The 72,089-nt window shown below is 40.1% G+C and overlaps 3 protein-coding genes across 12 annotated transcripts in view; 2 read left to right on the top strand and 1 right to left on the bottom strand.

Moving 5' to 3' along the window:
• LOC307255982 (uncharacterized protein) overlaps positions 1 to 4,365 on the bottom strand; it is a 7,179-nt gene extending 2,814 nt beyond the window's left edge. For both annotated transcript variants that reach the window (XM_080034817.1, XM_080034818.1), the window contains exons 1-2: positions 2,978 to 4,365; positions 448 to 1,090 (exon numbers count right to left, since the gene is read on the bottom strand). In XM_080034817.1, the coding sequence (XP_079890943.1) occupies positions 566 to 1,090; positions 2,978 to 3,991 (1,539 nt within the window). In that variant the 5' untranslated portion in view covers positions 3,992 to 4,365 and the 3' untranslated portion in view covers positions 448 to 565. The remainder of the gene's footprint in view (positions 1 to 447; positions 1,091 to 2,977) is intronic.
• A 19,226-nt stretch (positions 4,366 to 23,591) lies between these two features.
• On the top strand, positions 23,592 to 53,687 carry LOC307255098 (myosin IXb). Of its 9 annotated transcripts, none has more exons than XM_080033705.1 (41): positions 23,592 to 24,072; positions 24,782 to 25,550; positions 29,794 to 29,888; positions 30,111 to 30,173; positions 30,609 to 30,708; positions 32,321 to 32,421; positions 33,357 to 33,480; positions 33,789 to 33,878; positions 33,985 to 34,101; positions 34,517 to 34,651; positions 35,077 to 35,198; positions 35,582 to 35,723; positions 36,231 to 36,420; positions 36,641 to 36,716; positions 37,279 to 37,371; positions 37,478 to 37,517; positions 37,661 to 37,783; positions 38,261 to 38,341; positions 38,438 to 38,548; positions 38,709 to 38,831; positions 39,046 to 39,195; positions 39,398 to 39,528; positions 40,164 to 40,523; positions 40,951 to 41,032; positions 41,271 to 41,462; positions 43,291 to 43,397; positions 44,781 to 44,848; positions 47,329 to 47,516; positions 48,197 to 48,304; positions 48,531 to 48,701; positions 48,789 to 48,827; positions 48,922 to 49,033; positions 49,145 to 49,218; positions 49,333 to 49,525; positions 49,812 to 49,940; positions 50,254 to 50,359; positions 50,473 to 50,604; positions 50,750 to 50,873; positions 51,516 to 51,619; positions 51,721 to 51,848; positions 52,574 to 53,687. In XM_080033705.1, coding segments are annotated over exons 1-41 (5,667 nt in total). In that variant the 5' UTR covers positions 23,592 to 24,070; the 3' UTR covers positions 52,846 to 53,687. The 9 variants fall into 9 exon arrangements, 8 of the variants coding, with proteins under 8 accessions (XP_079889831.1, XP_079889833.1, XP_079889834.1 ...); XM_080033707.1 differs by having other exon boundaries at positions 24,717 to 25,550; XM_080033708.1 differs by having other exon boundaries at positions 23,592 to 24,098.
• An 822-nt stretch (positions 53,688 to 54,509) lies between these two features.
• On the top strand, positions 54,510 to 71,719 carry mfsd14a2 (major facilitator superfamily domain containing 14A2). The gene is made up of 12 exons (XM_080033899.1): positions 54,510 to 54,687; positions 57,661 to 57,756; positions 60,586 to 60,648; positions 61,638 to 61,765; positions 61,990 to 62,104; positions 62,336 to 62,554; positions 63,085 to 63,198; positions 64,673 to 64,744; positions 65,053 to 65,165; positions 67,025 to 67,122; positions 67,572 to 67,729; positions 68,425 to 71,719. The coding sequence occupies exons 1-12, from the start codon at positions 54,604 to 54,606 to the stop codon at positions 68,635 to 68,637; spliced, it is 1,473 nt and encodes a 490-aa protein (XP_079890025.1). The 5' UTR covers positions 54,510 to 54,603; the 3' UTR covers positions 68,638 to 71,719.
• The last annotated feature ends 370 nt before the right edge of the window (positions 71,720 to 72,089 follow it).

Below are 72,089 nucleotides of genomic sequence, written 5' to 3'. Positions count from 1 at the left end.
AGGATCAGAAATCCTTCAACTTTTCCTATAAAAGTTTATTTTTTGTAGCTCAGCAAGTTATATTTTCTCAAACTGCTTGCTGATTTTGACCCTATGTGTAACCAATCTGAAGAATAAACAGTCATTTCTCATTTTCACTTGCCAGAAGGAACATGTTTTGCAGTGTAGGGAAGACTGGGAAATCATGTGACATCAACAAAAGCAGACACATTACATCCCCCTCCGCTGCCGCCCACACACAGACTTCACACACACACTCTTACATCAAACACACACATAAAGCGCTTTTTGTAACGGGGAGGAACACTGCATTTAATTTACTGTCTTTAAAAGGCAACGCTGCCAGTAAACACGGCAAACGTCATCAGCTGCGAGCACTGACGGAAACATCAACATTGTGAAAGAAGGAAGAGGGAGGGAAACAAGTCATCTTGTATCCGAACTTACCATGAGTTGTTCCCCTGCCTGGTCCCACTCTGACTTCCACTAGCTGTAGCAGGGTCTCATGTTTCAGGCCCCCATGGCACTGGGGCAGACCAACCCCCCCCCCCCTTCTCCCACTCCCTCACACCATGCTGGTGCTCTGACGGCTTCTCCCGGGGTAGGCAGGGGTCCTAACAGGTTTGGGAGGCGGGTACAGGCCCTTTCCACACCGCCCGTTCTGAGGGTACAGAGGGGGCTTCTGAGTTCTGGAAGTGGAGGTGCTGTTACCAATGATGACCTTAGGGTCTAGGCTCTGTGGGTGGGGCTCTGGGTGAGTTTGGCCCACGTGGTTGGAGTCTCTGGGGGGATACAGGTTAGGCGGGTGGCCGTTCACACCGGGCCTTTCGTGGTTGAGGTCCTTGCTGTGGCTGGTTGGGGTGAAGCAGCTGGTCTTGACGACCGATGCCATGTGAACAGGCGAAGGAGAGTTAGTTCTTAAGATGATGCGGTTCTCATCAATATGGTGAGATGCCTGGACGGCAGCTGGCTTCTGATTGGGTAGAGGGGCCAACCTGAGGTCACATGGATGATTTGATCCCTGAGTGATGCAGGGCGCCTCCTCACTGAGGTTGATACAAGCTGTAAGACGATCAATCTGGTCCACCACCTGAATGACAATAAATAGAGTCGGTATCTGGAACGGAACTTAGTAAATTCAAATGCAGTACTTTAGCTCTACTTGCAGAATTCCATATAAAGGTGGGGTCAGTGATTCGGGAGAATGCTTGTTGTCAAAATTGCTTTCGTTACCCTTTGTTTACATACCAGTTTACAGAGTCTAGTCTGTGTACTCACACCATTTTCTTTTCAGTTCACACACAGTACGGACAGGTAGCAGACCGTGAAGAGATATTCACTGATTTCCTTCAGTTCAGTCATACGTCTTTGACTACATTTTGCATAAAACATTTGATAAGGTTATACAAAACAAAGTATTTTGTTTGGTCAGTTGTTTGGTTGGGCCCTTCTTTCCACAAGCTTCCCCTGTAAACCTCTAAGATGGTTTCATTTAATAGAAGGTCAAACTCGCAAATATTTCACAAAGATGAAAGAGATCTGTGTAGAGGAATTCTTCTTTCGTACCCCATTAATCATCCCTGAGCCCTCAGATTTATCTTGTGACCCTTCAGAGGGGCCCTGACCCCCTGATTGGAAAGTAAACTGTGTCACTTTTTATAATGTAGTTAAAATCAGCTCTACCTCCACCGGCTACAACAGATGCATTGATGCTTACATCAGTGTTAATCTATTGACGTCATACTGTATATGATAATTTATCAGCAACAGGCAACATTTTTAGTTGTATATGGTAATACTTATGCATGTTTATGTGAGTTGGATTTGAAATTTGTATTTGGACATGTACTTAAAATGACTACGAGGCACATCAGTTTTTATTGATTTTAGTGCCCCATTTGGACAAAAGCAGTAGTCTTTTTACAACACTTCCGCCTGCTGTTCTAAAGGTCTTTGCTAGCAAGTGCAGGTGGCTCATGCATTTGTTTTGGAAGCAAGTGAAAGAGAGACCGCAGGATGCATCGCAATGAGGTTATGTATTTATATCTGTCAGATTAATAACGGTAATATGATGTTGATGCAAAATAAACTCTGATTTAGTACCGCTCATGAAACACAAGTTCATATGGTCTGCCTGCCATGATTTGTTTTGGCTAAGTTGGCAGGGATACGGACCCGAGTGAAGGCTTTAATAAAAACTGTATAAAATAGCATTTATTCTTTGACTGTTAGGGATCATTTATGATAATCAGAGAAGAAGTTGGACTGTTTCATAAACATTTAAATGTCCATCGTAGTCTCTTTAAGTAAAGCATCTGATTGCTTTTTCCAACACTGCTGAACTTTATTCATAACTTCAAGTTAGTCTCTGGCTGTGCTAAAACTGATGCAATTATCAACAATCGGCCAATCTCTCATCTCAAAGCAGTCTCAGTTAACAATTGGGGGGGTTTATTCATTCGTAATGTCTTTTCATTAAAATGTCTTGTCGACACATTCAGCAGGGGATAAACGCTGTTTTACAGCTGCATGCAAAATGGATACTGTAAGAGCAAGGCATAATTTAGTAACAGTTTCAAGCCAGGCGTTTTAATATGCTGCCCGGAATGCTGCCAATTACGTCAAAAGGTCGATGCAAATCGTTCTCAATCACCGCTTCGGTAAAAGATGATGAATGAGTCACAAACAATGCAGTCTGCACGCACACACACACACACACACACACACACACACACACACACACACACACACACTGATATGCAATCTTGAACATGCACACACAGATACATGACCATTGTCAATCTAATCTGAGTTTTTGCCTGCATCTGAGCTTTGTGTTCATTGTTTAAAATGCCACAGTATTCATGGTAGTTTCCATAAAAAGGGGCTGGGACATCTGCACCCATGACGCAGACCTTCAATGTTTAGACACCTGATTTGCACAAGAATACACATCTATAATAACAGACCCCCCTACCTCTTTCATCTCCACGTGAACTTGCTTCAAACCTCCCAACACATCCTCCAGATTGGTCACCACTTGTCTGATTTGATCCCTCACCGCATCCTGCCTCCTCTTCTGTTTCACCACCTCCGAACCGTGCAGCCGGTGGTCCTTGTCGGTCGTGGATCTCAAGGGCTCTGGATTGGTGACGCCAGAGGAAGGCACACAGGGCCCCTTCTGTCTGCTTTGGTTCAAGTGTTTTTGTGGGACTTCAGTGGGGAAGAACCCTTTGTGATAGCCACTACGTCCATTACACCCCTCTTCTGATCCACCCTTGGGTCTGCCCCGGTCCTGATGGCTATCTCTTTCCTCCCCTCCCTCAAAGAACACAGGCCTGGGTCCTCCGTGGCCATTTGGCATGCGCGAATGACCCAGATGGTGTTTGTGTGAATCCAAATGATAGCTCTCCGAGGTGCATCTACAACATTCTTTCACTTCTTCCTCCTCCACTGAAACATACCTGACAGTCCTCTTGTGCCTGTAGCCCTGACCTTTGACCCGAAGATGGGGTAATGGATGTGGTATCCCGGCATTAAAGGGGTGTGCCCTGGTGTCGCCGTTCGCCACACAGCCACACTGTTCTCTGACAGACGGGTAGTGTCTCACCCCAGGCTCCGGCGGGTAGCTCCACTGGGCAGGGTTCAACTCCCAGGAGCAAAGTTGGCCCAAGTCGTCCAACTGGCTGTAAGGGCCCTGCCCCGCGAACACAGGCCTCCTCTGTGGGCTGCGATGACCGCTTCTCTCAACTCGGTCCGCTGCGAAAGCTCTCCCTTCTACGCCTTTAACCCGAGGAGCCTGAGAGATGTCTCTAATGCAGTCCGGTGGCGGCGGTTGGTGGTCTGTGTGTCTGTGTGTCGACGCTGGCCGGAATACCGGCCCACCGTGATGGCCACCGTACGGCTGCTCATAGCGGACGCAGGAGGTGGGGGCGTTGATGTGCTGAGGAAACCGGTGGTGTCCCGTTGTCTGCGCGTCTTCTGTGTACATGTCCAGAAAAAGTCCAGAGGCTTATGTTTGGAAAAACGCCTTAGAAAACAACTGGTTTCCTCCTGTCCCAGCTCTCTCTACGGCCCCAGTCATTCACTCGCTCTGTTTTCCTCATCTGCGTCTTGCCACAAGAAAAACTTTTCTTCTTTTCTTTTTTTTCCGTCTCTACCCAAATACTTCTCCCTCCCTCCCCTTCCTTCCTGTCTGTTGTTTCCCTTGCTTCTTCTTCTCTCCTGTATGGTTGTTAATCCCTACGCCTGACTGTTCTTTTTCTTTCCCCGGGACCCTTTTTCTATTTCTCTTAACTTTTTCTCCACTCCTTCCTCTTCCTCACCGTGTAGCCCTCTCTCCTCCACGGGGCCCCTCTCCACCTCCCTCCCTCTCTCTCTCTCTCTCTTTCTACCTCTCCCGCCTCGTTGTTCTGTCTCATTTGCTGCTGCAGGCTTCTAGACTCTCTCTCACTCTGACTGTGTATTTCCCGTTTCCTCCCCTCCGCTCTCCTCTCTCTCTCTCTCTCTCTCTCTCCACCTCTTGCCTCTGGTATTTTATCTTACACTCTCCTCCGTACCTGAAATGTATGAATTCCTTCTTTAAATCCAGCTTCTGCCTCGTGAGGCTCCTCCGGTGAAGAAGGACTCCATATGGGTTTTTTTTGTCCCTCAGAGCGTGCGTGAAAGAGTTTCCAGCTCTGCGTTCTGAGCTCATTAGACCAACTCAAGCCTTTTGCACTCTGCAATTAAACGCTGCATGGGATTCCTTGGCCGTGGACTACAAGAGGTGGGGAGGGGAGGAGAGAAGCACTAAGGGGAGGTGGGGTTTCTAACGTACACAGACGAGGGAGTAGACAGAACTCTCAGTCAAGGAGATAGAGCCACTGCTTTTGTAGGGGAACATTTTTTCACCGTTCTGTATCTCTCTTTTTCCCCCTACCTCCTCCTTTTCCTCTATGTCCTTTCCTACTCCTGTCATTCCCACTCTATCATTGTCTTGGTTCAAGTGATTTTAATTAACAAAAACTTCACTCTGCTGAGGCAAGCACGGACATTATAGCAGCACTGTACTGTGCTCAAGTATGCACCCTTCTCTCTCTAAAGTCCACACAATAGTGTTTTTAAAAAGCAGCACACTGTCAGCAAGGTCAAACCCTAGTGTTCAAGCCATGTTAAATCCATCATGCTTTTCATTATAAATCAATCTCAACTCTACTCACCAGTCACCACAGATACCCATAATCTCAGGATAAATGGAACAACAAACACACTCCTTCATCCAAAATGAGAAATGGATGAGCAATAAAGATCTTAACTCTCTCCAAAATAGCATAGCGCGCCTGTGCTGTGGCTCGTAATCCACAGTGACTGAGGACAGCCAGGCGTTTGTTTTCAAAGAAAATAACTGGAGCATTGAAAACAATGGATTGTTAAAAAAAACTTATGGGAATAACTGCAGAGGGGGATGAAGGAGATTCCTCCATCCCAGCAGGAGGATGAACAGTCCAGTCGCAGCTGCCGGGAAGGATTGTTGTTGTGGATCAAAGGAAGACAAAGTGACTTTATCTTCATATGTGTGTGTGATCTCACAGGACTGGTGATGTATATGCACATCTGTAGGCACACTTACATTCACACCATGTATAAGCAAGGTCCATTTGAATGGCTCTTGTTTCTGTAATTGAGAAGCTGTTTTATGTGTCATGGAGTGGTGGACTCTAAAGATCTACAAGTAGTAGGCTGGGTAACTGTTAAAAACTCCCCCATGTTCACAAGCTACTTGCTAACTTTGTCTGTCTGCTGTTTAGTCCAGATGGGGCCATCCCTATCTTCCCTCAGCCCGACGTTGCCTTATTTTTATTAAATATTCACCCCATCAAAATTAGGCCCCATATGTACACTCAGACCTACATTCCCCCAGCATCAGGGCTGACCCTTTCATAGTGCACACGTGTTTTGACAAGTGTTGTCAACTTTTTTTGGAATTGTATCATTCCTTTTGCTCCGAATTTACCAAAATTATAGAAAATACATTGACAAAAAATATATAGGGGAGAGTGGCCTAAGTTGTGCCGGTGGGGAAGTTGTGCCACCCCTTGTTTCTAGAAAACCGTGGAAGAAATTGAGGATGTGACCACATATTTAAGAAGAGCCATCCATTTGACTCATCCTGTTAAGAAGGGAGACACAAGGAATAAGATTAAAGCACATTTAAGCTAAAAAATGTCCATGATTTTGATTATTGTGTCCGAACAATTATAGACAAGTTTGAAAACATTTGACACATGTTTTAGTGCTTTAGTATGCTACACTTTGAGTCTATACAGTTAGCACGATGTCAGCCCTAAACTGCTGCATCATGCCTATTATCCAAAATTCTGGGGCTGGGGTGATTTGTGCCAAAGGACCTAGGTGAGTTATAAGTAAGTAAGTAAGTAAGTAAAATGTATTTATAAAAGCACATTTATGACAGTTTGCACTGTCCAGAGTGCTGTACATAGTGCATTCAGTAGGTAAACAATGAAGGTAAAATAACAATAACAAAAATAAAAGACATAAAGCCCATACATCCACAAATATAAACAAAGATAGTAGTGCAGAGGTAAGATAGTTAATGGGGAGCAAAAACAAGGGTGTACAGATGAGTTTTGAGCCTTGATTTAAAGGCAGAAATGGAGGGGGAATCACATTTGTCAGGTGGCAGTCACAAGCACGGAGCAACTAGTGCGAAGTACATTTCTGAGAGTTGTGCCAGTGGCATGGCTGTATACGCTGGTCACCAAAAAGAAAGTGATTGTCTACAGTAGCTCAGAGGAGACTGACATCTCCATTCCACTTAACAACACCACTGATGAGAGTTCAGATGGCTAGAAAGATGATAATGGTGACTTTGTCATTGTGAGCTTTGCAGGCAAAACCACCTAGATCTGCTAGGCGTTGTTTAAGAAAATTGACCTTCAATCTTTGTAAAATATTTACTTTAGTTTATTTACTTTAAATAAACCTTAAATAAGTAATTGTCTTATGGATTTGTCTTGCATTACAGTTTATGAGATATATATCAATGGCACAATTTACCCCGTGGTATTCTCTCTTGTGGCACAACTTACACCACACAAGTTGTGCCACAAGACAACCTTTTTTCCGAAAGCTATATTTCTTTAACAGTTTATTCCAGATCCAAAGTTTTTATTGCCAGGGATGCACAACATCCTGAAATATATGTACATATTTGAGTTGGAGACATAACTGTCAAGGACTCACTTTAAAATCACTTTGAGTAAAAAGTGGCACAACTTAGGCCACTCTCCCCTACAGTTTGAAAAAATAAAAATAAAATAATAATAATAATAATAATAATAATAATAATAATAATAATAATAATAATAATAATAATAATAATAATAATAATAATAATAACAACAATAATAATAATAATAATAATAATAATAATAATAATAATAATAATAATAATAATAATAATAATAATAATAATAATAATAATAAGTTTCACCTGAGTCAGATTTTGGAATATTTCCCCATCTGAGTAGAAGTACTACACTTCTATCCCTTCTCTTTCATTAATTTGCATATAAACAATCCAGACAAAAGGAGCGAAAAATGAGAAAGTCCTGAGAAAGAGGAGACTGAGGAGAGTGCAACACCGCAACTCTGTCATCTTAATCTCATGATTTCTCAGTAGGGGGTTCCTCAGATCCTTGTCTACCGGCTACAAAAGGAATATCAAAGGATCTGGTTGTCGTGCTGTCTGCGCCCATGCATATACATGGGTGTAGCGTGTGTGCGTGTTGCCCCAGAAAGTTCCCAGCTTGTGCACCTCTTACATCACACTGTTTTGTGCTGGTCTAACCACCTCCCGCTTGGCTGCACGACTGGAGGGCACCTACGAAGAAGAGAATGAGAGACACACTTCACCATTATCCTGCACTCCCCCTGTCTGTGCCAGGGTCAAGTTGACCTAATTAGCACATATGGATACTACTTCTAAATGAGCCTTTTACAGGAGCTCGATGTGGTTTCTAGATGTGTCAGATGGCGTGTGTTGCCCATTTACCCTCCTACAGATGCACAGGCTCAGATATTTACTGATGCAGACTGGACCGCCCAGCACCACATCACACAATGTGCAAACTGTAGTGCATTACTGTATGTGATATGATTAATGTTTTGTCTACGATAGTCTGTTAGGATAGTCTGTTATACTGATTTGAAATTCATTTTAATTAGTCTATGTGAAAGGTACTACATGAATTAACTCTGATAAATGCAGTTAAAGCCATATTGTCGTTCTGAAATCATTACTGTGTGGTGAAAGGACAAGTCCACAAACTGAAGCTTCTAATATTTAAATACCCAAGATGCTTAAATAATTTAAAAGCTTTAAAAACTCAACCTTTAGTCTTTCCCTTCCTCACCCACAATATTGTGTTCTTCTTTGCCCTTTTATGACTTAACCCCAAGTATTATTAAACAAGAGTAACGTGACTCCTACAGTTTTAAATACACATTTTTTAACGTAAACATCATTTTAAAAATCCAAATCCTACTTTTCCTACAATTATTCAATTCTCAGGAACAGTTTTTAGATATATCAGTCTCAACTTTGCTTAGTTTAATGGATTTAAAGTTGCATACCCGAGCTCGGTTTGACAGTGATGTGTGTGTCAGTTTCTGACATGAATATCCTTGTGCACCAGCACACAGATACAATGTGTTTAATGAGCTCGCTATGATACAGAGATCAGGCTGTGTTACTGTGGCTATTGTGTCCCTAACTGTAGAACGAGCTGAGGTATTCTAATAATGCACTGACCATATATTCTTTTGGCTGTGCAAGATGATGGTGAGTATTTTAAACTCAACGTCACAAAGGTTAGAATTATAATCCAACTAGAAGGAGCTGTAAAAAATCCTGCAGCAGTGAGTCCTATGGAGACACTTCCTTCATTAGGCAGATCACATCAATGTTTAAATGTACAATGAATGTATAAAATACAAGATTCCTCTTTGTGACACTGTAGTTCTTTTCTGCATACTGCCTTAGAACCAATTTTATTGAATTTTTCAAGCACAAAATGGGATTTTTTTTCACATTCATTACACAACTGGTCCTTTTAATGAGTTCAGTTACTGCATCTGTAGATAAGGTCGATCTAATCTTACTCCCAAACGATCCCCTATTGTGAATAAATTGCTGCATTTACACCATCACCATAAAATAGCTGATACCATTTCCTTCTGTCCCTGAAATTTGAATATATTTTTTGGGTGGTATAAATAGGCATAAATGACATAATAGATCCAGTTCATCCCCCAGTAACATCTTACATTTTTTAAATGTCCAAAAAGCCTTTGAACCAAGATTGAACTCACTGAAGAAAAAGGGAAAGGGCCGGAACAACTGTAGTCAGAAGTGATTTCTCCCTCGTGGCATAGTGACTAGTGACAATGTCGGGCCTATTTTACAGAAAACCAGGTAACATGTAACACCCAGTGAGTTCATATCTTGTACCAGTGCTTGGAATGTGACATCTATGCACCTCCTGCTTTTAGGAAACACAATGGTTACATTGTTCCAAAGAGGATTATTAAACAATTCCCATTTTCAAGCCAGGAAACCCAATTGCATCATAGTGCCACAAAAAAAGAACAAAAGTAGAGTCATGCAATTCATAGGATAAGTTAGTCCTTGAGGTTTTTTTTTTTTGTGGAGGAACAAAATCCTCTTTTTCTTCATTCTTTATGCAAGGTAGGTCAATTACTGTCTAGAGAACACATTATATTTTCTTCATTTTCTATAGGAATTAAAACTAAATGTAGCTCACTACTTTACAAGGACAGTCATTCATCAACTTACCTCACAAAACATAGTACAGATAGTGAGTCCATGCCCACAAAGAGTTAAAGACCTCAGGGTGTCGGAGCTAATTTGTCTCTGTGGGGAGTATCAAGGACACGACACGGGGGTCAGCGGTTTACAGCAGGCCTGAAATCCAAATCACAATGGCAAAAGAGGAACTAATGGAAAGGACTGACAGAGTGACTGTTGCCTTTAGAAGTACGACGGAAATAGCTCAAAGAAAGCTGTTACTATGGCTGACAGTGAGAAAATGGGAGAAAAATTGTTCCTTTTACTCTGTTGGCGTGGGACTGCACTTGATGTGAGAGAGAAATGGGAGCTTGTATTCCTATGGTTTGGCTCTTGAACTGTGACAACGGGGAAGGAGATGTTTTTGGTAGATCCACGTGAGCTGAAGTGAAGACCACATGATGAGACCACCTCAAGGCTCAAAGTAGAGCAAATCTTGTCCTTCAGAAGACCAACGGTAATGAAATAAATGGTATCTTTCTAAAACTTAACCTAAAGATGAACATATATTGTGATCAATATGGAGAGTGCTGGTCTAAATGAATACCTTTTGATAAATCAGTGCTTATAGGTTTGAGGACCAATGTGCAACAATTAAAATGGCTTTTAGGACTAAGTGACATGTTTGTGCCAACCTGCTTACATAAGGTATAGTGTTTTTACCACGGTCATAGTCTTGTGTTAGCATGCTTACAACAGCATATTGCTTTGTACTAAACAACGTACAGCTGAGGCTGATGGGAACGTCATCAGTTTAGTATGTATGTAGAAGTTTTGACCTGATGAAAATGGGTTATATGATCATTGAAGTTATTTTAATCCATCCTGAGGGGGGCATGAATGTGTGTACCAAATGTTGTGTCATCCCAATAGTTATTTCAGTCTGGACTAAAAAGTCCAGTCAAGGTCCAGAAGATTCCAGATTCTAGATATTACCTGACAGAGGCTCTGAAATTCCCCACAAAATAAAAACAAAGACATCCTATTGAAATGCCTAGCTCTTATCTTGTACTAAACACTGTGGCACCGTGAACACGAGTCTGGGACATGAAAGCCTGGCGTCGTCTCACAGTCCGGGACACTGATTCTAAAACAGGAACAGGCAGTCAGACTTATTTTGACTCAGATCTGACCTGCAGCAGTAACATGCACTGACCCAGATAAGCCCACATCACATTGTTAATTAGAGAGCCCAATGCCAACCGTCGGTAGTCAGTCCAGGGCAAAACATTTCAATGACCACGGCCAAGGTTCCCCTACTGTTACTTTTATTTTTTGCTTGTAGAGTATTGTTGGTTTCTGACTTTTAGATCTATAACAATGTATCATGATTTAAAGGATAATAACATGTTTTGTATATGCAATTAGATTTTTTTATGAAACAGTCCTCTGATGATCATAAATGACATGTAACAGAAAACGAGACCATCAGTGCAAAGATTCTATATCATTTTTCTAAATACCTGTCATGGGTACGCTCACCTAACTCGACGTCATTGAAAATGAGGGTCACCCCTCAATTGGTCTCTCGAGGATAAATAAAAGTTAAATGAAAAAAAATGAAATGAAATGAACCTATGGAGCTACAGCTGCCGTATACTAAAAACACTACCGCTTTTGTCCAAAGAGGATGCAAGAATTAGCACAAACTGAAAGTTCCTTGGAGCACCTTTAAGGTTTTTTATAAAGGAAATACTTAAGTGACATGCAAACAGGGAAACATCTTCAGACAGCTGAAAATGTCCATTAAGAAACATTGGTACTAAGTAGTAGATGTGGCATCAATGTGTACTTAAATAAATATTCAATATCAAGATGGTGTGAATGATGATTATTTATTACAAGCACATTTTTTAATAAAGCAATTGTGTTTTTTTTTTATAAATGACATTTAGACTTAAAAATAATAGCTACTTCTGAGCATTTTGGTGACTGACCTATGCAGATATTCCCAATTTTATATTTAGGAAAATTGTATTTTGTCTTTGTTCCTGACACTGATTTCGTATTTATTCCCAAAATTGTTCCACTCAACAATTAGACTTTATTTTCAATATTTCGTCATTTTTTCTCAAAGTGCATAATTATAAAAAATCTAACTTTTGTTTCACTATACCGTGGCCCTGATACTCTTCCATAGAGATCAGTGTCTTCAAGAGAAGCTTTTAAGGATCCAACTGCTATAGAAAAGAAAAAAAAACACAAACAATGACTTTTGAAAATGTAATAGCAAAATGGGACTGTTGGTAGTGCATCCGCATACTGTATCTTCATGACAAGGTTTCTCGATATTTCAACTTTAACACGTAACACTTGGGGAATTAGAGGCTCTGCTCATTACCCTCCGTGGACACTGCTCCATTCAGATTTGATTAACTCATTCTCGGATGCGTGCAAGATATAATTACTGCAAACATCCTTGCTGTAATGCATATTCACCAGCACTTCTTATTTTGTTGTGCAGTTTTAACGTTTTCAATATAAACACGGACACAGAGCAAGCAATGTTCACAAGAAACCATTTTGCTATTCCCCTGTCCTTCAAGTTAATTGCCGGCCGTTTTCAAAGTAATCTCTCATGTTTACCAACAAAGCAACAGCTGAATAATGTATTATCCACCACTGCGTTTTAAACAATAAAGCCTCCATGCAGCCTTCGTATTTTTCCATGTTAGATGAATAGTAATTTTAAAGTGCACCGAGGGAGAAATCAAAGCCGTGCTCAACTTGACAGCTACTCACAATCTATTGTGTTTAATTCCACATCCGTTATGATAATGTGCAAAATCCTCCAAGGTAACCAGTTAACGTCAAAAATCATAATTTGCTACTCACCGTTTCATATCGGCTTCAAACAATGACTTTAAATCTGCCTCAAAGAAAAAAAAGCTCACTTTTGGGCCCAAGTGCTGTTACATTGTAGCTCTCTGTGTCTTTGAAAGTGTAGATAATATAAATGTACAGCTGATCGCAAAGACAAACCCTGTTATGATGTACTGTAGAGACACTAAAGAGCAATAGTTTCTTGCTCGTGAGACCATTTCGTGTTTAACAAACTAATCTGAGGAGAAACGTGCCAACATGGATCGAGCATCATTAAGAGGGCCGCGTGACCTCGTTTAGAGAAAGTTTCCGAATATGTCCTCCTGTAGCCTTACTGTAGGAAGAGCTTCTCATGATTAGTGGAGGTGCTGCGGAAGGTTTTCATGCTTCTTTAACAGCCATTATAGAAAGACTGGCAGTCCTGCAAGACCTTGCTTGAACCAGCTCCAGAAACAGCCGAGCCCGGGAGTGTGGTTCAACACACTTTGCTGACACGACGTTCAATCTTGGCTCCGGCTACGCCTTCTCTCCTATTTTCCTAAGTGGCAGTGTCTTATTTAGTGCCGCAGCTCTCATACAGCATTGTTCGTGGGAGCTGAGGCTTCTCTTGTCCTCTGATTTAACAAAGTCAAAACTGTAGGGAAGAACGTCAACGTTCAAGCTCACGTCCAGTTCAGTACAAGTCTATTGTTTTGGCCCTTATTTATCAAATAAATTATTCCTTCTTTCAGTGTAGAGCATTATTACTTACTTGATAACTAGTGCAGCAACAGGATGGACTCCCACAACTGCCCCATTTTTCACTCTTCACTGAAAAAACAATTGTTACAATTTCTGAGTCTCTGTCAGTTTTTCTTCAAATGTTCATGCTTCATATTGTATTCACATATCATATTTTATTTATTCATTCTTTTTATATCCAGTAGAAAACAACTCAAAACTTATTATATAGGGATGAAATAAAAAATGCCTTGCGTGGAAGAATAAACATAACAAAGTTGAACGCAATAAAATAATAGGAACAGGGAAATCCACAAAGACCATGACGGTGTGTTTATTTGCCATCTGAGAGCTTCTTCGCTCTGACATCTACACCAAAACAACAGGCCAGTCTCCCTGTGCTGCCTTAAAAATAAATGAAATCCTGTCTTTTGCTGCCACCAGCATGCTGGTCTCTGCCAAAACAATGAGCATCAGATTCATTGAACACTTTGGATGAAAACAGTTTGTGAATGAATCCTGACCTCTGCCCACCACACTTTTTTTTCATTTATATTTAAAAATAATAATAATACAAATTGTTGACCGTGTAAGAGAACGTAAAAAATAATCAATGGAACTGGGACAAAGCTCTGATACGCAGCATGTATGAGGATTCTGTTTTTTAGAGATGACAGGAAACTTCCTTAAGTATGGCTTTAACAAAAACTCAGCTAAGATTTTCGTCAAAGAGTGAGACAGACATAGTGTGACCTAATTTCTGTTGGAATTTTTTTATAGACTTGAAGTGAGAGACCTAAAACTCTCTCATTATAATTATCTCCTCTGCATTTCCTGTTTGATACCACAGCGGCGGTGTAGCCGACCTGACAGCTTGGTATGCACAAGTGTCTCTGACTCCTAGTAACCAATGTCAAAGGTCGCGTGGCCATTTTCACAGATGCTGTTTTCCTTTTCTGTAAGCAACTAGATATCTGCTGATCCTGCCGAGGGGTAGTCATATTGGGATAAATGTGATACACATTCTGCAGCTGCTTACAAAGTAAATGATCCTGCATGAAGAACTGTGATAAATTGTTTCGCTTCTCTTTTTTTTCTTTTTTTTATGCTTACCTCAAACTTATTGCAATGATCTCTTGTTCTTCTGAAATAAATTAAAATTCTCAACACCATCAGTAGGTGGCACTCAAGATCCTTGACAGTTTTGCAAGGTTATCTGTTCAGTGGTATACATTAGTACAGCAAACATCGAGTTCGTTTGAATTTTAGGCTTTTTAATTCACTAGTGTTGTCAAAAAAAAACTTTTGTTTTCCTTTAAAAAAAGAAAGATAGGCTGCAGACTTATATTCTGAATAATTGAACATAACTTCGATCAAACAAAGCTCAGTTGATGCTCAGCTTTTTTCATGGATGTTATTCTAACTAATCCCGCTGAGTGAAACAACCTTTTCCGCCACAAAAACACTGCCTCTGTCCTTCATTGTCAGTCTTGGCTGCTGAAACTCTGATTCAGACACTCATCACCTTCAGATTTCCTGAAGTCCTGCAGCACGTCCAAGCCTGCTGCCCGAGTGCTCTCTCTCTCTCTCTCTCTCTCTCTCTCTCTCTCTCTCTCCCTCTCTCTCTCTCTCTTTCTCTCTTTCTCTCTTTCTTTCCTACTCTATTACATTACTCAGTCGCTCCAAAACGCCTGTCGACTTTGCATGCAGCAAAGGATGCAGATCAATCCACTTCCCTCTGTTGTTCATCACGTGGCACCGTCCCATCTCTTTGGCCTTTTTAACTATCTTTCACCTCAGTCTAGACCTGATGCAAAAATGTCCTGAACTTCACTGCAAGGACAGAAGAACAAACAAGTCCCTCACTGTCAACCTTCCATCAGACTATTCAGACTATTGATGGTCCCCTTTTCAGTGGAGCAGAGATCATTTTTCACAGGCGATGTCAGATTTTTCTCGCCATATTTTGTGACTGTCATTAAAATGACCAGAACAATTAAACCTCATGGTGGGGCTAAAGGAAAAAGCCAGAGGACGCTTAAGTCAGTAGGCTTCATATTCTGGGATCATTGAATGTTTGTGTACAAAATGTATTGGAAAATGTATGTAATGGTTAATACAGTATTTCAGTTTGGACCCACAGACCATCATTGCCATACTGTATATCCTAATGCGTGCATGGCTGAATAATAACAAAATGCCAATAAACAATATGTTTCTGTCTAGTAGAAATTATAATTATTTTATGAATTTAAATATCACCCACATCAGTATCACATAACAATACACATATTTGATACGTCCACAGACAATGTTAAAATAGCCCTTTTTAGAGCCTCCTGTACTCAACTCTATACAGCCCACTAGTGGCACAGCTAAAATAAAGCAATAATGAAAAAGCTTCAGGTGGCTTTTAATGATGCATTCATAATGTATTTCAAACTGCCAAGATTGACAAGTGCAATTCATGTTTGTGACTAGTAATGTTCTTATTTTTCATGCCTATTGAGGAATTGTATCTGCAAATGTATGTGTTGATTGATTGATAAAAAAATATGATTTAATGGCTTGTACTAACCCGACACAAAGCGACACAAGGTACAGATATCATATTTTTGGAAACATTGAAACAAATATCTATAGGTGTTTTAAACACTTTGAAATGATGAACTTCCACGAATATAACTTTTTTGTCTTGTTTATGTTGTCGTGTTTTTATCTATTTTTATACTGATATAGACCATGGTAGAATTAAAGGCTGTTTACTCTTCAAGCTCTTCCAGCCGTGCCGCGCATAATGGACAGTCAGGCCTGTTGGAGCCAGCTAGCCCATTAGCAGCGGCTAATGTGTCCAGAATTCCTTGCCATGCGCTGCCCATCACTGCAGACTGGATCTGGTTTCAAACAGAAGCCGCCTCATCTCTTTGTGCTCGGGGCAACCTCTGCTCCAAAACAACGACCCGGGAGGAACAGTTGTCCAGATAGTGTTCGTTTTCTCTCTCATACTGATACGTTTGGTATTTAGTAGCTGAGGGCAGAAGGTCAAGCAGGGGGATATAAGGGATCTGGCAAAGCAATAAACATTTCTGAGGTTTAACATTTAGATATTGGATATATAGGGAATTGTTTCGGGAAAACTCTGAAATGAATGCTTCTCAACAGATTACAAAGTGCAGAACTTGTAATAGCACATGTCCACTAACACATATCAGATTTCCTCAAAATGTAAAGTAGATATTGGCTCAATCAGAGGGTGAAATTGTTTTTGACCATGCCTGTGATCTTGGGTTTCACAGCTCCGCCGTGCTAAATGGACCGGGTGCATTAGGGGCCGGAGAGGAGCGCGCTACAGAGTGCTCTTAAAAGGCGAGGGGGAGAAAAACAACTCGAGAAAGCCTCTTGTGTGTTTTTCAGCCTCATTGCGCTGCTTTAGAGGGACAGTGACTTGAACCCACCATGTATGGAAGCGCAGGGTATCGCATTGCACCCGTCAAAGCAAAACAATCACAGTGATGGAGAGAGGGCCGAATGTACAAGGAGGCTATGGTGAGTGACATGAGGGCCCTCGTGTGATGGAAGGGGAAAAGCTTTTAATTTATTTCGCTTTGGACAGCGTTTGCAAAAACAAACAAAAAACTAGTAAGAGTAGAGTACAAGAAGAGTGTTGTTTGTAGCATGTAATAAACTTTGTTTATGGTAAATAACTTTTTAACCCAGGTAGGAACACACTAAAGACAACAAATATTTTTTTAATTCCGTTGATATTGTCATGAATTTTTATCTGTTTTAACAATAACGTGAATTTTATTAAGACATTTTTTTTCTCTCAAAAATGTATAGTTTCCTTACTTATGGAACTATTTTTTCTTATTTGGATACATTAGATAAAGCTGGCATTCATATCTATATTCCTTATTGTCCAAAGACCCCTCTTTAAAAGACCAAGTCCAACTTCTCAGGGTCTTAAATTATGTTTACATTACTAAAACACCTGGGCAAAGTTCTTTGGCAAAGATTTTCTGCTTTTGATGAATACACAATAATTTTCTGGTGGGTATTTCTAGCAGGAGGCTGAATGTGGGATCCAAATAAACAGTGGCCATGCTCACTATAATACAGGAACATGTCACCCAGTGTAGCAGCGTGGATAATTTATGTGTTTTTAAATAGTTTTTGGACAACAATGGAGCTGTATGGCACAGAGGGATAATCTATTCTGGGGTTCTATTCAGCTGACACAGACAATAGTTGTTAGTGGGATGTATTCATTGTTTTACTCAAGGCTCTTTTGCACATGGGATTATATTACAATGAGGGGGAGTATAGAACAGCACAAGTCGTATCCATTAAGTCAAACAAATACTTTAAATGCTGTCATAAGCTACAGTTGACATGATATATTGTTTGCGAGATCATCAATGACTATACATGCTTACTGGATGGTCCTTTTTGTACACCTTAAATGTATATAGTAACTAGGCCTAAATGCAATTGGATCTAATGTGTTTGATTTAACTTCATGCATATAAGTCCCTGTTTCGACACCCACTACTTTGGGATATGGTGCACTATTAAGTGTTTTAATTTCTTCTTTAACTTTGTCCTATTTGATTGTAGCTCCAATCTCTCTTAAAATAAAGCTACCAGAATTCAGGAAAAAGAAAACATATTTTGTTGTTTTAAATCGGATTAATCTGTGTTATATCGGATTTGATTGAAAATGTAACCTGTCTTTCTCTTACCGGATTTCACTTTTTCGTGATGCATATTTATTGTTCATGGGGTGCATGTCAATTCCACAAAGAATCTTAAACTCACTGCAATGTGTTGTCTCCCTCTCACCGAGAAACCCACATTTTCTCTCACGTCCACCGGAGGGGTGACTCATCAGGCTGAAGCAAATATGCCAATAGTGCGCGCTACCAGCAGGGTGTGTAAATTCCACACCTGTCCCATCATTCTCTCTCCCTCTTCCCTCCCCTTTTATGCCTCCTCTCTTTTCACACACACACCTCTTCGCCTCACCCACAGAGAACAGCTTGAGGAGCAGCAGTGCTGTCCTGCTAAGAACATGCAACCGAAACCTGCAGATAGTGATCTGGCCTCTCTCTTGTATTGCCACCGTGCTTTTTCTTCTTCACAAACAGGTAAGTTGAGATTCACAACCTTTGCAGGCACTTTTATGACTAGATGCGCAAAGGGCTATAGGCTCTGAACTCTTTGGTCAACAGAAGAGGAACTGGAGATGGAATCAATAGGATATGATGGAATGATACTCTAATGCATTAAAGTGCATCTATTCTTATTTGAGATTGAGAGTATGGCGCTGCCGAAATGGTTGTACTGTATTGGCCTGTTTTTGCCTATGCTGGTCCTGGCTTCTGTCCCCCATATTTTTTTCTGTCTTTCTCTATCCTCACCTTACGCCTACTCCTTTTTCCTGATAACAAGCTCTCCATCTCTGAGATATTGCGCTTGCTTCTCTCCCTCCTCGAAGAGACCATTTACCTGCGCTGAACGAGCCTTGAGAAGTTGAATAAAAGTCGTGCTCGGAGGAGATAACGGAAGTTGTTCTGTTATCCTGCTTGTTCTGTCTCAAAATGGATCATTACATTTCTTCTCCACAGGACAGAAGGAGGTGGCGGGGATGACAAAAGGCTGCAGCTGCCTTTTCTTCTCCTGAAGCAGAGGCTGAAAAATGACATAATGGCAGCAATGGAGCTCAGGTAACTTCCCCTTGGACACTGATACCCTTGAAACTAATCTAACTCTTTGGTTGTGTTTACAAGATGTGTACGCCGCTGTGAGGGTGTGAAATCCAAGCCATTTTTGTGGACAGAGTATGTGTTGATGGCTCATTAGGGTAACAGCAAAACAAGAAGTGATGAGGAAATCACAGAAGCATCAGAATTCTTTGGTTAACATTGTGACTAGGTGTTGTTATCTTCTCCTGTTGACATATTATTGATCACTTGAGCAGGATATAAGAGTCTAATTGTGATCATGTGACCCTTGCAGCCAAGATTTTTTTTGTGAGGCTACAGATCGAGGAAGAGGTGGCCTGACCGTGAGAGCAAGTTGTTTTCCATTGAGCGGTGATGTCATGACACCACTGTTTGGGCGGACTAACAGTTTATTCTGAAAACCGAGCCCGTGTCCTGAGGCTCAGGCAAACTATCTAAGAACAAACGATGAAGGTATAGAGACTCTACACAAGCAGGGGGGAGGAATGTACCCACTGTGTGAAAAGAGAAAGACGATATGAGCATTTAAAGTTCATAAAACTCCCAATTGATTTCAAGTCATTTGCATGCAGTTTACTGAAGCTTCTAGAAATGCTGTGGGGCCTGGTTTGACTCGCCACTGTTTTCTCCTTTACATTTGAGCAATGGTGGAAAGTGATTAAATGTATTAAATCAGGTGTTCTGCTTCAGGGCTACACGTGTAAAAAGTAAGATAATTCAAAATATAATGTAACTTACTTTTTTACATGGATTATTTTTATTTTTACATAAACTCTTTGGCCAAAATCTCCTCTGTAAAATATTAGATTAATAGTTTACAGTCCACTTTTACTAGGACAGCAGAAATTAAATAAGTGATATCTATTTAGGTTCTGTATTTTATTTTTTTGTGAGTTGTGTAAAGATTTATTTTGTCTTGCAGAATGAAAAACACACAAAGCTCAGATTGTTCTGCTGCTCTGGCCCGGGGAGACTTTTCTGTAGATGCAGAACTTAGCTCACTAGTGAGCATTGAACCAAAGTAGGAATTGTTCACAGTGGCTAAGTTCAGTGTCTGACATGAAAGAATGAACTCCTGCATACCTGAGAGCCCCTGCCGTCCCCAAACAGAGAACTGGGGGGGAAAAGATTCACGAAGAGGCCACTTGTACTGTAAAACGAAGAGGAATGCTGTAAAAGTATTTTGCATGTCCAGACACACCGTACAGAATTCAGCTTTACCTGATTTATGAGAGTTTAATGAAAAAGAAGAAAAAGAAAGGCCAGCAATGAATAACAGAAGGCCTTTTTCAAAAAAAAATCCTTACTTCCTTACTATATTTTCCATTTTCAGACAGCAGATTCCCCAAAGTTAAGTTGCTTTCCGTCAATAAAAGTGTAAGTGATTTGTCCAATCCACACATTCTTTGCCTTGCAGCATTTCAAATAAAACCACTGCTTGTCAAGTTTTGTGCTCTGAAAAATGGCGCGTTTTCGATATATATGTGGCCCTGTTTTGTTTTTTCTGAGTTGTGTACTCCTGTGCCTACTGAACTGGATTCAGTGTGTCTTTGCAGAAACTGGCTCAGTCCAGCAGGAACAAGAGTGACACCTAATGTGCGTTTACAAGGCCGCCATCATGGTCCACGTTAAAATAATCAGAAGAAACACACCAGAAATGACAACCTACATGTTGTAGGTTGTCATTGATAGATTGATGTATTTGCAATTCTGGCACAAAGAAGTGAAGACTGAGAGAGAATATGTGTGTGTGTGTGTGTGTGTGTGTGTGTGTGTGTGTGTGTGTGTGTGTGTGTGTGTGTGTGTGTGTGTGTGTGTGTGTGTGTGTGTGTGTGTGTGTGTGTGTGTGTGCTTTCGTGCGTGCGTGCATGCATGCATGGTGTGTGTCCCAATTTGTCTCCCTGTGTGGGTGAATCTGGCTGCTCATTTGTGCTGAGTAACACTTTATGAGGCCTCGCTTCATTCCTCACAGTATAATAAGCTGTCAGTGTGTCTGCAAGCTCCACCGCTAAATTGGGATACACCGGCTCAACACCTCTGCAGTCATCATATACCTGCATGGACAGGCGCCGGATTAGCATAGGCAAAACTGATCATAAGACGTGTTATTGATTTTGGATGTCCTCGGTTGTCAGGGTGAAGTGTGAACAATTACTTTTCACCGTGCTCCATCTTCCTGTGGTCTCATTTATTTCAAGAATCTGCAGACACGTGCAAGAATTTACATAACTTGATCGAAAAAGAAAAATATAAAAAGTTGTAGGCTATATTGATTTTTCAACAATGTATTTACATATCTTTAAAGCATAAAACAAAGACTGGGGAGTTTAATTAAAATCCTTATGTGTGCTGAGAATTCCTGTGTCACACTTAAATTGATATGTTTACTTTATAATGTTTTCTCCCCTGAAGTGCAATCTAAAGATTATTATAATATGTCTGCACTCAATGTGACAAATCAGCTTCTTTGTGTTGTTTGGTGTTTTTCTTTATATAAAAAGACTTGCTGTTTTTATGTGTATTTTTTTTGTATGGTATTGGTAGGCTACATTTATAAGAAGAATGTGGTTACCAGCAAGAGGAAATTGTTTCAACTTGTGCAGGTGAGATAACAATATCCAAGCCTAATTAAAACAGCATTGCAACACTGCTGTAACGATGTCTCAACAAGCTAATACGCTTACCATAGATAGATAGATAGATAGATAGATAGATAGATAGATAGATAGATAGATAGATGGATAGATAGATAGATAGATATTACATTAAAGCTCCCATATTATACACTTTTCGGTTCTATTATACACCATATTATATGGTCTTAGTGGTCCCTAATACGTTTTTCTTTAATTGTTTGCTGAAAAAAACTTTCAGATAATTTATTGTACTATGCTGATGTTCAGCTAATCTCACAATGGCCTATTTTTTAAAAAAGAGCTGCAGCTCCCCTCGTAAATATACAATATTTGAGCTACCCCCGCCCCCTGTCCGGAAGCGAAGCCAGATACGCCTCGCCCTCTGTCTGTCAGGGCCGTGGACCAATAAGAAATAGGGGTGTGGGCTGCACAGTGGAAGCTTCTGGCTTTCCAGTTTTTCAGGTCACAAACGAGGAGAATTCTGACTGGAGTATATTGGGGGGGAGGGGTGGGGGTTTCAGAAAGGGGGAGAGTGAGAAAAGGAGAGATTGTTATTTTTTTAAATATTTTGGCAGTCTCTAGGCACACCGTGGACCCATGGATATGTTAGAACACATTTAAAAAGTGCATTTAGCATAATGTGTGACCTTTAAACAGGATTCACCGAAAACGTGTGTCTCTTCGTGACAGTGAAAATCTTCTCCTCTCTGAGTTCGACATAAATGCCTTCGGGACAATGATATGGATTACACAATGTAAACAAAAAGATCAGATATCGGGTCTTTTGTGCCATGTTCAATCAATAAAAGAAACACCAAAGCCTACACCCAGAGGACATTTATCTGAATTGCATACATTTTTGGCACATTCCTTAAATGTATTGATTTATGTGTTACACTGTTCTTGATGATTATGTTTAGTGTGTTCTTTGTATTGTTGGCAGAGACAAAGTCATATTTCCAGTCATCATAGAATAATAAAGTTTTATTCAAGTCTAGTTTAGTTTATTCTGTTCTGTTAATGTCTATATTTTCTCTTACGTTAAGCATGTAGTTAAAGTTTTGTGATCTTTGAGATTAGAGCTAGGTGTTATTGAGTACTTGGAATGATTTTTGTAATAACTTCAAAAGGTTATGAATGGATTAATCAGGTAAAATCAGTGGTAAAATCAAATTTAGGACCATTTTTTGATTTTAGGCTATTTTACTCCACTATTTCAGAAACAATTATTTTACATTTTATTCTATTACATTTATCTGACCTCTGTATTTAATAATATGTTTTATTGAAATACAAATGTTTGCATCTTTATCCATAATAAACACCCATGGTAGTACACCTCACTTTGAGAAATGAAAGCCCCTTGTCAAGAGATGTGCAATGGAATGGGGTTGGACATTCTTTGCCTTTTTGAGACATATTATTCAGTTTACTACTTTGGGCATTAGAAAAAGAAACCATTGATTAACTGGTAGACATCAGAAATGATTAAGGGGTCTGAACGACTATTGGGGGCATTGTAGCCTAACTTTGAGTGAATTAAAATATATGACTCCTTAGTAGCCTAGCCACTGAGGTAATTTACTTGGTTAGTTACTTATACACCAGTGCCTTTGATACAATCAATATACAGTATGCTACTCTAAATGTATGTTGTAGGTGCTGTGAGTTTCTTGTATTGCCTCGTTTTTTCGCTAGGTGGTGATCAAACAACGCCGCTCAGCCGTAATAACAAACGAGGTAAATTAATCTGCCCTTTCGTGTCACTTTCTACTCACTTCCACTGCTTGATAAATGTTGAAGTGTCAATTTCTATTACTCTGTTTAAAGTTCTTTTTTTCTCAGCACTTTTTTTTAAATCTCCTGTTGGCTAAAAGGTGACATTTTTCAGGTCAGTGGCTCCAAAAAACATCAATTAGGCTAACTTCGACCTCGGCGACGGTTTGTGTGTATGTGTCAGCGTTGTGTGCGCGTGTGTTTGTGTGGAGAAATCTAGGAAGTACAGACTAACCTCTCGGCGGGGAGACGTTAATGCCCAATTTCCCCAAGAAACTGCGATTTATACGACGAAAAGAAGTCTCCGAGTTACTTGGAAATTACTTGTCATCTTTTGAAACTGTGAACAAACAGTTGTGGCTCACCTTTTTCCCCATTTTTTTACTGAAAGCTCAGCTGAAGACTCCCCCTCTGTGTTTCGTTCGTTAACGTGAACCGGAGCTGCAGGGATTTTTCCTCTTTTCTTCGACTTTGGGAGTATTTCGGCTTTTAAAGATGAAATGTGAGTGTATTGTTTTTTCTCGAAAGGTGAGACATTTTTTATTTTTTTTTACATTTTGGTCCGGTTTGACGCGCATATAGTTTGTCATGTCACCTGGGCGGATATCTGGGATTTGTTTTCTACTAGGCCTATGTGGATTAGTGTAAATGACGATTAAGACCCACCGTTGATAATGGGCATTCTACGTTTTGATAGTATAGGTGGAAATGTCGAAGGAAATCAGTTTTGTTTCAAGAAATAAAACATTTTACTGTAAAGGCGAGGCAGGTTTATTTATATTGAACAATTCAGACACAAGGCAAAGTGCTTTACAGGGGCATAATATACATCAAGATTAGACATTGCATTTAAGAGATTATATAAAAACAAATAACAAATACAGGCAGACAAATTGCCAGAAACAATTGCCAGTAAGGAGCATGTAGCCTATTATATGTAAATTGGCTCTAGCTTGTGTGTGTGTGTGTGTGTGTGTGTGTGTGTGTGTGTGTGTGTGTGTGTGTGTGTGTGTGTGTGTGTGTGTGTGTGTGTGTGTGTGTGTGTGTGTGTGTGTGTGTGTGTGTGTGTGTGTGTGTGTGTGTGTGTGTGTGTGTGTGTGTGTGTGTGTGTGTGTGTGTGTGTGTGTGTGTGTGTGTGTTCCACAGTGGATGCTGGCAGAGAGTTGGGGCTGTGAGTTATGCTGAAGCTTGCCTGTCAATCATTACATCAGGATGAGCACTACAGATGGAGTGGGGACCCCTAAACGGGATGGGGAGGCCCGTGTTGTGCAGATCTACCCCAGGGTGTCCCAGCCAGACACAGCCACCTACTGCCCATTACAGGTCACTGCTGGGGACACAGCAAGGGCCGTCATCCACAATGCAGTGGGAACTCTGGGCTTGGATGCCAGTCAGACATACAATCTATTGGAGGTGAGAGAGAGCGGTGGAGGGGAGAGGTTGCTCCAGCCCGGGGACCACCTCTTGGAGCGAGTCCTTCTGTGGCCACCAGCATTGCAGAAGTGGCACCTTCAAAACCGCGGCTACTTCTTCATCCTGCAGCAGCTGCGCAAGCAAGTCCAAGCCAGCGGAGAGGACTACGACGACCTCTGTAACCTCCAAACTGTGACTGAGGAGAGCATCCTGGACGCTTTACGCCAGCGCTTTCACAAGCTGAAAATCTACACCTACGTAGGCAACATCCTCGTCGCCATCAACCCCAATAAGTACCTAGCCGTGTACTACAATCCCAAGTATGTCAAAATGTACGAGAACCAGCCACTGGGCAAGCTGAGCCCTCATATTTACGCCATGGCCACGGGGGCCCTCCGCGCTATGCTGACCAGGAGGGTTAACCAGTGCATTGTGATGTCTGGCGAGAGTGGATCAGGGAAGACCGAGAGCAGCAGTTATCTCATCTACTGCCTGACTGCCCTCAGCCAGAAGACCTACTCCAGCGGGCTGCAGCGGGTCATACTCGGGGCCGGCCCGGTGCTAGAGGTAGGTCACTGTGTTGTGAAGTGGACCACCTGCTCACAACACTGAAAAGCACCACATATGTTGTAGTATCCATTTATACAGTATGTCATTGTAAGTTTTTATCTCATATAAAAGGTAATGCTGTGCTAACTTTTTTTTGGGCAGTCCCCAGCTATAAACACAATTTAAAAAAACCCACAACTAAGGTTTTATTTTTCATCGTCGATTAATCTGGATTAATTTATTTTTTCTTCATCAGTTGTGTTTTCTGTAAAATATTATGGTAAAAGAGGATCTCCCAATATATGAGGTTAAATGCAGTGGGTCAAATAGTACCCGGATGTCCTATTACATTTAGTCGCAATTATCATTGTGTAAACTAGCATGCTTTCTGGTTGTTCTGACCCACAATCCACTGCGCATACATCACATCGACTGAGCCGCCAAGAGAGAACTCCCAAAAGCAACAAGTACAATAACCTATGTAATGACAGAAATCAATCTCCAAATTATATCCATACTGCATGCATACTACTTGGACAGCTACAGTATGTAGTATAGTAAAAAGAAAGAGTGTGCAAGTTGAAACACTATGAATGTGTGTCAGACATAGGCAGCAATTAGAGATGCTGGAACCACAGCATTAAAAAAAGAATGTATCATGCAAAATGTGTGAACATTTACTGCTCATTATTATCAATATTATATTGAATACATTTATTTTTTGTGGGGCATTTCCAGCACACAATGTCCCTCTCCACCACCCCATAAAAACTTAACCTGCTTTTTCCAGTGGAAAATGAAACAATCAACAGAACATTACAAACATTTACCAGTTTGAGAGGAAGAAGTAGGGAGAACGTTGCACATGCTGAATCTTGATCATCATCAGTTTGTTTTGTGGTCACATCACTTCAGTTTCACTCTCACACATTTGGTTACAATAACCGGGTAAATAAGTAACAGGACGACACGGTCGCCAACATTACCCTGTGACATCTGCTTTCTCTTTCAGCTGTTGGTTACATTACACAAAGTGTTACAATAACTGATATGAAACAAGGCCAAAGAGGCTCTTTAAGGGACACTTTGAACAAACCAACATTTGTGTTTCATTGGGGGGGAATTTTTTTATTTTTTTTATTCTAGGAGCCTGTTTTCAGTCCTCAAGTTTTGAAAACAAATCAGCTTTGACTAGTTTAGTTTCAGTTCATTTTATACAGTAATATACAAAAGAGCTTGTTCTGAGCTTCTTTAATTTGCACCATTTATAATCTGTTGCAGTTTAGTTATGTGGAAAATCCTGTTGGAATAGCAGGTGTGGCGATTATACTTTTCAGATCAGGATTTATGTGCAAAGTTCATTATATCCATCTATAGAGCAACAAGGCTTGGTCCACTTTGCTACTGACCACACACACTCACTCACTCACTCACTCACTCACTCACTCACTCACTCACTCACTCACTCACTCACTCACTCACTCACTCACTCACTCACTCACTCACTCAGGGTCTTAATATGGATTATTCCTCTCTCTGGATGAGTCTAACAAGTTTCCTTTTCAAATAAGCAACAACTTAAGTATTTTTTCTGTTATCTGATATTTCTGGTATTTTGCTGCTTTATGCTTTTGTCCTAATAGGCAGATATTTAGACAAAAGGCTTTTGTTTATATGTGATTTTATTAAGAAAACAATGAACAACAAGCTAACTGAAGACAGAGATGTCATGTCACAACAGTAAGCCTTGGGAGGCCAACCACGCTGAAGTGTTTACACCAACGCTTAATATCAGTAGGGGCCAGCCTAAAACCTATTGACAAGATTCTTGCTAAAGTAATAAGGATTGTTTGATGTGGTAATGTTTTTTAGGGTTTCTATGTATGGTTATGCAGTTTGGTAGAAAATGCCCATTGTCATTGTAGGATTTCCTGTTTTTGAATGAGTCACACAACGTGAGATACTTGTACCTTTTTATCAGAAATCATCAAACCGGGAATTTTTTTCTGTCCTCTTTAGCTTGTGTTTCAATGTTATCTCACTTTGTATCAGTGTGTTCGGGGAAGTGATTTCAATCTCCCTGGTGCAAGAAGACTGCCACTGACTCAAGTATTCAGTTTCAGTGTGGCCCTTTTTAAATGTTGTAAGCAATAAAAATACCAGAGAAGTTGTAATTTGTTTCATTGGAAAGTCAGATCTGCAATCGGTAGCCGTTAGGTGTCACCTTGCTCTCATTAAGTATGGCAGAGGCCTGACTGAGTGACTGGAGGTTTGTATTGATGATCAGGAAGCCTAGAGCCGAGTGTGGAGCGGGAATGTGCAGGGCGTTGTCTCAGAGGGAACACCAGACAGAGAAGTGAAACAAAAACCTGTCAGAACAGGCTCAGCAGGGTCTGCTGGCAAAGCTACACAACAAAGAAGAAATCACCTCATCTTACGCCGCTCTTACAAATGCACTCTTTCCACGTCCTACCTTTGTCCAGCTGTGAACAAATCAGGGATGAGCTCTGCATTTAAGGAGATTGGTCATAAAAGAGACACAACTGGTACAAATCACTTACAGGCCTCATTATCTGGCAAACTATTTTACTTAGGTTGAGTCACGTGTTTCAGGTTCATGTGCAACTCGCACAGTCAAGAGATATGACACCTATTGAAATACGAAGTGTATCACATGAACATATACCAGTCGTTCCCAACCTCAGAATTCCAAAATAAATCTGAGCGATCGGATAACAATGTTCATCAAGTTTAACTGTTCACATTGTTGTGTTTTTTTTAAAGCAAAGGCCCAAATGATTGATATTAAGTTTACATTTTTAAATGAGTGCATTTATGGATTGTATAGGTGATTGTCAATCAGTCTTTTTTTCTTTCTTTTTTTTGAGTTCAGGGCATTTTGCCGTTAATGGATAGAGTAATAAGCTGTAGAGGTAGACATGAAACATGGGGAGAGAGAGAGGGGAGTGAGATGCATCAAAGGTGGCTGCCTAAAATTCAAGCGGTGACGATGCTATTATGTGGTATGCGCTGTAACCCCTAAGCTACCATGGTGCTCCAGTAAATCAGTTTTCAAAATAACTAGTCACAGCTAAACATTTCATTGAACTTGTCCCAGTGGTATTTACCTGCTTAGGTTGGCTGTTTTTTTTCGAAGCCAAATTCCTCGTGATAAACTTGGAATTCTGTTGACTTAACGAGCTGACCAGGTCTACCTGAATGCATCATTCATGTCCTTCAGAGGATCCAGACCCTGAACTGACAAACACTTGTTTCTCTCCCTCTTCCACATACCAACTTCACTTTTTTTCCTCTACACATTCCTTTCATTCTTTCCATGTTGGATTCAACCTTTTTTATATATATACAGTACACTGTACGTTTGATTGATCTGTCAAAAGCAATCCCTCGCTGTGTTTGCAGTGGGAAGGAACATTCCAGCGTTTCAAAGCTTCACCTGCCTGTGTCTGATAGGTACAGTGTTCAGGTCTCGCTAACTACCTGCGCAGGCTTTGCTCTGGCCTGTTACGACAAGACATTAAGGCTCACACTGGAATGAGGGAGAGCCTAAGCATTTTAGGGTTTTACAAGGCCTCAGTTTGGATTTTTCCTTTTTTCCTTTGGGAAAAGTCAAATCATGGGAAATAGAAGATCTAGATTCCAATGTCGCCGATGAGTCATTTTAGCCAATGTTTTTTCCGGGTGCAGTCTTTTGTGTTATTCATAGTGATCCTTGGATACGGAACACGGAATAGCAATCCATTAAACTGTGAGATCAATGATAAAGTTTCCTTTAGGGCTCCAACTAACGATTATCGATTTTGGCAATTATCATTAACTATTCTAGCAGTTCTTGAAGGCAGTTGAGTTGCAGTGTTAATTTGAAGGCAAACTATTTCAATATATGTACATAAATAACAAGCAAGAAAGAAAGGGATTATTGCTCAAATGTGATTTATTTTATTGTATTTATCAGAATATCTGGGTTTAAGACAAAAAAAATTGACCGATTTAGGGGAAATTAAATGTACTGTTGGTTGCAGCCCTACTGCAGAGCTGGACCAACTTGATCTTCAGTGTTTCATAAGGTCGCTAATGGAAAACAGCCCCCTGCCATCCACAAAAGAACGTGATTAATTCAATAGCTGCTGTGTGACTGTTTACAGTATTAAGGTCTGAGTGTGTGTGTCTCTGAGAATCGTGCCCACAACTGTGTCTGTTTATTTTAGTCAAAACTTATGTTCCCTATCTTTATAAACAGGCCTTTGGCAACGCTAAGACCTCAGAGAATAACAACTCCAGTCGCTTCGGGAAGTTCATCCAGCTCTACTATCTGGAGTGCGGTGCCATCAGAGGGTAAAGCATTGTGTTTTATGTTTCACACCGACATTCTGTACATATTGTATGAATCTTCAAGATTTCTGCATTCAACAGTTAACATTGGTTTTATATATTTGTTTCATTAAACAGTTTTTTATTTTTTTTATCTTCCAATGTTTTTAACAGACAATATTGGCCAAATCCAGGCCAAAGCTTCAGAGGTTTTGTTGACATTCTTGTCTTGTGCGTCTCTTGCAGGGCAGTTATTGAGAAGTTCATGCTGGAAAAGTGTCGCCTGGTGTCCAGAGACGAGAGTGAGAGGTAGAATGAAGACGCATTGTAATTCCAAACAGAAAGGATCCTCATTTATATTTTTACTTTCAAAATCTGTCACCAACTTGTACCTGAATCCCTTTTTGTCAAAATCAGTGAATATCTCCTCACGAACCGGCTACCTGTTCGTACTGTGTGCACGCTGAAAAAACATCTAGTGTTAATACACAGCCTAGGCTATGTAAATGGCATGTTCGTAGCTACAGTGGGCCCCCTTTGTTTACATACCCATTTACAGAGCCTAGGCTGTGTTTTTCAGATTTTGACAACAAGCCTTTTCCAGAATCACTGACTCCACTTTTAATATAAGCAGAGTAACCAATCCACCTTTACAGTACCATGTGATATGAAATGTTGAGTTCAAATGAAACCTCTGTGAGCCCTGATTGACTGTGTGGGCGCTCTGTGACCTCTGACCAACAGGAACTACCACGTGTTCTACTATTTGCTGCTGGGCGCGTCCAAAGACGAGCGGGAGGACTTGCATCTGTTGAAGCCGCAAGATTATCTCTACCTCAAGCAGGTACAGTACCTTTGATCTGCATTCTTTATAGCAGCAGCAGCAGTGTAGAAGGGGAAGGACTAGCATGAGACAATGGAGGGAAAACCAGTGGGGGATGTTTATTAAAAGCAGACCCACAATATCTCAAACTGTGAATTGCGGTGTCTTGAAACTTCCCCCCATTTTGCGAATAAACAGACACTTGCATAACACTGTTAGACTTTCACTAGTTGTTTAGAGGACCTGCTTTTCCTCCAAGTCGTTTTATTATCACCAGGATATAAGGAGAGACATCTCTTTAAGTATGTCTGTCTGTCCTTTGAATATTTCACCATCCGTTTAAACGATCGCCTTAACACTTGCCGGGTATGTTGCTGAAGACCCGAAGTAATGCTGTGCTGAGCGTGAAGTTCATATACCGATACTTTAGCATATGAGGTATTTTTAGTTATGTATTTTGTGAATGCTGTATTGTGGGAAACTGCCTGTAAACACCCTACATAATACAAAGAATGGTCAGTTTAGCTAACTTCTTGTCAGTAACTGCAGTTAGCAGTCCCCTCCCTCGTCCCCACGTCACCACATTAATGCACTGCGATCTTCAGCAGCGAGATATCTAGCATCATCTCAGATCCATAAGTGTGATAAAACATGATGAAAACCATCAAAACAGACATTGGGAAGGATTTTTACCTGCTCCGCCATTGTAGGCGCATACACATTCACTCATCTGTCTCTCTTCACGTGCAGCGGCAGTGAGACGGGTGCCGGTTTGTAGCGTTCTCTCTTAGGTTATTAGTAGTGGGATCCCCGAAAAAGTTTATTTGACGATTACATGCAGAGCGAGTGACTGAGAGATCGGCTTTATGAAACGCGCACAATATATACGTGATCACTGTATGAAAAAAGAGTAATTTAATACTTATATTAACATAAATAAATTGCTTACTTCACCTTTAATGTCTTATTCTAGTTTACTTGTATAACTGTTGTTTGATTGAACTCTGCTCAGGACTAAAAATATACCAACACAACTCGAAAAAGTTGGTCCCTGTCTGGTGAATTGTATATGTGTTGACAATTTAACATAGAACAACTGCAAGCAATTAAACCATTCAACTTTCCCTGGTTTAGAAACTATTGTCTACTATCGTTTTTTTTTTGGTGTGTGTGTGTGTTTGTTATCACGTGTTATCAGTCGTCACATCTTTTGAAACTCAACCACAGGTGTGAACACAACCTGGAAAATGTATGGTAGTATCGTAACAAATGTTTACCAAAGTGCTCTTCAGAGACGACAATTACAATCAGATAAACCGTTAAAAAGGAACACAGAAAAATCAATGAATTAATCTTTTTGGATTACATAATAATAAAAAACAAAAAGGGTACATTTCACAGAGGCCAAATTAATTATGAAAAGAGTTTTACCAAACACAGTTTCGTGATGACTATGAAAAGAAAAGTTAGGCAAAAGAGATAATTCAGTCAATCTTGTTTCTACATTATTGATTATGTGTGTACAGTTTATATTGACAGTATTATCTATATATGTATCCATGCATACACATCTGTGGCAATGCTTAATAATCCCCTTTCTCTTCTCTACATGTGTTGCTTATTTTTTCTACAGGAAAACTTCCTTTTAGAAGATGAGGAGAAACTCCGGCAGGAGTACAAAAGGCTCCACCAAGCCATGGAGATGGTCGGCTTCCTGGCTTCCACCAAGAAACAGTATGTATGATTTATGACTGGAATGTTGCATTCGGTCTGTACTGTAAGAATGGAAGAAGATATGAAATACAGACATATTTGCTGTTCCTGGCCCAGCAGCATTTCATTCTGCCTCTCAGTCAGACAATAGTTCCAGTGACGTTGCACAGCGCTCATTTAGTTCATTTGTATTTTACCTGAACCCTGTCCAACAGTTCCTGCTTTCTGTACCGGTTTCAGTAACAGGTCAGAGCTTGTCGAGTCGAGCAAGGGAAAAAAATGCAGCATGCATGTCGACAAGCACCTGAAAGCCTAGGGATACAGTGTACACATAGAAGCAGCAGTTTGTGACCTGTTCAGGTGGGTTCCCACCAAACCAAAGTCACTGCTACGGGTTCAGTAAATAATCTACAGACATGTAGTTGACAACCTCAAAGGTGTAAAGTCAGAAACTATGGCCAAAGTAAACGGCTTCCTACATTCCTTAGTAAACATATATAAGTAAGTTAGCAAGTAAGTTGCATTCAAAAATATGAATTGTCTGTTGTGACGTACTTTTCCTTACATTTACGGTACGTCAAACTGACTCTTGTCCCACATGTACAGATTGTTTTTGTAGCTGATGAGACATTTCAGTACCGAAAAATAGATCATGTTGATATCAGCTAACCACTACTGTTAGCTTCTGCCTGAAGGCAACACTAATATGTTTACAGCACCACAGCAAAGTGTAGCCTTCCAGACAATGTTGCTAGTCGGCTACAAGTGCAAAATGCACAATATAATAGCTTTTAGGTTTACTGACATGCTGACAAACTGGTAGCAAGGTTGAAATAAACAGAAAAAGAGAACTATTCAGCGTCACATGGTATTGTACAATTGAGGCTGTCAGGTGGTATCTTAATTCAACCTAAAAACCTCATCTCATCTGTTTGTGTGTGTGTTTGTGTGTGCAGCATATTTTCCATCCTCTCTGCCATCCTGCACCTGGGCAATGTGACCTACACCCTGTCAGATGACACTGAGGTCCTTGAGGTCGGACCTGCTCAAGTTTTGTCCACACTGTCTGACCTCCTCAAAGTATGTTCCTAAAGTGAAACTGTTGATAATGTATGCTAATTTATGATACACTTCTAGACAGCTAAATCATCATCTGGATCCAGCATTTATAGCTGATTTCTAGTGTTGTGCTATTTCAACAAACCCTGTATGTACTTGGACTGCAATAACAGTAACTTCAAAATATGTCATCCTGCTACGCTTAAAATATACTCCTCTGTGTATTGATTAAGAACAAACATGTTTAAACCAGTTGTTTGTCAAGTCGTTAGTGGTGATGCTGTAGAACTGATTTAACTGTTTGTTTATTTTGATTTGTTTATTTCAAGGTGAAAAATGAGCTTCTGGTGCAAGCATTGACCAAGAGGAGAGTAATGACTGCCAACGGCACTGTACTTTCACAGTACACACTACAAGAGGTATAGAGTTGAAAAGTGTGGTATTGTTGCTTTGTACATGACATTTTAAGTTGTTAACATGATTTGTTTTCATTCGAGTTGAAGTTGTAATTTGCTTTGCGTTTAGGCCTCCACAGTGCGGGACTCCATGGCAAAGTCGTTATACGGTGCTCTGTTTGACTGGATCATCCTTCACATCAACCATGCCATGCTCAATAGGCGAGACATGGAGGAGTCGGTTACTGTAAGCCACATCATGCAATTTAGTGCTGCAGGAATTGCAATATTGACTTCAGGAGGCCTAGATTTGTAGTAAAATGGCAAGATATAATGTATTTAATTGTCCCTCACTAAACGACAAAACAGCATGATTTGACTTCAAAGTTAATTTGCCTACTTGATTTTTTTTTTATTGTATCAAAATATTACAAATAATTATCAATTGCATAAGTAAGTGCATTTTTGAAGCATTAAAAATAGAATTATAAAATGTATTTTCACACCTGTATTTGAAGTAAAGTTGCATTATTAATCTGCAAATTACTGCTTAACCGAGAGTGTGTTTGAGTCTTAATGTGTCTAATTAATGACATGATCATCAATATGCTGCCTATTTGTACGTTGGTTATGAACTTTCCTCTTTGCTGTTTTGTCTTTAGTGTTTATCCATCGGTGTCCTGGATATGTTTGGATTTGAGAAACTTGAGACGAACAGCTTCGAGCAGCTGTGCATCAACTACACCAATGAGAGACTGCAGTATTACATCAACCATCACATTTTCAAGCTCATGCAAGTATGTATTTTTCATTTTAATTTCTCATCACTTATAGGGAAACTTAGTATTAGGTCTTTATACGGCCCACTGCATTTGTCACATGCACAAAGCAAAATTAAATTTTATATCTGAAATAATGTAATCAAATTGTGGGGCTTACATGATCATACTGTAGTGTTTTACATCAAGTAGTTTCTTGCTTATGTTTTCAGGAGTAGGAATAAATTAGTGTAGACTTCTTCCTATTCCTGTAATATCTCATTTGTGTTGCTTATGGGAACTTGTTGATTGAGTCTGTTCTGTCTATTGTTTATTTTATTTTTATTGTCATTTTTGTTTTCAACTTATTTTCTTATTTTTACATTTTCAAAATAAGATAACATTTGTTCGTTTTTATAATAAAAAAAACAGATAATGTAATGTGTGATTAAAATATATTCCAGGACGAATATGTGTCAGAGGGCATCGCCTGGCAAAACATGGACTACACTGACAACAGTGGCTGCATTCAGCTGATCAGCCAGAAGTCGACTGGAATCTTTCACCTGTTGGATAAGGAGAGCAGGTATGTGAACCGTGCTAGTGACAATATATCCTGCTGTGAGTTTTAACACCAAACATGGATGGAAATTCAGATCAACTGACTTTATTTAAATTGTATCTGCCATAGTAAAGCAACCATTTTTCTTCAAGAAAATGTGCTCAAAGTAAACAAAGAGTCTCTCCTCCTAGGATTATTTAACAACTAATAACTAAAAAAACATATGTTATATTTTCTATAATGTCGATATGGCCTAGTAAGCAGAACTCCATGCGTGATCATTTAAAATGTATATTGAACAAACTCTCATATCTTAAGATATAGATCAGCATTGATTTTCAGTTATTCCCTGATGTGATGTGATATGCTGATGTTGATATTGTGTCCTTTCCTCTGTGAATCCTCAGCCTCCCTCAAGCCACGGATGAAACCTTGTTGGACAAGTTGAAGCAGCAGCACAAGGACAACACATTCTTTGTACCATCTTTTAATACAGAGTTGGCTTTTGTCATTCGACACTTTGCCGGGAGGGTTAAATATCACATCAAGGTGGAGTATAATTCCCACACATCTTCATTCTACAAAGTCATTCAGACTTCCTCACCTACTTCAAATTCAGTAAATACACTTTCCATCAGTCCACTCTGACTGTCACATAGTGAGTGTCTGCACTAACCTTGATAGATAAGCCACCGTGGGAAAAACTCATACAATCTTTGAACTAAGGGAAATAGGGAATGATTAATGCTGCTATCTCCCCCAGAAAGACTGCAGTTTAGAGTTGTACATAGAAGTAATGTATTCGGAGCGCCACACATCCCCTTTTGTTTAAATACAGAGTAGAGGAGAGTAAAATTTGATCGTCCCTGTGAAGCAATTTACTTTACAGACAGTAGTCAACACAAATAAATATAATGCATCATACACAAACACAGAACGAGATCCATTTCACTCACTGTCGCCATGGATCAAAGTGGTTATTGTTGAAAAAGCAAATGTCAAGGATGTAATAATCAAAGGATTTAACATGTTAATATAAATCGTCTCGCTCTTCAGGATTTCCAACAGAAAAACACAGAGCACATGCGCCCTGAAGTCATTTCACTTCTACGGAGCAGTGAGCGGGGGTTCCTGCATCACTTGGTTGCATCCAGTCCAGAAGCGCTGTTCAGATGGGGAGTCCTTCGAGCCACCATTCGCATCCTCACAGTATTCAAGAGAATGGGACGCAATCGAGCAGAATTGAGTAAGTAGCTTTAGTTGTTAATCAAGCTTAAATAACTCACCCTGTTAGAAAAGTTTGTGGATGTGTCTTTGCAGGACATGCATGTGTTTGCAAAACTGAGTTTTTCTGAATGACTCACTCACTACTTTCCATCTCATTGGCATGTTTTGTTTTTCCTTCTATTGAGAAATGTTCTATTGATAACATACAGCTGAGCTGACTGGTTGTTTTGTCACCACAGTGACTTCAGAACGTCCCTCCCGCACATCCCTCAAAGAAATCAAACAGCGAAGAAGTACTGTGCAGAGACTCTCCAGGTAAAGTTACTACACTGGGAGATTTATAGTGGATGCTACTGCCTCTGTCATGCGTCTCTTCCACTTCAGCATCACACAAACACACACGGACACACAAGCTAGTAAAGCTTTAAAGACTCTAACATCAGTGTGTACAGCAGTTTATTCCAGTAGTAATGTGTGAAGTGCCGGAAACTAGTCTTCCCCAGTCCATATTCATTATGAATACGTTTTAAAGCCAACTTATCCTGTGATCTGGTGTCATGGTGATTAGATCTGAGCTAGGTATGTTGATAACTTGTAGATGCCAGGGATGACTATGCAACCTTGTCATTTAACTCACATTGGCTTGGCAACAGCTGTCTTGTGTAATGAATAGTCAGTTACACAGTGGTAAGAGTTTTTTCCAGCATACCTTTGGTGGAAGGTAGGGAAACGCCCTGAATACAGGACAAGGAGAGAAATACCTGAAATATTTCAACACAAATAGTACAAACATAAAAACCCAGAGAGACATTAAACATGCTTAAAAAACAAAACTTTTGCTTTGCATGAAGATAAATAACTTCTCTGATGTTTACAGTGCCAGCCTTACTCTGGATTTCTCCTTTGATCGCTCTGATGAACTTCCTATTGATGTATTTGAAGACATCTTCACCAATTATGAAAAGAAAAAGTAAGTGGGCCATACTGTATGGCTTCATTTTAAACACACCTATTTTGTTATGTTTCAAAGTCTCATGTGTGTCTAACGGAGCATTCATTTTCTGTATATTCTGCAGGAAAAGTAGAAGCGGTCGACAGAAGCAGCTCATTCCAAAGGTAAAGTGTTATTTATGGATGCAGTCTATCTGTCTGTGTATATACAGTATCTATCTTTGATTCATCCGTGTGTCCTTCCAATGTGCTTTTGTTTTTTGGGAGTCCGCAAGCTCACAAACTTTTTATTGTGTTTTATTAAACAGAATCTCATGGATTTACGTTCACTCCAACATATTGTTGGTCTCACAGCCCATGACCGAACCAGCAAATTTGTCTTCCATCCTCACAGGAAGACAAAGCCTCCTACAGCTAGCGCCCAGTTTCAGGTTTGTTGATTTTTAATGCTCTTTCATTCATTGCAGTTGAAGTTGAATCATGACATCATGTGACGTAGATGTATGTGGAAGGTAAGGGCTTGATTCAAGTGTCAACTCAAAATGAGAAATATTAATTATTTGAAAATGATACCAACTTGTATCAGCTTATTAGTATAGGAAGGAAACTAATGGTTGCTATTAAAGTTAAGAATCACTTCTTCATGCTATCAGGCAGCATTTTGCGTTGTAATTTAAATCATTGTAACAGTGATTTTGTACAATATTGCACAACACAGATTGCGCATTTGTCTATGACTTGTTAACTGCCTATGTTATCATATTTGACCAAGCATAAGTAAAGGGTAGAGGAAATAGATAAGGAAAATAATTTAATCAACTTTCCTATTATATTAATTAACTGATGCATTATTTAATTCGTAAAGATTTAACATCAACAATCCCCCACTGCACCTATGTATCCCACAGGCCTCGATCAGCAAGCTGATGGAGACGGTCGAAAAAGCGGAACCATTATTCATTTTCTGTGTTCGCTCCAATGCTGAAAAAGTAATGCCATCTATTAATCTATACAATAATCCTGCTAGATTTCCACCTACATGTTGGACTTTATAAATCTGATGGGGAAATGTTTTGTTGTTACAGAGGGAGCTGCACTTTGACGATGAACTTGTTCTACAGCAAATCAAGTACACAGACATTCTGCAGATGGTTGACATCCAGAAGTCTGGCTACAGTGCCAAATACACATTTGAGGTGGGCAATCTTTTGAGAATTATGTTATATTATGCTGTATATACAGGGGAGTCCACTTGACTGCACATTCAAGGAGTTTACAATGAAAACAAGCCTGTACCCGTCAACTTAAAAAAAAGGATTATTGGCACTTTAAAACGTGTTTTTGTCTTGATGACAGGATTTTGTCAAGAAGTTCAGAATGCTGCTTCCAAAAGGAACTTCGGCAACGCCCGAGCCCATAACGGATCTGTTAGAGAGGATGGAGCTGGATAAAAGAACCTATCAAATAGGAAGAACCCAGGTTAATAATTTTATTTATAATTTAATATAACGTCACACTGGGGTCACCCATTGGTACTGCATGTATTCATATTTCTGTAATGTGTTTGGAATTAAAATCGTGCCGCAAATGACTTGACAAGCAGGACTATTGTGAACAAAATGTCTCTTAAAGTGATATGTGCTCAAATGTTCCCAGTGATTTCCTCATTATAATGGCTCTTTCCTCTGCTCAGGTGTTCCTCAAGGAGAAGGAGAGGCAACTGCTCCAAGACACTCACAACAAGGAAGTGATGCGTCACATAATCGTCCTGCAGCGCTGGGCCCGCGCCTCTCTGATAAGGTTGCACTACCTGCAAAAGAAAGACGCCACTACGATTATACAGGTACCTATTAAAGTAAAAAATACTGCGAATAGAAGACAATTAGCAAGTGCAATAGAAAAAAAAACTTGACAGTCAGTTAGGCAGTCCCCTTGGCGTGCCTGCTAAGTGTAAATAATGAGAAATTATTTCCCAAAGTATAAGAACAAATAAGTAAGATGACAGCAGACTAAAGTTGACAGAGGAATTTATGATGTTTTTTTAGAGGAGCTGGCGTGAGTTTTTTGAGAAACAAAACCGAGCTGCGACATTGATCCAGGCAGCATGGAGGACTTCCCTGAAAGAGTCAGTGGACAAAGAAGAGAAGGACTCCATACCTAGGCCTGGACGGGACAGGTATATGTACCACTAAACCTACACGGCAAACTAAACCATCTATGAGTTGTTGGAACATGAATGTCCATCCTACATGCTTGCACATTACAGCGATTTGACAGGATTTAAGTCACTCTTCAGATTGATATTGTATCCCACAATCTGAATAGCACTGTTTGCATTAGGCGTGTCTATCTGGCAGTGACTGTTGCATTCAGGGCCATGTGTGCAACAGGTAGAATATTATTCTAAGACTATCTAGGGAGCCATTAACTGTTTTCTAAACAAACATAAAGTCACTAACATTTTTCATAACATTTTTAAAATTTGATCATGTAATTGTTACCAAGATATGTACTGACCAGGACATTTGACTATTTAAAAATATACTTGCCAGTGCTCTCTGGTGGCCAAATATTTTATAGCAAAAACATTTCTTATCACTTACAGGCCAACAACAAATGCTGAAACCAATATGTATTATCTGCAATAAGCTAAAACGTCAGTAGCTTTAACTAGACAATTATGCAATTATTCCCCGGTTAGCTGAAGTATTTTGGGTAAAATTTTAATCAAAATAGTCAAGTAACTATTAGCATTTATATGATATACAGTTTCTGTGATGCCATTCTGATATAGTGCTTCTCTCATAACAGCATTACAAAAAAAGAGTTGACGAGGCAGACAAAAGTGGACTCGAGCCCCAGCAGGCCAGCGCAGCCCGACTCAGTCAACGGCCAGTCAGCACAGAGGGACCGGAGCAAGGAGAAGCGAGAGGGCAGAGGATCCCCGCCCGCTCTACACAGGCCCTTCTCCCTCCCACTGGACACTAAGGTTGGGGGTGATGACAGCTCTACCAGCCTGTCACAGAACAGCTCGCTACAGCGCTACACAGACACAGCGGGCATTAAGGAGAAAGCCGAGAAGTGGAGGGAAAAACTGAGCGAGAGCGAACCGACTGATGAGTCCAGCCCAGAAATACACAGACGAGAATGTAATAGGAAAGCAGAGTTTCAGTAAGTATATCAAACTCCTCAACTGTTTGAGTCTCATTAATAGGGGACCGAAAAGTAATTTTTGAAGACAAGACACTGCAGGTTAATAGGGTAAAATGTTTTACTTATATCATCATTCAGCTTTGCCAGTTGATTACTTAAAATAAAACAAGTTTTTGCATACATTTTTTTTTTTCAAAAATGTTTGAATAAATGTGCACATTTGGAAATATCTTACTAATTGGGCGTAAAGTTGCATGACTTTAAAAAACTAAAATGTAGATGATGGATAAAGCAGTTACAATATTTATTTAATTTTAACAACATACTACAGTCAAACGTTTTTACTCAACAGATATATTTCATGATGCTGTTGCCCATAATGCCGATATGTGTTTTAGTCCGACAATAGTCCACAGTTCTGCTCTCATTTCCTTCTCCCACACAGGCGCAAAGGGAAGTCCATGTCTGTAGATGAACTATCCAGGATCAGCTCATCAGGCTCCGATAGCTCATCCTCTCACACTAAGGTAACTGTGTCCATATGTTATTACTGTGCACAGGAAAACTAATCATTCAATCCATTCTTCTGTTAGCCTCTGGGAAAGATGTTGTTAGCATCCGGTACAACAACAAATTCTGGCATCGACTTTTTAAAGTATTGTAGTTATGTGTGCTGTTAACTGACAAACACATCAATGGAGGCTCCTTACACATGAGGCCAGCCATTCTGTACCTCATCACCTGTCCTGGCTTGATCACGTCCAGGTGCGTTTCCGCAAGCACCCCAAACGCAAGCGGCGCTTAGCCTATGCCCGCAGCGGCTTGATGGTTAACTTTGGGGGCTCCAAGGAGAGCGAGTACTGGAGCTTCCCACTGCCTCCGATGGACACCAATCTGTCCATCCTGAAGAACTCTGCCAGTAGCAATGATGTCCGGGTCCCCAAATCCAAGGTCAAGGTACTGACCGAGGAGACCGACCCTGGCTTTCCTCTGCATGCAGGACCTGCATGTGTATGTAGGGCTGGCCCGAATGCCATTTTTCAGGCTTCGAATATTCGTTGGTTTTTCCGAGCGAATATTCGTTCCAGAAAAACACACCATCAAAAACAACATTAAAAAAAATTAAATTAAAATTAAAAAAACGTTAATAATCCCTATATACTCCCTGGAACCGATTTTGACAGTATCTGCATATTTTGTTGAAGATTCACGCGCTCGGAGGTGAAGTAATGGATGCGCTATGACACTTAATGATGTAATATCCTCCTAAATGAGCAATACTACTACTACTACTACTACTACAATATTACTAACTTTTATATCCAAATATAAAATAATTTGATGACATTATATTGCAGTACTAGCTTCTTGCAGAAAAAACATTTTGGAAAAAAAAAACAAAGCTCCGAATACTAATTTAAGCTCCGAATACTAATTTTCCGAACGAGTATTCGAATATTCGAATAATTCGGGCCAGCCCTATGTGTATGCCCTTCTTATTTCTGCCCTGCAGCCAAGGACCATAGAAAAATGAGCTGTTGCTTCCTAAAAACAAAAAGGAAATATCAAAGCTCATTTCTGATCTTTTTTGTCTCTTCAGCCAGGTCTTTTTTGTCTCTTCAGCCAGGTACAGTTCACTTAAGAATATAGTGAATTGCTTCTATGCTAGTGCGTTTTATCACTTAAAAATGAAGACCAGGATTGTGAATTTAATTATTGTAGCTTATTGCATAATTTTCATCCATTTTGATTGTGTTTACAATAAAGGAATATTTTATACAATACTGGAAATTCATTATCCACCCAATTATCATGAACACATTTAATTACGTTTACCTTTTAACTATACATGGCAACTTCAATTTACTATATGGCATCATACATAAGAATCAATTCATATCACTTTAAATATTGTTGACATCACTGAAGTATTATTGATAATAAGTCATAATCAAATGAAATTAATCAAATGAAATTAATCTAACAAGTGGTGTACAGAGCCAATCAAATCTAATAATCAAAATATAAAGGGAATAACATATTATGCACATTTTCAACTCCAAAATTGTATTTTGGGTTTCTACAACTACAACTGGTTTCATGGTGTACTGTCCAAAAAAACCCTTTATATTTCTCACAGTGCCTTTACTAAATCTCCTCTTTTCACCCTCTGTCTGAAATGCTCCGTTTCAGAAAAAGGGTGTGACATCATATGGAGAGAGAAATCTGACTGGGGTTTTTGAACACAGGTCTTCAGAAAGGTGGAGGTGAAGAATAAGAGAGAGGGTTGTTTTTTCTCATAATCTTTGGAGTCTCTGGTCACACTGGAGATCCATATTAATGTTAAAAACCCATATAAAAGAGCATCTTGCATAATAGGTGACCTTAAAGATCTGTTCATTTCTCAGTTAAATGTCCCTTGTATTTGTAAATAATAATATATAGTATAATTTACTTAATTCATGTTCAAAACACTCTGATCTAACTTAAGCAAAAAAGTTCTAATTGCATCAGGTGGCTGGTGACAGTGAAGCTTTGCATGATGAGTAGAAATGGTGAAGGAGTGCCATTATTGTTCTAATACATGATCATGTTTATGCGGCACTGGTCTGGTTTGGTGGCGGGGCAGCCGCTGCCTGGGCACATGGTGGGGGGAGAGGACTAACTTTGCTACTTGGGAAAGAAGGACACTATTTTTGGTTTAAATGTAAAATATACTTTTTAGAGTTGCTTGTTTTAAGTTTTGTTTACTTTTTTGTGTTTTAACGTTTTGATACTGTTGCAGTTATCAGAAGAACTTGATGGGTCCAGGTATAGTCTTCCAGCCCCCAGCCCCGATGAAGACTCAGGACAACAGGGATCTAACCAATCACAACTCACAACTCCTGAAAAGTAAACAACGATTACTTAGTTTAAAGGAAAATGTTTAAGGTTTTAAGTTTTAGGACCAAACTTTCTTTTTAACAATACTAAATGTATTTAATGTTTTGCTGCATGACTGTAGCCCCTTTTACACAGCCAGTGAAAGCCGGGAATATGCCGGCCTTTCGGCCCTCCGCCCTGCTGTATAAATGCGACAGTTGCGGAACGAGGGAAGAAAGGTGCGAGAGATTGTTCCGGGAATTTTACTACCTCGGGGGGTAGTAAGATTCCCGACACAATCAGTTCCGCCTCTCTGTTTAAATGCTCCAGCTTGTTGTTGCGGAACAGAGGGGCGTTTGACGTTCCATAGTCTACGTTCTAAACATGCGACCATGTTAGCAGTTGAAGGACGTGTGTTTAACATTAACCACGGCAGCCTGATGTCCCGTAAAAATCACCAAATAAAAGGAACGGCGTATAATCTATCTAATCATAAGGTCCGTTGCTCAATCCAAACCCCCGCGCTTCATTTTGCAGAGTGTATGAGTCTATTTCTGCCCAGGAGAAGTTGTAGGCTACAATGGGAAAGCTAGGCTAGGCAGTAAGGGATAAAGTATAGCGAACGGGTCACTTGCTAGAAATAAAGACCGACAAGCTGAAGCAGGAGCCCGACGCGCAGCGGAGGGCTCTTGTTCAGCTTGAAGGTCGACCTAGTAACGGGGGAATAGTCTGTTCGCCCCGCTAGACTGTCTGCTTCAGCTGACTGAAGGCTCCGGCTCAGCTGTTAGCCACAGAGCTACTGTTTTGCTAACACATTCCGCCGCCGCTATTATTATCCTAAGTCTGAGCGTATATCCACACTTTATTTCTGTCTACAGTAACGTGACTTCACACACTGTGTGTATGTGTATGTTTATGTCTGATTGGCAGATCGCTGCCCTCACAAAGAGACTCGCTCACAACCAACCTGTCACACACACACACACACACACACACACAGAGGTGAAGCGGTCGGATTGATTTAGTCAGTTTGGTTAACTGTCCCAGTGATGTTGGACTCAGCGCGTAGCGAGATCAACTGGCACATCGTGGGGACAGTAAAATACGGCCCTCTTACTGCAAGCTCCAGCACTTCTGCTCTCAATTCACCGGCCAGTGTTGTTGTTGTAAAGCAGCTGACCGGCGCGGCGCTAAATGTTTACGTCACACCTGACGCTGTTTACAAGCACCTCTTTCATTCCGGAGCGCTGTGTAAAAGGGGCTACTGATGCGCCAGCAGGCCGGCGTTGCTTGGTTCTGTGTAAATAACACAGAAGAAGAACAAAGCCGGCATTTTGGAGTGATGTTGTTCCGTCAATATGCCGCAATCTCTGTGTAAAAGGGGCTATTGATACAGGCTTTCTTTTTCTACAGGATTTGGTTTCTCAGTAGATTCCTGAAAAAGCGGCCTAAATATCCCCCAATCAACGACTCTACAGCAGGTAAAGACTGAATCATCCACAAAGCAGCTTGATGTATTTATATACAATTTATATACAGTACAATGCGGATATTTGAAATACCGTAATTTTCGGACTATAAGCCGCGACTTTTTCCCCATTGTTCGACCCTGTTATTACACAGCACAGTATATGTTCTGTAGCTACTAGGGATGGGCGTTAGTAATCGAGTACTCGAGTACTCCTCGTTTCAAATGAACTCGATTGGTGGATGAGGAAAATCGTTTAATTTTTTTATTTTTTTTAGTGTCTAGCCTTTAGGCTGGCGGGCCGCCCCTATTTTAAAATGTTGTATACGTGTACAAAACGGCACAAAACGGATAAAATAAAGTTTAACAAAATTTAATATTTTGATGCAAGTGCAATAAACTGAGCGTTGTGTCAAACAGCAACTGCAAATAACTGCCACCTCCGTGCCACCGCAGCGCAGCCTGTGTTCTTCACGGCACCGCGGAGCTGAACACGGTCTCTCCTTCCTCCAGAACATTTTCAGGAATATAACTGTCCAATTATTTCAAAGCAGATGATAAAGTTACGTTTATAAAAAGGGGAGTTGACACCTGTAAGGGGCCACTCACACTAGGGCCGCGGCCCCGTGCCAAAGCTCATTAGCATACTAAAGTCTAGAACGTTTGGCTAGTGTGACCACGCCATCCGTATTCCAGCACGGAACAGCCCCTTGGCCACGGCACACCTGGGAGAGGTGTGCCGTGGCCAAAGTACAGATGCTAATGAGATGACACGCGCACAAGCAAGCGCACAGGCGGCGTTCCTGTCGTGAATTTATTAAGGATGCATTGTCCGTTAACGTCCGCTGCCTTACTAGTCGGCACCAGAATTGCCCACCACTTGGACTTGTAGCTATAATGTGTGAGAATTAACGTGTGTGTAAGCCTAGGTGTGGGCTAATAAAAGAGGGAGAGAGCTAATTAGGTCGGCTCAGAAAGCACAGAAAAATTTGTGCTGAATCGTGCTGAGCACGGAACAGGAAAACGGCACTAGTGTGAGTGCGCCCTTACTCTCAGTTAGTAATGAGTAGGCCTAGACTCCAGGTGAGCATGCAAGGTGCTCTCCGCTTGGAAATAAAAGTAAAGAAGAAGCAAGGCTTACTTCAGGCACATTCGCTCCGAGCCAACAACAGTTAAGAAGCCTTCAATAGGGAATATGGGGATAAGATTCCGATAAACCGACCGGTGTAACGTTCCGTTAATGAGGAATTAGTCGCGGTAATTATTCACGGACACGGAGTGAGCATTACGCGGTTGGATATACAACTATCTGCTTTGATGAGTTATGTATTTAAATTGTAGGACAATCATTTTATATTATTTGCTGCCCTTCTTATTTTAAATGGTGACTTAGGCAATTTTTTTTTTTGTTACAACTACAGCCCATGCTTTTTTTCTCTTTTTTTCCCCGCACCGCAGACCTACTCGATCGGATTAAATTGTGGCCCGTCTATTTAATTACTTTCAGTGAGGAAAATGTGTTTTAAACTTGTGGAAAAAAATCCTTAATATTATATGGCATCTGTGACTGTTTGACAATAAGCATTGAGCGCTTTATTGCGGTGAGATGCTTTGCGTTCTAAAAATAGAAAAAAGTTTAATGAGGAATCGATTGATCCTCGAGGAATGCAAGCGATCACACGAGTAGCGAAAACACTCGTGCCCATCCCTAGTAGCTACTATTGCACTAAATGGTAACACTTGAATACTTTATGCAAATATGCAACTTGTTTGTTGAAATGTTAATAAATGGGAGCTCCCTTAAGCAGCCATTTCTTTCCCGACAATCCCCTCTGTGCACAAACTCTTACATATGGTAATTAAACATTATAACACCTGCGCCTTATAGTCCAGTGCGGAAAATACGGTATATGTACGCAGTGCTCTTTTAATAGGCAGAAGCAGCAACTAAGTAATGTAGAATAAACAACATGGGAGGGCACATCTTGAGGTCAAGGTCTAAAGAAAACGTTTTCTTTATGATGGTGGTGTTTGTTTACTGGCCCTCTATAAGGAGGTCAAAGTTTCCTTCATACTTCACCGTTTAACATAGTTCCTCTCTTTACTGCCATCTGGAGGATCTTAACAGATGAGCAACAGTTATTAAAGTTGTAAAGTGCCTATATTATTTTGTAGGGTTTGAAGGGGTTCTATATATACTACTGAATAAAAAGGTCAAGTAATGTTATTTATATAGCACAATTCAGACAAAAGCCAATTCAAACTGCTTTACAGGGGTATGAAAATATAAAAAATAGAAAATTGTATTCAAGAGATGATTAAAAACAGCAAAAACGGGCAGACAATTTGTAAAAAATAAATGTTATGTAAAATATAATTTAAAATAAGCAATTAAAAAAAGTCACATGTTAACAGGGAAACAGTAAAGGTTCTTTGTTTAAACCTATAATTGTCATGTCATACTAAAAATGCCACATGTCCCTCATCTGACAGCAGTGACGTTGCCCCGATACACTACACATCCCTACCACATGCCAGACAAGGACAGTGTGGCGGTCACTCGAAACCCCACCATCCGAATCAGCCGGGCCACACGGGTCATTCAGTCAAACTCGTCTCTGGACCGCGAGATCACAGACACCAGAGAGCTGCAAAACCTGGACGAATTCCTCGGCAATCAGGTGGGATCCGTCCTTAAACCCGTCTTTGAATTTTCACTTTTTAACTATGTTTAGTATACACTCAACGGCCACTTTATTAGGTACACCTTGCTATTACAGGGTTTGGATCACCCGACTGCCTTAATTCTTTGGTGTTGTGCGTTCAGAGATCCTGAACTCCTTTGTTGTAACAAGTCGTTATTTGAGTTACTGTAGCCTTTCTATCATCAAGAACCAGTCTGCCCATTCTCCTCAAGCCGCTTCACCTGTCATGGATTGAGCTGTGTGAGTGGCTAAGGGGATTGCTGACAATGACTTGACTTGCTGACAGGGGATTTATGCATAATAAGTTAACACAAAGAAAATGACATATGCAATGTGGATTAAGGACCTGTCAAGCTGTATTGGACTGGAAAGACTCATAGCCAAAGGCAAGCGGGGGGACTTTTTTCAGCTCTGGGAGCCATACATGGCTATCATGACTGATGAAAACATAAGATACTTTTGCCTTTTTTTTTCTTTCTTTTTTTTTCTTTCATTTTAACATATATTTTATTATAATTTTGTTTAATTTTTCAAGAATTACTTCATATGTGTCCTTATTAAGATGGTACATGTGTCTGTTTGTGTATGTTGTTAAAAAAAATACAATAAACAAACAAAATAAAATGATATATACAATATATCATCTTTCTCTTCAGGTGAATGAGCTGCGAAGTAGAATAAAAGATCTGTCACAAACGGAGAACCTCTTTCTCACAGCCACCATGCAGTTCAGAGAGACCATCAAAGGCATGTTCTCTGTCCAGGTCAGTTCATCTGCACAATCTAAAGTATGTTACCCCATACCCTTCATGATCATTGCAGGAACGTTAACTGTATTAACATTTTGATAGATAAGTTGATTATACTGTTGTAGTCACTTATTGTAAATTTGCTAATAAATGTCTGACAACAGAGCCAAATGAGGAGGCAGGCTTGAAGGAGGAAAGTGGTCACTGATTGTTTTTTTTTCTATGCCCTTGTGACCAACAGAAGCCCAAAATTGCCTACAAAGACCTGATGAAGGGCTTTCAAAACAAAGTGACCACACTAGCGGGGTCCAAGAAGAAGCCAGACGTCTCGTTGGTGGTCAACTTGTTTCAGTCTGTGCTTGACGGCTTCATAAGGGGCGAGATAAAACGAGTGGAGTCCGAGCCTGCCAAGGTAAAGTGAATAATATCAGCCAATTATCACTCATCTCTCAACTATTCGGTGAATATAAACTAATCTCTCACTTCTGGCTTCTCTCAGGCCACCAAGACGACTAAGAAGAGGAACAGTGACAAATGCGTAAGTTGAACATAATAACATGCATTGTAAAGTTTCTGCATTACACATAATGTCAATCGTCCCTGGGTATTGACTGTACATCCTCTCCCGACAGCTGGAGAATCCCCTGGATCACCGGTTCAGCACATACCAGGTGAACATTATGCAGTCATGTGACTTGTGTGGCTCCTACATCTGGGGAATGGAGAAAGCCTGCATGTGCAGTGGTGAGTTCAAAGAGCTGCAAGATCAAAACATTTATGAGAATTAAAATACAAATGTAAACTGCAAGAGAGACAGAAATGCATTGAACTCCTTTTTTCTGTTTTTTATTTTAGCTTGCAAGTTAATATGTCACAAGAAATGCCTGTCTAAAATCATCACAGATTGCTCTACACGGTGTGCCAAGCTGGTAGGAACTGATGTTTTATATACTACTATACATCATTTTGTATTATCTTATTCTTAACTATAAAATAAACTCTAGTTCACTCATGTATACTTATCTTGTCTTTGCTTGTGATAGGATGACAGTGTACCAGGATCGTTTCACTTTGGGGTGCAGGTGTGTGTGCTCACCAGTAAAGCCAACCCAGTGCCCAAAGTGGTTGAGTCGCTGCTGATGCACATTGAGCTGAACGGTCTCTACACGGAGGGCATTTACCGCAAGTCAGGCTCAGCCTGTCGAGCGAGGGAGCTCCACCAAATCCTACAGAACAGTAAGCAATTGTTTGCCCACCAGCGGAGACTTGAAATTCACAAATTGTTGTGTTTAAGGAACCCAACAAATCCATTCAGCTACAGTGATTGATGTGAAACAGGGGCAGCTCTAAACAATGAAAAAGTTTTCCTGTTAACTTAAAGTTGGAGAAAATGTAATTGCTGTTTATTGAAATAAATTACTATTTCTAGTATCACTTTCTTTGTCAAATGGCTGTGGACATTGGGGGAAAAAAAATTACAAAGGATTTTTTTGTTTGTTTTTTCTTTGTCTTGTGCCATCAGATCCGGGCAATGCATGTCTAGATAACTACCCCATCCACACCATCACGGGTATGGTTAAACGCTGGCTCAGAGAGCTGCCGGACCCCCTCATGACCTTTTCCCTCTACAGCGACTTCCTGCAGGCTGTGGGTGAGTAAATATTGATAGCAAACCAGAAAGGACTGATAAGCCAGGATGCATTTTGTGTCCTTGTGCATTCCTTATGAATAAGCTTATTCATCGTGTTAGAAAAAGCAACAGTGACTTTTAAAGGGCCGTTATTCCTTGAAAAGACAATTCATTAGTAATCAAAATAGCTGCAGATAAATTTACGTCAGCTAACCGTAAGTTGAGTATGTGATTAATGGTTTCAGCTCTACTTGTGATCTTCCTGTCATGAATCTTGAATTAACTCTGGCAAGTTTTTGAATTGTATTGATCTCCATGTTTGTTTTTTCCCCAGAGCTGCCAGAGAAAGCTGAGAGAATAAGAGCCGTGTACCAAAAAGTTGATGACCTTCCTCCTTCTAATTACAACACGTTAGAGCGACTCATCTTTCACCTTGTCAGGTACAAAATGATACTAAGAATCCTCCGATCCTAATGGGGATTTCTTGAGCCAGCTGTTTATTTGTGTGCCTCGATTAAAGTCCTGTGAGATCTTGATCTGTGTGACTTTTTAGGGTTGCAAAAGAGGAAGAGCACAATCTAATGACACCGACCTCTCTCGCCATTGTGTTTGCCCCCTGCATCCTGCGCTCACCAAACTTTGATGATCCCTTCCTTGGTATACAGGATGTTGCCAAGACTACTATGTGAGTCGTTGTGAAAACCTCTAATAACTCTCCGCTGTCTTCAAGAAGCTTTTTCATTTATTTGTTTATTTATTCATCTCTTTCATTCTGAAAGGTTCTGGCAGTGTGTTTTAGGAACATGGTTTTTAATGGGTGTTTTCTGCAGGTGTGTGGAGATCCTGATCACTGAGCAGTTCAGACGCTACAATGAGAAGATGCAGAATATTCAGGAGTTAGAAAATGCAGAGGCCCTCGCTGTCAATCAGCTCAAACTGAGGAGACAAAACACGGTAAGGCAGAAGGAAGAGGCATCACAAAATAATGCCTGGGTCAAGTCGCCTGCTGTCACTATTTAATATGTTTACATTTGTCAATCCTGTTGGAATATTACAAAGATGTATAATACATCAAGACACCAAGAACCGGGGGCGCCTTTAGCTCAGTTGGTAAGGCGTCCCCCTCCCGGGCCGGGCCCAGCAGCAGACCCGGGTTCGATTCCCACCCGCGGTCGTTCTCTGCATGTCACTCTCTGCCCCATTTCACCTCTGTCTCTCTGCACTGTCAATAAAGCATAAAAATGCCAAAAAATATCTTAAAAAAAAAAAAAACAAGAACAAGAACCATGCTGTAGTAAGAAGTATAACAACTCAAAGGAACATGTGTTAAATTCAATGTGACATTGAGGAAATGAACATCCTCCCATTATATTAACATCATACCACATGTTTCCAGTACACCTGGAAAATATCCAGTTTATAAACCAGAGTCAGCCAATGCTATGTAATGTTGATTGCAGTTTAAAACATATTTTTCCCCCTTTTTTTTACATCCAAATAACTTGAGCTAAACCTCTGAAACCCAGGAGTCGATTACAGTAGTCAAAATTCAATGTCTTCATGTACCAGCTGACCATTACCCTGATCTCTGTACAGGTTGTTGAAAAGGCTTCAGAGCTGCTGGATGTTCCAGATAAAAGGCATTCGGATGAAAGTGAGATGACACTCATCGAAAGGATCAAGTCCATTAAGCAAGAAAAGTGAGCTGGGACTTTATTTTTATTTTTTTATTGGAGTTAAATGCGCTGAGAACAATGCGTCTACATGAGTGATTAATAATATCTTGTTTTGTTATTATCAGGGTGGACTTGGCCTGCAGGTTACCTGACCTGGAGCAGGACAACTCTGACAACGACATCTTGGACTCGTCTTCGTCGTCGATGAGCACCGAGAGCCTGGAGGACCGTCTGGAAAGCCTTGACTCGGAAGGTCAGTAGGGAGGTAAGGTCCCTTCACCTTCCTCTGGGTTTAAGGAGAAAATGTTTTAGTAAAATAAATTGACTTTTTTTCATGGTGATTCTTTTTCTAAACCTAATGTCACACTCAAGGGTTACGAATGCTTGAAACATACTAGGTCAGATCACGGTGGAAATGTATTTTATCTCTTTTAATGTCAGTACAAATTTGTCGTTCACTCTACTAAATAATCCCCCAGGAGTGTGTGCATGCACGTATGTGATTGGCTATCGCGGCATCTTGGCAAATGACATTGCATTGTGGTCCCGCAAGTTGAGAGAGAACTTCAAACCCTGTGTTACTATCAGACCACTGCACATTTAGGAAGAAGTGGTGGAACGCAGCCCTTTGAATTAATACAAAATAGTTTGTTTATAGGATCCTGACAGTTTTGGACCATGTACCAAGCACTTATTGAGCTTATTTAGGGCCTGAGAAAGTAGTCACAATAGAGTAGACGTTCTGACTAAAAGTTTGACATTAAAACTACTCCAACTCCATATCCTCTTTAACCTTACAGACCATGTGCTCTCCATTCGAATAACTAGTTCTGAATACAGTATAACAAGAATCTTGTTCATTGATTCACTACATAAGCTACAATATCAAACCAACACCAGAAATTTAAGTTGACAGTGTGTGCGTACTCCACAAGCTCATAGAATATATGTTTACTAACCAGATGTTTCTATTACCAGAGAAGGTGACCATGCGACTGAAAACCCAGAAACCCGACTGCCCGCCTAAACCTATGGACCTGGCGCAGAGGGTTCGCAGACTTATGGCTCAGACAAATGATGAACGGAGAGCATTGTCATCGGGACGAAAGACAGGTTTAACCCAATCCATGTGCTTCCTGCCCAGCCAAGACACAACCAACAAAGTCACCAGCAGCACTTTCAGAGGGAGCTTTGACAATTTGGATATCCCTTACATCGATGAGGATGATGAGGATGAAGAACAGACCTAAACATAATGCCTGATGAATTAATTATGTCACAAAAATAAATAAACGTACACTTTTGTTTTATAGACTCCTCCATTGGTCAATGCTGCTATGGAAACAAAGTGATTTGAGAATGTACAGTATATGCGTTTAATGAGTGAGCGTACTGACTTTCTCCTCAGGGTTTTTAATAACACATCTGGACCCAAATCAAGGACTATTCTGCCTCTTTATACCTATACAATGTATGTGATTTTGTATTTCTGAATTGTACAGTTCACATTTTGTAAAAAGGTGTGTATTGTGGCGTTCGAGGAAACAAGTGTGTCTTCACTAATGGACATTATTCTGCACCACTGTGTTACCATTAAGAGTTTATGGTGTTTTGTGTGAGAAAAAAAAATTAACGTCGATAAGAGAGACGATGCATTTTGGGCTCTTGTTTTTCTGCATTTTCCTGTAGAATACACTGCTGCGCCTGACCACTGATTCAGTACACCTGTAAAGAGAATCGTTTTTTAGACTGACTGAAAAGACTTTCATCTATCCCTTTTTTTGGTTGTTCAATGTGGTACCGTTTAACCAAAACGTGTTTTTATATGCATGCATGCACGTTTTATAAGGGGGTAGGAATAATGCAAATTTGGGTGAGCAATCTCCAAGTTGGGCTTTTGTCACCAACTGAAATAAACTGACCATTTCCAAATGTCTCCTGCCTTCACAAAAGTGAAAAAAATAATAATGCCGTTTTGACCGCAACATGTCTCTTTAACTGTATTGAATATTATGTCCAAAAAATAGAAGACTAGTCCAGATAATATTGCACATGATGTACTTTTCTTATGAAAAACTGTACAAAATAAACAGACCATGAAAGATCTATCCAATTGTTTAGAAAACACACATAAAATGTTTTATATTATATTGGTCCCTTGTTGTATAATAGACTGACAACACAGGGGAGACTTGGTTAAAAACTTTTAAGATGTTTTGAATTACTAATAATTATATGAACTACCTCATCCCTAGTTTGATCTCTACCATGTGTGCATTTTAGTACACCTACAAGCTGCCATTTTTTCGTGACTCCCTGTAGATAGATATCTTCCAGCTGCACACGCCCTGTGGCAGATTTCCAGCACAAACGTTTACATTTTATATCTTTTCCCATCACTTTATTTTCCGCCGAAATCTTAAACTCGGTGAGAACCCCTCACATCCATTCTTAAACGTATGTTATGGTCTCCATAAATTCTCCTCTAAAATGTTGGATATTGGCATACTAGTATCAGTATGTATGTGTGTGAAAAATAATTCGTTTTCTATGCCGTTATTGAACTGTTGTATTGGTTTCATGGAAGTAGCTGAACTGAACATCTTGTACAATTTCTTCATAAACACAGCCACTTACCATATAAAGAATTTCCTTTACGTGCACCGGACCCGCGGTGTGATGTTCACCAATCACCTTTTGGGGATCAATAGCACAAACATTCTTCTAAGCCAATCATACGCGTAGTGTGGATTTGGCTGTTTCAGCGGGGAGCCAATTGTCGAGCGGTGTTGCGTTGGAAGGGGCGGGTCGATGCTCGGTACAGGAAGACGGGTTGAAGTGAGGTGGGGATGAGAAATCATCATTTAGTTAGCCCGCTGCTAGCTGCTAGCTCCCTGTCGCCTACCTTCCGAGGTGTTATGAGCACAGTAGCCGAAATCAGTAGATTATTTTAATTTCGATAGGTGCAACGATGACCCTCTGACAACAAGAATGGACATAAGTTAACGATGACGGGGGAGAAAAAGAAGAAAAAGCGGCTCAACCGCAGCATTCTTCTTGCAAAGAAAATTATAATAAAAGATGGAGGAAGTGTGAGTTAAATATTTATTTATCTTCGTTAACACGTAGCTAGACTGGCCCTCAGCCCGCTGGAGTTAGTCGATAGCTCCGTCTGTTTAATGAATGTATGTTTTCTGTCTGCGATGGTTTGGATAATGTTATAACTGTTAGCTGGCTGGTTAACACGGCTAGCTTTGAACTAGCGTAGCCTAAAGTGAAGCGGCCTGTCCGTTTACACGTCAGCTCAAGCAGCGCGAGCTGGCTAATAACAACGTCAGCTTGTTTTATTCTTTATTCACACTCATTATTCTATCATCAAAATTACCTTTTCTAACTTAAACCAGCACTTAATGTCAATAACGTGGTTTACAGTTGTGTACATCTTATAGAAATGACGTGTGTCAAGAGGCACAAACTGGAGCTAGGTTAACATTAGCTCCCCAGCATATGTTTTTAATTGGAGTTTTGTTTACATTGGGTATTTACACTTGCTTTAAGTTACTTTTAGTACGAACTAGCTAATTGTTTAAGAAACCATGAAGGGTGAGACGTTCCTGCAGATCTCTAGAAATCCATAAAAAGCATTGAATTCCTGAATTTAAATATAAAGTCTTATTTGGTATTGAAATGTCATAAATCAACATTTCGGAAATCTACATGCTACATCTACATGTTTTTTCTAAGGATTCTATTCTATTCTTTTTTTATGACGTTACGATTTTAAAAACTCAAATAATTTTCATCATTTACTAATAATTTTCTTCCATTAACATCACATCAGCATGTGATCACATTGAGACATTTATTAGAAAACCATTATTATAAGCTTTTTAATTGTGTATTTTGTTTAGCCTAAAATAGAATAACAAACCAAATTAAAAGCAATATCTTTTTACTTTTTCATTGGACCAAATTCACGGTTTATGCAGAAAGTGTCCCTAACCCAAAGGGATTGCTGTTGTTTTTGTCTATCGTTTTGGTTAGTGTGAAACACTTTTTAAAGGTCTAAGGTGTTGGAACCCTTAAGGTAAATTGTCAGGCAACCCAAGATTCTTAGTGGGTAAGGTGGTTAGTAAATGGGCGATGGCTATACATTTAAACATCAGTCAGGACAGGAGTCACACTTATTCTAAGGGTCATTGACACCTGTAATCCAGGTATGATGAAAGCGTCCTGTTATGTGTACAAATGTCCTTATTTGGAAGCATCAAACTAGTTGACAACCTATCCTGTCGAGGACTAGATATTTCAATCATTGAGACTTTGGAGCTGATGATGGGTCCAAATTAGGTTGTTGGCAAAGAGTAGGATTGTTATAAACACAGCGAGGTACCAGTGCTGGTTATGTAATCAGTTGGATGGCTGTTGTCAAATATATATGATATACATAATGGCACGCAGCGTTGTAGTTTTAATAAAGATTGGTCTGTATACCTGACATGATGTGCCAGCCTCTATGCAAGGAAGCTCTGGGTTCAGAATCAGATCATTGATATTGCCTACTAGTATTTCTTCAGCTTGGTCAGCCATTAAGAGTTCCCTTTCAACATCCAGCCCCTCATCCGACCATAGCATCTAATGGGCTTTGACACTCACTAGTCAATAGCCGAGTGTGATGTCCGAAGACCTAGCTGTTCGTCATTTCAATGGAGAGGAAGTTGCAACGTCTATTGAATGAAACTGTTAGTTTTGTACAGATAGTTCCTCATTTTCTTCAGAAAATCAGGTAGTGTGATTATAGGAACACAAAGGGGGCGGAACTTTCCCCCAATCAGTCATATCCGAGACCTTTAGATTTGGTTTTCAGTTGTGCACCCACTTCCTCCACATTTGGGAAATGACAAACCACATAAGCGAGCAGCGTACTCACTATTGGTGTCTTTAAGTTGGCCGTGGCCTAGTTTACAGTCTCCAAAATGTTCAGACCTCAGACGCCTCACCATGTTTTCTGCCAAACATCCTGTTCAGCATCCACACTCACTATCACACTGTGTCATACCCTTACAGACTATTTTACTGTTCTCCAGTGAAGCGACTTTTTCTCCAGGGATTGCGGTTTTATGCGAGTTAAAAAGAATGTCAACAAAATGTGTTTGTAATCGGAGTAAGGCAATAAAACTAATACTGTATGTCATGTGAACAGCTTAGGCGTGTTGTCTCACTCACATTAATGGCGTAATTACACTAAGTATAACTGGATTATTAGAACCACCGTGCTAGCCGGCTTTGAAATTAGTCTCGGCACGTATGCAGCTGCGGTGGTTTTTGTTTTAGGGATTTTTTTTGGTTACTGATACTGCACAAGCGGCGCAAAACTTGTGTTGTAGAATAAATAGAAAGCTGTGTGTTCAAGAAAAAAATTGCAGAATTGCTTTTGGCATGGAATAAATAAAACTGCTCTATTGTGGCAACATATAGCATGATGGTTATAGTAAGTTCATATCTAAAGAAAGCGTTACCATCTTTATTTTCCAAATTTTCTGACAATAAGGCAATTTGTAATCTCAGTTTAAGGGAGTCACTGTAAATTATGTACATTTGTCTATTAAATCAATCCTTTTTTTTACCTCAGTCAAATTATTGGTGTGGATGTAAATCTTTGGTTCTTTGTGTTGTGCACTCTAAGTCTATTGTTTCCTGTGCACCGATTTCAATAGTTAAATAAATTACATATAAATTACAATCTCAAATAGAAAAAAAATAATGCGATTCTAATACGATTGGTGGCCTGATTATCTCAACAGTCAGCACTGTATTGGCAAAGACAAACTTTCTTGCTGTTGGGTAATTTCTCCTACCAAATTGCGGAATGTCCCACAGGATCAGGTGATGTGCATGCATTCATCATTAGACGAATGCTGCCTGGAATAGGCCCCCGTTTAAGGTTTGATCTGTTCATGTGTTACTGCTACTAACAGGCCCTTTGGTGCGTGTGTAGAAAGTGTTTGTTGGTTCTCAGCTAATGGCCTCTCTATTCTTACTGGTGTCTTTCTGTCTCCATCCAGCCTCAGGGAATCGGTGAGCCCAGTGTTTACCATGCTGTGGTGGTCATCTTCCTGGAGTTCTTTGCATGGGGTCTCCTTACCACCCCAATGCTCACGGTAAGACCACATACACTCTCTCTCTCTCGTAAACTGACATATTGGTTTTTAATGTATTCATACTCCTACACCTCTCATCTCTGTACAACCCCACACAAAGAGTAGCATTTCCCATTGACTGGAATCACACAAGGCCCATCGGTGTCTGTCTATGAATGAATACATTTCTAATCAAGTGAGCGAGGGCATAGGTGACGCAAGAGTTTTTTTGTGCATATGATTTGCTAAGCACTAATGGACTGAGAAATATGAAAAGGACATCAAACAGTTGTATTGTTTGAGCAACAGTTCTTTGTTGAAACGGCTTATCGGGGAGGGGATCACTGGTTTGTGTTGTCTGGCCACAGAGCAGATTCCGGCCATGCAAACGCCACATGTTCACCCATGTACACTGCAGTGTAGTGCTGTTTAGGTTAGTAAGTGCTTATAGGGTTTTTAATCCAAAATGGAACCTGTATTTTTGAAATATGTTTGCACCAAAAAAATAATTGGTCAAAATGTTAAAAACAAGGATGACTGTTTCTTCAAACATAGATCAATTAGCTAGCAAAGCCCTAAGATGACTCATAATGACCAAGAACGTGTAATAATAGTTTTATCTTCTTCCGATAAATTGAATTCCCTTCTAGTTTTGTTTTTGTTTTACCTAACGTTTTTCCCTACCAACGTAAATTACCTGGGGTAAAAACTGGTATCTCAAACAAAGGATGAGCAAACATCTGTGAGCCAGATGATGTCAACCAGACAGGCTTATGCTAGGCAGTCTCTCGTTGGAGGAGGTGGTTGTATGTGTAACTGTTCAGTCTTAATTACGGGTGGGTGTGTTGCCCTCAAGATCCCTGGGCGGAGGCAGGATTTGCATTTTGGACTAATCAGAGGGCGCCTAAAGATGAGAGGGACTGCTCCACTGCTCTCAATGAGCAAGCTGCTTCATTAGTATCCAGCAGCAACTGTCTTCACGGAGCATTCCCAGTCTGTGTGTTTGGTTACTGAATCCCACAAGAGGGGGGGGGGGGGGGGGGAGGGGGTCCTAGCCATGCCACGATCTAAACATTAACCCTAAACAATAACCAGATCCTGTTGCTCAGCCTCTTGTCAAGCTCCACACGCCCTAAATTAAACCGAGACTTCATGTTCTCGCTCCAGTGTCAATGACACCTGCACTCCGTACAACTGCACACACTGACGATCTGGACTTTGAACTGAACATCCCCTCATCCACTATGTGAACATACATTTAACCTACATTCCCATAAGGATTAAGTATTGTAAGGAAAACAGTGTATGGCTGTATATATCATGATTTTTTTTTTTTGCTTTGACAGCAGCAGTTGATTAAACATGGATAAAAACAAAACATTCTCTATATTTTGGTTTAGGTGTATTATACCAAATGCTAAAAATAATCATTTTAAAGACAGCCAATACATTTTTCTCCAATTAAATTAATATTTTGAGGATTGTGCTGCCCCCACAGAATATGCACTCACTGATTATTTCATTTGTAGATTTGTCAGCTAGAATAGATTCATAGTCATATAAAAACCATCAATGGCGTCACTGAAAGTCGAATGTTGTAAGGTGGTGTTATAAAAATTTGACAAACGGATGAGAATATTTTCCTCCAGCCAGCAGGTCATTTTTATATCAGGATTGAATGAGGCCGTAAAGCTCTCTCGTCTCCGCGGCTGTGCTCAGAGTGTCTGCCTGTTCCCCAATCATATTTACCAAAAGGAAAAAAACCTGCATCGGAGCAGAGGGGACGTTAAAGCGCTCAGTCATCCAGTATAGTGATACCCACGAGTGTAAGCTGTAACCATTACAACGATTGGTACAAACAAAGAACTGTTAAAAACCCAAACTTTGCCAACTATTTGAGAGTGTGGGTGCATCTGTCATGAGTAAACAAAGCACCTACTATGCAGTGTTTCAATCCAGATGAATTTCTGTCTTTTGATGTGTTGGTGAGCGAGTGTGGACGATTTGGGTTGTCCTGGGGCAACTCCTATAGAGAGACAGCGACTGGTATAAAAATGTGGTTTAAATCAAAACTCAGATATGCCAGTAGCCACCTAACAAATACAATTAAATGTTGCCATTTAATGACCAAAGTGCAAATGTAAATTTAACAAGATTAAGCCAGACATGAGGAATGAATGACCACCATGTTTATCTGCACAGCGATCATGGCGTTTCCTGCATGTCATGTGTATAAATGGCATGACACCAGACTAATTACATGTATTTCATTGTATCGGTAACGTAAACTAGATAGGTTTAATGCATAGTCAAATTCAAAGATATGGTACTAATCATTTCAATGTGTAGAGGTCCAAATTAGGAACAGTTTAACAGATACAATAGAATTGCAAAGAGGGGAAATGTTATATAGTTAGCAATTCAGTAAATATGTTTCAATTGTATAATGAGTAATACTGTATCTGCTTTAATCTGCATGTCACAGCTTGAAGCATGGATCAGATTGGAAATAAGCTCCCTTATCTTTTAGGGTTTTATCCGGTGTCATGTTTCATCTTCATGCACAACACGTTGCTTCTTTTTGTTTAATGCAGATCTGCGCAAAGTAAATAATATTGGATTTTAAAAGAATTGCCTTGTGGACCTAAATGAAAAATGTATTGACCTATTTTCCATTATTTGGAAAATTGGGAAGTGTTTTTCCCTTACGCCCTCACGTTTGTTCCTCACTAGCTCAAGTTGAACTTTGCAGAGTACATAAACTACTGTGGTTCATTGTCTGAATTTGTGATGCAGACCATGTTGATATAGTGGTTTCAACTGCTGCCGCTATCTGTGTTTGTTTTCCAGGTATTACACGAAACATTCCCCCAGCACACATTCCTGATGAACGGACTTATCCATGGTGTCAAGGTAAGTCAGTACAGTGCAAAGTAAAAACAAACCGAATAAATACGTTCAATATTCTTTATCTCATGTCTGAAAATATAATGGAGGCACAGGAAGTTTTTTTGCCTGCTATTGAGATAGTGGCCAGCAAAATCTTTGTTGTTCCAAATGTAATAACATAGCTGTTAATGCTGCAATGACTTTGAATCTTAGGTCTTACATTTACTTGCACTGTGGAGTTGATTTTGTACTTTATACAAGGCAAGCCACATTATAATTCTCTACCTACTTTATACTTCAACAGTTGTTGACAGTTTCTGTGGACTAATATGATAAATATACATTTTTCTGGCCGCGTAAAGTCACAAGACGTGGTGTATCTAGTACAAACAGACGCTGTGAAGTATCATTGTTCTTCAGCACTGCTGCAAGTTTGTCTTGCTTTTATTTTCCCATGGATGATTTGCTGAGCATGTGAGCGCTTGTTCAGCAACGCCCTGCCTGACACTAATTCGGTGACTTGCTATAACACCTGCAGGCTGTCAAGTTCTATAGCCGGTTACCCAGCTGGTCATTGAAGCACTTCCAGGGTGAAGGGCCTCAAGTGCAACTTGTCAGACTTTATTTAGGGAGAAGCAAGTGTCTGCAGATAGCTGGGAGCCAATGCTTGTTATTGTGTTGTGATGCTTGGAGAAAAAAATTCTCTGTTCAAGAAATGATAATTCTGCAAACGACTGCTGTCATTGTCTTGTTTTCTCAGGCTCCGTGTCTTTATTTAGTAGAGTTAAATAATTCTTGAGTCTGCCAGCTTCTAAAATAGCTTGACGTTACCAGACTTCACAGTCCATGTACAGGACTTTAAATTAATAAAGAAAAATAGTTGCCTTTGCGTCAGTATGACTCTAGCAGACAATTGTGAATCTATGAGTAATGACTTCACTCAAGTTATCCATTTACAGCACTTTTCTAATACATTGACTACACTTTCTATCCCATCTCCCCATTGTTTCCAGGGCCTATTGTCATTTCTGAGTGCTCCGCTGATCGGAGCTCTGTCAGACGTATGGGGACGCAAGTCCTTCCTGCTGCTTACGGTCTTCTTCACGTGCGCGCCCATTCCACTGATGAAGATCAGCCCATGGTGAGAGAAAAATTACGACAACTCTTTACGGTTATCCAGTCTTGTTTATAGTTAGAAGTTGAAGTCTGAAATGCCTTACAATATAAAGCAATATAATAAACTAAAGCCCCAAAATTATCCATATTATGAACTTCACAAATGTAGGATTTACAATGTAACAAAATTCAATTCTAGCCATTTTAGTTTGTTTCAGCTGAAAAGCCAAACTCTTTGCCTTCTCTCAGGTGGTACTTTGCTGTCATCTCCATGTCCGGGGTCTTTGCCGTCACCTTCTCTGTGATCTTTGCCTACGTGGCCGATATCACACAGGAGCATGAGAGGAGCACGGCATACGGTTTGGTGAGCAGATGGCTTAAGAGTCCGAAAATAAATGTGTTAAAATATGTGTCATTAAACACCTCCACACAGTCTATAAACCCAAGGAGGCCTTTTATCAGTGAAGAATCATGCCTGTATTTGGACAAATTCCCTGAACCAAAGAGTCAAACCAATTTATTTTTTTAAACTGCAGGAATGTACATACAAATCATTTCCTGTTCTGCTCACCTCTGCTCCTCTCTCTCCCTCCAGGTGTCGGCTACCTTTGCGGCCAGCCTTGTCACCAGCCCGGCCATCGGAGCGTACCTGTCTGTAACCTACGGCGACACGCTGGTGGTGATCCTGGCCACAGCCATCGCCCTGCTGGACATCTGCTTCATCCTGGTGGCCGTGCCCGAGTCTCTGCCCGAGAAGATGAGGCCCGCGTCATGGGGAGCACCCATCTCCTGGGAACAGGCGGACCCCTTTGCTGTAAGTGACAACATATTAATACTTTTTGATTATATTCTGTCAGTTATGAAACAGTATTATACACAGGTTGTTTACTGCAGTGCAGTTTATTTGCTGTTTGTGTTTTTTTTTTGTTTTTTTTTATCACGGGTTCTTTTATCGGTCGTTATGAACAGGAGGAATAAAAGCAGCGAGTGAATCCACTGTACACATGGGCATGTCATGTGTTATTTTAAGGCAGACTTGGAATAATTTGAACCCATCCTTCTATCCACAGTTCACATCATTGCCACCCATGGTACTTGAAGACTGTTGTATATTTACATTTATATACAGCGTATACAAATTAAAGCTTAATTTGCTTACATAACTTTGACAGCCTGACTTCAAATATTCATGATGATCAAGCAGGATACAGTGTCAGAGTTGCCTTTCATTACTTGAGGCTTATTTCACCAATTGAAAGTCAAAAATGCCACTGACATAGCCCATGTTTTAATTAATTTGTCTACGAAACTAAATGAATCATTTCTTTGTGTTCTCTTGGCCAGTCTCTGCGTAAGGTGGGCCAGGACTCCACTGTGTTGCTCATCTGTATCACAGTGTTCCTCTCCTACCTCCCCGAGGCCGGACAGTACTCCAGCTTCTTCCTCTATCTCAGACAGGTAACACACTCCCTGCTTACACGTTTACAGATAGGCCAGAACAAGGAATGGATTTGAAGCAAAAATGATATCGAAAACACAATATGACCAAGTTGGTTTATTTTTTTTGAGGGTGCAATATTTGTTATATGCTAAATGTGTGTCAAAAACGTTTTTAATAGGGGCGCCCTTAGCTCAGTTGGTAGGGCGTCCCCCCCCCCATGGGCCTCGGCCAGCAGCGGACCCGGGTTAGATTCCAGCCCGCGGTCGTTCTCTGCATGTCACTCCCCTCTCTGCCCCATTTCAACTCTGTCTCTACACTATCAATAAAGCATAAAATGCCAAAAGAATATCTTTGAAAAGAAAAAAGAAAAAAATTATTAATTCAATATTGAAATGCTGCAGATATGTCCTGCCTACACATCATATTCTACAGACTTAAGAAAACATTTTTGTTTGGTTTAGATTGAACAATTACATCACACTTTTATCATATTTTCAATATGTTTTTCTAGGAAGTTGTTCATTAAGGATTCCTTGTATTGGGCATTCGTATTTCCCTGTGGTGTCAGACCGATGGGTTTGCAGTGTGTAACAGGACTTTCGGGAAAATACAAAATCTAAGACATAGCTTTTTTTTGTCAAAGTTGTGGTTTGTTGAGAAGGACAAGTCAGCTCAGTATTAATATGTGCATGTCGTTCGTGACAGTGTAATACTTGAGACGTTTTTGTTGCAAATAAAAAGCTGAAATTGCTACTGGAAATAAACCCAATACAACCTGTGGGGGAAATTGCCTGACACACACTTTCACCTACATTGCAAAGATTGGATCAGCCGGTTTTGCTGAGTGGACTGTTTCAGTGTGTCGTAGCAGAATGCTAACGCAAGCAAACCAGTGTATTTTAAGACTCAAGTAGCCTGTAATGGACAGCTTGAGTCAGTTCAATATCACCTGGAAGAGGCTGGCAGCTTTAAAATGAACCAACGTGGCGTGGTCTCCTTTTCCCAACTGCTTGAGAATGAGGAATGTTTAGTTTGTGTAAATAGTGTCAGAGAAACCAGTCAGGTGAGTCTGACACACACACAAACGGTTACACACAAACAGTTACACAAACACACACACACACACACTCACATACTTCTCTACTACCATCTTGGAAAGGACAGCAAAGTAGTTCTGGAGCATTGGGGCTTAATATATCACTCCACATTTTCAAAGTTTATTTTACACACCTTGCACCAGCTGCCCTACTCCTGATGATGCATATTTGACCTAAATACACCAGCGCAAACAAGGGGGGGAAGAAATAGAAGCGCCTTCTGTTGTTCTAAGATGGAGTAGTAAACGGCAGGTGTTTACAAAAGGCCACACCCAAACAACCTTCTTCCATTATGTTTATTAGTTCAACAAACGGGTGAATGCTTTGTGTTGGAGATTCGTGCTCGTCTTGTCATGTCCTAACCTGTGTTGTCTGCATGCCGTGTCGCCCTCAGGTCATAGGCTTCACATCAGCGACTGTGGCTGCCTTCATCGCGGTGGTGGGGATCCTCTCAATAATAGCTCAGGTACGGAAAAATACACTTTTACTGTAGAATTAGGTCCTTGGTTTGTACAAGGAAATACTCTACAATCAAAAAAAAATAACAGTGGAAAAAATGAAGAATCTTTGTTTTCTCACAGCAGATCAAAGAAAAGCAGCAGTTCTTAAACCTTTAATCTCGTAAAACAAGGAAGTTTGCTTTAAATATTTTGTCGGATCAATTCCTCTGTCATCGATTAGGCAGCCCTGTGTCAGACAAGAAGACTCAAGTATGATTGTGAAAATTATTAATACTATTGCATTTCTGTCTGTGTGTGCTGTGTTTGTCTCCAGACGGTGGTCTTAGGGATGCTGATGCGTTCAATAGGAAACAAGAACACAATCCTGCTCGGCCTCGGCTTCCAGATCCTCCAGCTGGCGTGGTACGGCTTTGGCTCTCAGCCCTGGTCAGTAACCGTCACCACGACTTGTTATTTTACACACACACACGCGCACACACACACACACACACACACACACACACACACACACACACACACACACACACACACACACACACACACACACACACACACACACACACACACACACACACACACACACACACACACACACACACACACACACACACCCTTCCACTACATTCCTTCAAATGTGATCCTACACCCAATGAAACAGAGATTTATTAAGAAATGTGCTTTTCGATTCCACTTGTTGACTCTTTAAAGGATCAATATAGGAATATTAAATTGCATCAAGATTTCAATGGTCCCTTGGTGACCCCTCCCTTTTAAATGATTACAGAAGTTACAGTGGCCTTCAAGGACATGAAGCTAATTACTAAAGATGGCATCATCTACCACTGCCTCATATTATTCCACAATATCATGTGATGAGGACAAGATGTATTTAGTTATTTATGCTATAGTACTTCATCTTGGTCTTCCAACAGGTGCATTTTCAAGGAAACCTACTATTTATTAAAAAACATATGGAGGTTAAGTTTGTGATTGCTGTGCTACTGTAGAAACATGGCAGTTCAAAACGGCTGCCTCCGTGAGGGGTGCTCCGTTCCTATGTAGATATGAAAGGCTCATTCTGAGAAATTAAAAAAAAATATATATATTTTCAAGAGATAACACACTAATTAAAGCTTACTTATGAATATTATATTCCATTTCTACCAAGTCTGTTCTGAAAAAAATGGCAATAAATTCTACAAACTGCACCTTTTTTAAATTAAAGCAAGCAAGCAAGGAAGGAAGTTCTTCTGACGTGACGAAGCATTTCCTGTAGCATGGTGCAGAACCGCAGTCTTAGTCACCAATTCTTATTAATCAGTAACCACAGCAAATATGTAACTTGTGCATAGCAAAATGGAGAATATTTCAAGAGTCAAGAGAATTACGAAATACATAGCAATTTATCTGCTAAAAAATGTGTTACAGATTTTTGCTGTTTATTTTGGTTTACTCAGATAATAATCCAAGAACCTGATGCAAAGTTAGATAACGATCAGAATCTATCAAATCTAAATGATACCGAACCCTATCGCGTTTCAGTCCCACTCTTTTGAGGTACTATTATTTTGTTGCATAGGGATTCCTTGTTATTTAACACTGTTGTTGTAATGCCCTGTTAAACCACCAGAGGGAAGCACAGCCTTGACGTTAGTACAGCCACACGGTAATATAATAACTGAGACGCAGGCATCAATATAGTGTCATACATTGAATTATTTAGTTTGACTTATTTTTTACATATAGGCTTTAAATGACTTTAAAATTATTGTTATTGTTTGAGGATTAGTGCCTCTTATTGTAATTTTTTTAAAGTTAAAAGCAGTAACATAGCTACACACACTTACAAACAGGTCACACTATCAGTTTAATTTCTCTTGAGGTGCGATCATAGCAGCGCCACCAGTTTTTGTTGTTGTTTCAGCTCGGAGAGGAAGGCAACACGGCAAGTATATCTATTGACTCTGAAAGATCTCCTTGTTGCTCCTCTCTGCTTTGGTCAATACCCAGGAAATTAAATCACATGAAGGTCACGTTGACCTTATTATATAATAAGACCAATTGAAATGTATCCCTTATCATTAGGTCTTTAACTTTGGGACATATTTAAACTATGGACAGCTTCAGTGTAAATTATTTGTAGCCATAAGGATGTAACGATCACAATTTTAATAATGGGCTTAACAACCTTTAACTCGCCTTCAAGGTAATGTCAGAATCAAACTATCAAAAGGTTAAACAGGATTTTGTTTGTATCCTTACCACTTGCGTGTTGTTGGTTGTAGGATGATGTGGGCTGCTGGAGCTCTTGCAGCCATGTCCAGCATCACTTTCCCTGCCATCAGCGCCATTGTGTCCCGGAACGCAGACCCCGACCAACAAGGTGAGTTTCCTCAACTGTTTTAGATCTTCCTCACCGTTGATATATTTATAAAACCAGCATGCCTCACTGTTTGTAGAAACTGTTGGTACTTTTCTTTCTTAGTGTAGTGTTCCATTCTAGGAGCAAGACAAACATTGCGGTCAGCAAAAACATTGATTTTAAAATACCAGTCCTTCGCATTTGTTGAGATGGAGAACATTCTGTGTTCAAGCGTTTCACTCTAATGTAAATGAAAGAGGAGGACGATAAACACAGTGCACATATCTGTAAATAGTTTTTTCTAATAGCTCGGGTGGTCCCACTTCATCCAGTTGACTCTGAAAACACCTTGATCTAAAATTTTAAATTGGTATCTGTTTATGATACATCAATGCACATATTGCATTAAAATATTGGATTATTATTTTCATACATTGCAAAAAATCGTCATACTTTGAACATGCCTACAGGTGTCGTCCAGGGGATGATTACTGGAATCCGGGGCCTCTGTAACGGTTTGGGTCCCGCTCTCTACGGTTTTGTCTTCTACTTGTTCCACGTGGAGCTGACAGACACAGACGGCTCTGACAAAGGTGCCAAATCCAACATGGCTAACCCCACTGATGAGGTGAGCATGAAGGAGAGAAGTTGCATTGAAGGCAGCTGCACAACACTAATAATAAGTTGCACATATGGTAGCATTACTAAAGACACTGCAATTAAACACATTGTTTGTTATTTCAAGCACTAGACTATTTTGTTGGGCTATTTTCCTTCCAAAACATGTTTTCTTTCATACTGCTATAAATAAAACGTCCATTATGTACATTTAGGGGTTCTTTTGACTAAACCTTGTCTGTTTGCGTCTGTATATTTCTCCCATAGAACCATTTTTTAATGGACATTTTCTTTAAATCTGTTTTTGTCAATACTACTACAGTAAATTCAAAAAATATCACACAACTATAGTACTTCCCTGACGTTAATTGTCCTATTTATGGTACATTTTCTTATTTATCAAATGAAAAAAGGCTGTATCCAAACTCTGTTCTGTAAAAACTTTGGACTCTTATTTCTTTTTTAAATTAGATTAGTATTTTAACTCTGGCTTTATAGCTTTTTTTATAGCTTCTTTTTTTTCAAGAGTTTCAAATTTCACACATAATTAGTTCAAACATTTATGTACAAACTAATACAAAATGTATTATTTTAATGTATGCATTCATGTGGAAAATGTCTATTATATCTATAAGTTAAACATTTTACCCTATTCACCTTCAATGTCTCACCTTAATCGACTTATTTCTCCTGTGATCCCTTCAGAGTTCCATCATCCCAGGCCCTCCCTTCCTGTTTGGTGCGTGCTCTGTGCTGCTGTCTCTGCTGGTGGCCCTGTTCATCCCTGAGCACACGGGGCCCGGCGCAAGGCCCGGCGCCTACAAGAAGCACAGCAACGGGGCACAGAGCCACTCACACAGCCCGCAGGGGAGCGGGGCAGAGGGCAAAGAGCCACTACTGGATGACAGCAGTGTATAACCTCAGCTAAGGGGGGTCAGACAGCCTCGCTCCAACACAAATACACCTCCCCCCCACCCTGCACACATGGACTGATACACACATTTTATCACATGGACACACACACTCACCTCTGGCACACATCAGACTTAAGTGCCATGAAGAGTTGTTTGTGTCCACAGCACAAAAGTGGGCACTCCTTCCTCAGCAGCCATTTTCTTTTTTTAAACCTGGGTATTGTGAGGACTCTCTAAAGACCCTGCGTAAAGAGTGTATTGCCTTTTTTTTTGTTCAGGCTGCAGTGGAAAGGTGTGTGTGTGTGTTACTTGGCTGAGCTGGACACTTTGGTTTCTATAAAGAATTAACAGAGTGGAGTATACAACAGCTTGCCCAGCCCTACTGTTGTGAAAACAGAAGTGATTTGGAGTGAGAGTGGGGGTATATCTCAAAACGTTACTAAATCCATGTGTGATTCTTCATATTGCCCTGTAGCCAGCGAAGTGGCGACTTTGTTTGTCCAACGGAAGTGTAACAAACACTTAGTTGAACATAGGTTCTTCACAAGCTTAACATCTGGCCAGATGCTTGTCTGTTAAAGTATCCAAGAAAGGGAACACTGTTCTTCCTCATCATGGGAGCACAGCACCTGTTTACCTATGAGAGGAGTCCCTGCAGGGCATTGTTGCCATGGTGCGGCCTGATATAGGTAAGGGTGGGTCAACCAGTTCAGATTAAAAATCTATTTAAAAAAAGAAGCTTTGTAAGACCACATTTTGTTTTAACATCACACTTCTATCACAGACTGAAGTGTGCGAGAGAGACCACTTTATTAGCTGAAACTGTTTCAATGTTTACTTGCCATTCTCTAGATAAGTAGTACAGTTTGGGTTGTATATTTTTCTCTGTTCAAACTGAAGTCTAGCTGTGCTTCAAGTTCTTATTCAAGATACAAATGTTGCCTCGAAGTGACTTAATATATATATACTTTATATATATATATTAATTACGTAACCTGTATGAAGACCGAGGTCTGAAAAGGCTCTGTAATCTTACGCTATCGCTCCCATCGGAGCCGTTACACTTTTTATTCCTTCTTTTGTTCTCATGCCCTTCCTATTGTTTTGTTTCCTGACGTTTATCACCATGAGGGTTGAGACTTAGAGAACCATGGTTTTATTTTTAAAAAAGCCTCCGGACCATTTGGAGCCTAGAGCGTTGCTATCAGTACACCAGTGTTGGCACTGAGACTGAGTACGGAGTCTTTGAATTAATATCATTAGGTTAAACAGAATATCTCTCATGCTGCTGCAGTAGATAATTCAAAGGTGAAGTGTGATGTTACATGGTGGATAAAGATTTTCTACAGTGGTAATTTGATATAAACTATGTAACGGTTGAAATCTTTGACATGTAAGCTTTTCATACGAACTGTTATAAATGGGCACATTTCTCAAACGATCACTAACTGATGGTAGAAATGTTAGATCGGAAGCAGAACTGGCCTGTAACTCTCAAGCTCACATTTAATGTATTCTCCACAAGGGGGCGCTGTTTGGACGTTGTCACACTAGCTTTATAGATAACCTGCGCCACCTATAGGGGGGGAAGCAGTTGCAACAGTAGTTCAGACTAGTCAATGTTGCGGCCTTGATCAATTCAAAATATAGCATCATCCTTTCAAAAGCATAAAATAAAGAAATTAAAATCGAATTGAAAAAAATCCAGTTTTCCTGATCACTACACAAAAGAAAACAGAAAGGACAGCACTTGAGGTAACAGGTTACAAGATGGCATTGTGAACATCATCCTAAACATTATTAACAACTAGTAACTACAGTCAATTTTTTAATAACTAAATATAAATTCTCACGAATATGTCCGTCTGCAAGTCTTAACCACTGTTTGTTAATAGATGGTGCAGCTTGAAAATGAACTGCTGGTGCCGCAGCTCAATTATTGAATAATATTGACCCCGCCTTGTATCCGTGCTTTGGATCATTGACACCGTTTTCCAATTTGTTCACATTCTCTATTGGCCACTGCAAAATGTTCCTTGTTATTTTTAAAAACCTAATTTCATAAATGCCTCAAGTGCATTTAAATAGCCAAATTACAACCTGAAGGGGAGTCGTAGTAGACAACAGTGGGTTTTGTGCCGTTTAACATAAATTTGAAGAGAAATGTTTGTTATATATTTTGTGCCAAATTAATTTTTTGGTTTGCTTTTTCATACTTTTTTGTGTGTGTGTGTGTGTGATTGTGTGTGTTTATGCACTTGACTGATTTGGATATTTTTTTTCAGTTTTCCTCATGTCTTAATTTCTTTGGCTGAAGATCTAAGTTTTAATGCTATTGTTTTATAGCTTTTCAGCTTGTCAGTTTTAGGAACCTTTTCATCATAGTGGCTATAGGCGGTAAAATCCTCGAAATTTCCATCCGTCTGTTTACAGTCTCGGTCTTCATTTGATAACAAGCATTTCACCATTGCTTTTGATTGAGCTTGTTTTCCCTAGATTTCTCAGTAGATTATAACTCAAGTGACTGAATGTTCCAAGCCAAGCTGTACACATTGACCACACTATACCGTAAACGCTCTGACCTGTCATAGTTTTTATTATTTCAGAGGGGGTGTTACTAGACCAGGAGGCCATCTGTTGATTTAATCTCTAAATATACTTTTTTTTCTTTTCTTAATTTATCATTTATTGGACCAACACATTGGGAAAAACCCCTTAACTTCAGATCCTACTTCAACTGGTAAGATTCTGCACCAGCCCCATGTGCACTCGTACAGCTTCCAAGCCGACGACTGTAAATGTACAAAAAAAATCACCTGTTGTACATACAGCAAATGTATATATTTATTGCTCAAGGAGATGGCTGCCTCTTGGGTCTATTTGGTTGTTTGGTGCAATTATTATTCTATATTTCTCAAGACTTACCTGCTAGCCACTCCTGTTTTTAGTACGACGTGGTTTGTGGCCTGAACCCCCTCTCTCTGTGTGCCTAAAATTAGCCAAGAAACGAGTATGGCAACGTAAGTAAATGGTGGTTATTATGTAAATATGGGAAACTAATGACAAACTATTTATTAAAGGTTTATTGTACAATGAAATGTGTGAGTTTGCCTCTGTGGGATTTAGGGTGTATGTGTGTACCGCATGTTTTGCTTCATCTGTATGCCAAGGCTAATTTAGTGATCAGGGTTTGTGCTTCTGCACATTACCAACCAATAATTATTTTAATGTTGTGTTTAAAACAGGGAGCCTAAATTGAATGGCTGCTAAATCCCTAGGATCCCGTTACAGTCTGTTTATTCTGTTAGTTTCTACTTACTGTTCATTATACCATACCTTTTCTCTAATGCTTTAGATTTGTTTGTTTGTTTGTTTTGATAATCCTGCCCTTTAGAGCTTGACTGCATCACTAATGCTTTCCCTACGTTCACGCTGTATTCACTCAAATGCTGCTAC

This window comes from Ammodytes marinus, assembly GCF_949987685.1.
Source record: "Ammodytes marinus genome assembly, chromosome: 9".
Taxonomy (NCBI): Eukaryota; Metazoa; Chordata; class Actinopteri; order Uranoscopiformes; family Ammodytidae; genus Ammodytes; species Ammodytes marinus.
This window is presented reverse-complemented; position numbering and strand designations above follow the sequence as displayed.

Bases quoted from the DNA above. Each gene is read 5' to 3' on its own strand.
- LOC307255098 (XM_080033705.1), top strand. The intron at 25,551-29,793 runs GTAGGTCACTGT...CTTTATAAACAG, and splicing joins GGGCCGGCCCGGTGCTAGAG to GCCTTTGGCAACGCTAAGAC. The intron at 30,709-32,320 runs GTACAGTACCTT...TTTTTTCTACAG, and splicing joins ATTATCTCTACCTCAAGCAG to GAAAACTTCCTTTTAGAAGA.
- mfsd14a2 (XM_080033899.1), top strand. From the start codon at position 54,604: ATGACGGGGGAGAAAAAGAAGAAAAAGCGGCTCAACCGCAGCATTCTT. The intron at 54,688-57,660 runs GTGAGTTAAATA...GTCTCCATCCAG, and splicing joins TAATAAAAGATGGAGGAAGT to CCTCAGGGAATCGGTGAGCC. The intron at 61,766-61,989 runs GTGAGAGAAAAA...GCCTTCTCTCAG, and splicing joins CTGATGAAGATCAGCCCATG to GTGGTACTTTGCTGTCATCT.